The sequence below is a fragment of the Vicia villosa genome, linkage group LG3 (assembly GCF_029867415.1).
Source record: "Vicia villosa cultivar HV-30 ecotype Madison, WI linkage group LG3, Vvil1.0, whole genome shotgun sequence".
NCBI classification, from domain to species: Eukaryota; Viridiplantae; Streptophyta; class Magnoliopsida; order Fabales; family Fabaceae; genus Vicia; species Vicia villosa.
Window position 1 is genome coordinate 179,981,302 of NC_081182.1, and position 72,089 is coordinate 180,053,390.

At 35.6% G+C, this 72,089-nt stretch overlaps 2 protein-coding genes and 1 pseudogene across 3 annotated transcripts; 2 read left to right on the top strand and 1 right to left on the bottom strand.

Annotated features, from left to right (window-relative positions):
• The first annotated feature begins 19,461 nt into the window (after positions 1-19,461).
• On the top strand, positions 19,462-25,852 carry LOC131662640 (flavonoid 3'-monooxygenase-like; annotated as a pseudogene).
• A 141-nt stretch (positions 25,853-25,993) lies between these two features.
• On the bottom strand, positions 25,994-46,596 carry LOC131662639 (DExH-box ATP-dependent RNA helicase DExH14). 2 transcript variants are annotated; one of them, XM_058932486.1, is made up of 49 exons: positions 46,298-46,596; positions 44,554-44,615; positions 44,272-44,446; positions 43,492-43,936; positions 43,340-43,405; positions 43,077-43,181; positions 42,656-42,952; positions 41,957-42,073; positions 41,780-41,839; positions 40,312-40,383; positions 40,027-40,143; positions 39,771-39,932; positions 39,224-39,289; positions 38,961-39,113; positions 38,789-38,872; positions 38,551-38,625; positions 38,337-38,468; positions 38,189-38,254; positions 37,065-37,130; positions 36,852-36,974; positions 36,569-36,718; positions 35,868-36,080; positions 35,012-35,167; positions 34,713-34,937; positions 34,535-34,636; positions 34,352-34,432; positions 34,158-34,238; positions 33,108-33,311; positions 32,890-33,006; positions 32,662-32,784; positions 32,303-32,392; positions 32,101-32,226; positions 31,926-31,988; positions 31,067-31,155; positions 30,811-30,901; positions 30,418-30,567; positions 30,144-30,335; positions 29,951-30,016; positions 28,951-29,106; positions 28,726-28,869; positions 28,444-28,511; positions 28,205-28,370; positions 28,036-28,098; positions 27,806-27,901; positions 27,504-27,671; positions 27,161-27,331; positions 26,531-26,680; positions 26,308-26,439; positions 25,994-26,227 (listed from the first exon to the last, which is right to left on the bottom strand). In XM_058932486.1, exons 1-49 carry the CDS (start codon positions 46,402-46,404, stop codon positions 26,162-26,164), a joined length of 6,249 nt encoding a protein of 2,082 aa, XP_058788469.1. In that variant the 5' UTR covers positions 46,405-46,596; the 3' UTR covers positions 25,994-26,161. The 2 variants fall into 2 exon arrangements, with proteins under 2 accessions (XP_058788469.1, XP_058788470.1); XM_058932487.1 differs by having other exon boundaries at positions 44,554-44,667.
• Positions 46,597-49,061: 2,465 nt separating this feature from the next.
• Positions 49,062-50,453, top strand: LOC131659467 (uncharacterized). Its single transcript, XM_058928656.1, has one exon. The coding sequence runs from the start codon at positions 49,062-49,064 to the stop codon at positions 50,451-50,453; it is 1,392 nt and encodes a 463-aa protein (XP_058784639.1).
• The last annotated feature ends 21,636 nt before the right edge of the window (positions 50,454-72,089 follow it).

A 72,089-nucleotide genomic window follows, 5' to 3' on the forward strand; every position in this document is an offset into this window, starting at 1 on the left:
TTCACTTTCCAAAACTCCTATTTTACAACCAAAGAATTCAATGAATGGTGGTCTGAATATTATCAACTGTTTGATGGGGACTCTGTCGTCAAGAAGCTGAACACTGCATTTGACGTACTGGAGGATCAACTTACTATAAGTAAGTTTTTTATGTTTTCTTTCGTTTTCTTTTCATTGTCAACAACAATATTCTAATATCAATTTTAGACCTTTCAGGGCCTGATCTTACTAATCAAAACGAAGCTCCTACTCCTAAACCAGGTCGAAAGCGCCCCAGCACGTCGAGCAACACCACCATCAAGAAAAACAAAACTGTTAGAAAGGTACTTAACTTGATCTTTAATCTTGTCAAATCTACCTTAACATTTATTAATTGTTATTCTTCCTTTTCAGTTGGTAGTTCCTACTGAATCAGACGAAACTACATCTCCACCAAATCAGGAAAGTGAGATCTTTTCACGACCCCCGCCTCTGACTCCCCCAAAAAGACGAAAAGTTGTAAAGGACATTCCCAAAGTGGTTGTCAAACCTCAAACAGCTCCAACAATTTCTTCATCTCAAATTCTTACTGAGGTAGCTTGACATTTTTGTTTTTTTTCACATATCTCTTTCAATATCTCTGTTTTCTAACATGTTTCTTGAATAGAGTGCACCAACTGTCGACCACACTCAGGAGAAAGTTATCGAAGTTGCTGAGAAAACTGCTGAAGCCACTCCTGACTCCAATCTTTTTAGCCCTCAAAGGACTGACGCTTTTGGAAGCAACACTGATTCGGCTAACACTCCAGGTCGAAGTCGGACAGATCCTCAAGACAAACCCATCATCGAACAATCATCTGCCATAAAAAATACTGAAGATGTTCCTCGACCAGAACCCAATGCAGCTTCTCAGTCAAGACTACATTCTATTGCTGATGATACTAATTCCAACAGTTCTCTTAGTCAGGAAGAAATTCTGGACTTGAAGAAGACTAATCCTGTGGAGGCTCTCTTTCGACTTCAAAAGCTGCGACCAAGTTCTTTTGAGATTCCTGCTCAATCGACCAATCCTGATGCTGAGACTGATGTTTCCCTTGTCGAAGCTATATGCCGACTGAAAGCCCATCTGGATGAACCTGAATTTCTCGTTGTTCTTGAGAGTTCTGAACATCTTGGTGGAGAAATTCGCAAAATCCTAGATTTATTGATCAAAGCTTCTCTTCCACCAGTTGTTGTTCAATTTTTCTTTGATTTTGAGGCGTACTTCGACCAACTTTGGAGGGACCTGATGACGAAGAAGAACATTACCTTTCAGGCAAAGAACAAAGAGCGTGAACTGGAGAGAGAATGGGACGCCAGTGCAGCTTCGACCAAAAAGGTTGAAGAATTTCAGGAGAAAACTTTAAAGTTTTCTGATAAGCAGGGAGAGATCGACAATAAGATTGCTGATTACAAAGCTCAAATTGATGAACTCAACAAAAAGATTCAACATCTTGAGCAAGAGAAAATCAGTTTGGCTCAAACTGAAGAAGTCCCTTCGCCTGAAATTATTAACCAAGAAGTCTTGAAAGGACTTGGTCATGGTGAGAATGCACTCAAGTTGGAAAGTAACATTCGACGGCTTAAACAAAACCTGTCTCGACTTGACTCTAAGATTGATTTTGAGTCAACCAAGTTAGCCTATTTTAGGAACAATTTCCCTGCTTTGTAATTTCGTTTTCGACTGACTAGCTATATTTTGTAATGTCTGCCAATGCTCTTTATTAAGAACTTTTTGTAATGATTGGCTCGATTTAGCCATTTTAATATAGTCTCTTGGTCTTTTATTTTCTTATGTGAATTTTCAACAATACACCCTCAGCATTAGTCGTATTGTCGATGGCAAAAATTTCCAAGGCATACAAATTTTTAATTTCAACATCATCATCTACCCCCTCGAATCTTGACGTCGACAATTGACCCAATTTGTCTAATACTTCATGAGTTTCTTTATTCTTGATCTCGACCATATCTTCCAACTTGTCTTTAGAAACTCTATACCCAGAAGCAACTTGTGCCAATTCATTGGCAATGTAATTGTTGGATCTTGGTACATGCAAGATCTCAACATGTTCGAAGCTTTCTAATAAGCGTATCACAATTGCATAATACATTATTAGATTTTCTTTAATGCACTTATACTCTTTTTTGATTTGTCGAATCACTAGTTCAGAATCACCTCGAATCTCAACCCGGGTTGCCCCCAAATCTATTAGGGCTTTCAAACCAGTAATCAAGGCTTCATATTCGACTTCATTATTAGAGCATACTTCTTTCATTTTGTAATGGAACTTAGTTGGAAGTCCCTTAGGGGAAATAATTAGGACTCCAATGCCTGAACCATTTTTGTGACTAGAGCCATCGAAAAACAATTTCCAGTTAGTTTGCTCGACTTGATTTACAGACAATTCGACTAACCCATGGTCGACTATAAAATCAGCCACAACTTGTCCTTTCATAAATTTTAAAGGGACATATGTCAAGGAAAATTCAGTTAGCGCTAAGGCCCACTTACCAATTCGACTATGCAAAATTGGTTTAGACAACATATGTTTAATAATATCAAAATGAGAAGACACATACACATCAACAGGCTTTATATATTGCTTAAGTTTGTTACATGAGAAATACAAGCATAAGCCTAATTTTTCAATATCATTATACCTAGTTTCAGCATCTACTAGGGTTCGACTTAGATAATATATGGCTCTTTCGACGCCATTATCATCTTCTTGGGCCAACATACTCCCAATTGTCGAGCCTGATGCAGCTATGTATAACTTCATACTTTTTGTCCTATTGGGGGGTAACAAAATAGGAGGCTTAGTTAAATAAGCTTTTATTTGGTCGAATGCCTGTTGATGTTCTTGTTCCCATTTGAATTGATCTTGGTTCTTGAGTTTCACAAGTGGTGAAAATATCTTCGTTTTGCCACTTAGATTTGAGATGAATCTCCTCAAGAAATTAATCTTCCCCAACAATGACTGGAGTTGTTTCTTTGTTTCTGGCGCCTTTAGCTCCAAGATTGCTTTCGTCTTATTTTGGTTTATCTCAATGCCTTTCTTGTGAACCACGAAGCCCAGGAAATCCCCTCGCAGTTCGAATAAACTTGCTTTTCAGCAATCTTTCAATTTCTATTTTGATTTTTTCCATAACCTCTGGCGCAAATCTTCTAGGAAGCTGCTTGATAGGTTTCTTCCCTGGGTTTAGTGGTAGTCGATGTTCCACCACATGTCGACTTAAACCAGCCATTTCATTGTAATCCCATGCAAAACAATCTTTGTATTCTTTCAAAAGTCGAATCAACTTGATCTTTAGGTCACTTGTAAGCCTTGTACTTACATAAGTAGGCCTTTTAATGATCCCATCACCTAGATCAATTTCCTCAAGAGGGTCTTGAGCTTGCATCCTTTTTACTGATCCTGATGGATCCATTTCGAAACCCAAAGGTTCGTCATCGTATATCCCGTCAAGTCGTTCGACTTGGTGATCGACTTCTTTATCGTTTTCATTTTTTACTATCATGGCCTCAATCGTCATATTTTCCTCTAGTTCGGCTTCTAAAGCCGCTTTTTCTTTGTTTTCGGCCAAATAGGCCGTTATTCGAGCCAGGTATTCTGACTCAGGGTTCATCGTCTTTGATTGTTGTCCTCTGCTCTGGAGGACTTTCATGGTTCAATGGTTCATTAGGATCTTCTTTATTCTAAATGAAACCATAATTTGGGTCTAAGTTCAGATACTTAGACACACTTTCATCAGAAGGGTATACATCTTCTGCTTTGTAGCAAGGAGCTACATTTGCCAAATGCTGGTCGAAGTGTCTGCGACCACTTTCAGTTTTGTAATAACTTTGGTCAGCTTCAATATTCTCCACTATACCATCTGACCTCCAAATGGCCACACGCTGATGTAAGGTGGAAGGAACTGCCCCAATACCATGGATCCATTCTCGACCCAACAGCTGTTTAAAATTTGCCTACGATGCAATCACCATGAAGACGGTTGACCTGACAGACGAACCAACAGCTAGTTTTACTTGAATTACTCCAAGTATTCCACTTGTCTTGCCCTCATAATTTGACAATACCATATTATGGGGTCTTAAGTCTTTATCAGACTTTCCCACTTTCTGAAGTGAAGAATAGGGCATTAAGTTTACAGCATCCCCACCATCGACAAACACTTTGTTTATTGGAACACCATCCACTTTCGCCCTTATGAATAAAGGCTTCAAATGATACATCATTCCTCGACCTGGCCTCTCGAACACAGCCTTTTGCTCTTCTACTACCCCTTTTTCCATTACATAGTAACAGACAGGTGTTTCTTCCACATTCTCGTCAGGAAGAAAATCATCTTCGTTCTCAGATACCTCAGATACTCTGTCGAACTCTGCTGGAAGTATAGAGACAATTCCACATTCGATTAGCAACTCATCTGACTCTATGTCAAAGTTGTCGTCGACCTCTTCGTCCGACAGTGGAGAATATTCAGGCTCTTTCCCCACATTGAGAGCCGGAGCATCATCATCAACTAGTTCTTTGATGAGTTTCTTTCCTAGGATCATCCCAGCAGCTAATCTTTCATTTGCTATTTTAGCCTGTTCTTCAGTCAACTTCCTGTGAAAAGGTTTTGACTGATAGTGAGAAAATCCTGCCTGCACCATTTTCGAACCTTCTTGTCCATTCTTGTGGCTTCTTAGGTAACGTCTCCACTGCGTTCGAGTCATGGGGTTCTTTCCTTTGTAGTTTGGAGATATGTAATCTTTTCTTTTAGATCCACTATCTGTCCAAGAACCTTCAGCATTGGTTCCATCGCCTTGAATCTGCCATTCTGGACGTTTACCTCTGAAGTTAATGGGTTTCACCCATTTGTCTTCAGGGACATCCGTCTTGGGACGGAAAGTCCTTGGTTTTTCAAACATTTTCCTGTATTCTCCAGCCCTTCGACCACTGTTTTCTCCTGTATACATGAATTGACGATTCTTGCCTCGACGAGGGTCGAACCTCACTTTGTTTGTAGCATCGACATTGAAAACAGCATCACACCTTGGGCATAATCCAACTTGGGAGTTGTTATTGTGGCATCTCTCAAGGAATTTCAAAAGACTTTCTTTTGGTTCAGGATAAACCAAGTTCAAAACTTTGCCATCAGTAGCGCCGTTTTGCTTTCTAACGAAACCATCAGTAGTCTCGACCATCATCACATCAGCAAGCTCAGTATAGTGAGCCTCTTCGACTTGCAAAGGATCAGTATCAACTTGCATTGATGACTTTGGCTTTTCTCCAAACTGTAACCTTCCTTCGTTCAAAGCTTTTTGCACTAAATCCCTGAAAAGGACACATTGAGAAGTTTTATGACCCAAGAAATTATGAAATTTACAAAATCCTCTTTTTTTCTTTTGTTCAAGAGGAGGATTTTTAAGTCCCGGGGGTACTATGATTTGCCCATCAGAAACCAACAAATCAAATATTTCATCACATTTTGTTATATCAAATGAATACGTTTTACTAGAAAAATTTTCATTATTACTTTCAACCAGATTTTTATCTTTTGAAGGTTTAAGCAATTTACAAACATAAGGTGGTCCTGGCTTTAATTCAGCCACGTTAACCTCTCCCTCTTCATATTCATCGTCGCTATTAGAGTCGAACTCTCCTGTAGTAACATAAGCTATTTTTTCTTTCTTATGATACTTATTAGCCCTAGCCTTTTCAGCCTTTAGCCTTTCGACCTGGCGTACTCTGTCTGCCAGTTGCGCCATATCTCTCAAATGTTGGGTATCTAACTTCTTCCTGATAGAATAATCTAACCCGCCTGCAGCCATTTCGACTAACTCATGTTCAGGAATTTGTGTAAAACATCTAGCTTTCAGTAACCTAAAACGGTTTAGATAGTCATCGACTGGTTCTGTACCCTTTCGCCTAACTCCAGCCAATTCTTTCAAGCTGATTTTCGACTGTCCCATATAAAATTGTTCATGAAACAATCGTTCTAATTGGTTCCATGAGAACAAAGATTGGGGAGATAAGGTCGTGAACCAAGTAAATGCATTTTTCGTTAAAGAACTTGGAAATACTTCATCTTTAGATTTTCATTGTTTGCTATTTCTCTAGCCTCTCTCTGGAACCTAGCAATATGTTCGACCGTCGACTCGCCAGTCTCACCAGCAAATTTGGTGAATTTTGGGACTTTCCACCCCCTAGGCAATTCTGTTTGCCTTACATATTCTGACAACGGGGAAACGAAATTTGGTCTATGCAAACCTACATTTATTCCATTCTGAACTAAAATTTGTTCAACTACATTAGAGATATTATTGTGTCCAATATTGACATCTTGCTGGATGTTCCTAAGAACCTGGTCAGCATCTTGATGCCTTTGTACTATTCTAGGGATCTCTTGCTCAATTTGATCTCCTGGTCCTATAGGTTCGACCCCTCTCACATTCGACCCTTGAGTAGTCGAAAGGTTTGGTTGTGGGGGCGCTCCAAAGAAATCTGCAATTCTGGCCATTTGTCCCGCCAATATTTCATAACTTTGATTCGTGTTATTTATCATGGGAGTAAAAACAGTTCCCATTTGTTGAGTAAGGGCATTCACCATTTCATGATTACTTTCGTCCATTTGTTGTCGAATTGACAACATTGACGTAGTACTTAAAGATGGCAAAACCTGGTGATTATATCCTATGCCTATAGGTCGACCCCCTGGATTTGATGTGCTTGTAGCCATCATGCTGTCAGAATATAATGAAGGATTTGTGTGCAAACCTTGCATCATAGACGTGGGCATTCCAAACTGAGGGTTAAAACCTGGTGGAGGCATCATTCCATGAAACGGCGGTCGTAATGGATTCAACGGTGACCGTACATTCGTTGGTGATGATACCATTATTGCTGTCGTCGATCCACCAGTATTTGTTGCTCCAACTGGGGACGAATCTGCGGCATTTTATGGTGTTCCTCCGGTCAGAACACCTCCTTGATTTCCAGAAAGATCAGAATTATTTGTATTAACTTCAGCCATGTTAGTTAATTTCCGACCACTTCTTAATATCATTCATAACTAAAGAAAAATAAAGAACAATCGACGGGTCCCACTGGGCGTGCCAATTTGTTTACCCAGAAAACTGGTAAACAAGCGCTAGTTTCCTTTTTAAAGGTTACTTTGCGGAGTCAACTAGAATACTCCAGGACTGATTGCTTTATTTTGTTAGATTATGCGTATCTGATTTATATTAAATGTAAATAGTGACTTTAACGTAAAAGTAAGCACTGAAATTAAAGGCTTTAAAGTAAATCAAAGTGATAAAAAAGGCAGTAAATGTGCACTGAAAGATAAAATGTAATGTAAAATGATTGCATTAATTAAACTGGTACGCATACGTACATTCCAAGGTTGCACTCGTTACTCATTGCGCAGAGATTTGAGTTTTACTTGTGTTTATGTAGAAAATGCGGACCCCTAACTATTCCTATGAAACTTGCTTAAATAGAAAAATAAAATAACTACTACTAACGGTCGACTGATTATCAGTCAACACGTGTCTTCGACATGCAAGATCTTCAATTGTGAGACTTCCACGCGTCTTGTGAGAACTGCCAGAAAACTGCCTGAAACTGCTCCTTAACTTCTACTACTTCTCGACTTCCACTTCAGTTTTTGCAGCCAAAAATCCTTAAGTCTTCGCATCCTTTTGGTCTGGTCGAACGCTAAAACCTCAGACGATCTTCCTAGTCGAACAGCTTCGACTACTAAACGTTATTTGGTCGAATCGCTTCGACCCAGCTGGTAATGTAGATATTAACTTGAGGCCCAATTACCAATTTAGGGCCTTTTTTACCAAATTGAGGCCCAATTGCCAATTTTGGGCCTTAGTTGCCCATTTATTCAGTAAGTCGAAATCCTAGGGTAACAACGTTAAATATATATTGTTGGGAATTATATGTTTGATTTTTCTTTGTTCATCACGTGTCTTTGGAGGCCGCGTGACTGGTTATTTATGCATGCTCTTATTATTGTGCTTGGCAACATTTTTATTTATTTATTTATTTTATTATGTTCGACGCCTGTTGGTCGTACGGCCATGCGGATATGGTTATACTTAAAAATATTTTTGTTATTTGATCATGCTCGACCTTGGGTGGTCATCCGGTCGTGTGGGGAACGAGTCGGGCGCACCGAGGAGATCAGTGCGTTCAACGAACACGAGACCGCGGTCGGGGCCAAGTGCTCATGGCGTGAACGGTCCCATCGCGAGCTAGGGTTCTGCCGCGCAGGTACTGCCACGGTGGAGCTAGGTGTAGACCTTCCAGTGTGGTCGAATCTCTGCTATGTTAGGGAGTTCCGACCTTCGTTGTCATGGAGCATTCGTGTCTGTACCAAGACGCGCGTCTGCATCCGGTCGCTTCTCTTCGTTGGAGGTTAGTGTTCGGGTGGCCTTTAGCTGTTTTAGCTGTAATATCGTCTGAGTTTTTCAGCATTCCATGGTCGAGCGAGTTTTTCCCTGAGCAGGTTCTCGAGGTAGTAGGCGGCGTTCTCGGTTTTTTCGTAAAATCGGCACGGGCCTTTCCAATTGGGGGCAAGTTTGCCTTCACGTGAGTCTTTCATGTTTCTCCGCAAGACTAAGGCTCCGATTTCAAACTCGCGTTTGATGACTTTGATGTTGTGTCGCAAAGCAATCTGCTGTTTTAATTTTGTTTCTCGGAGGGAAGCTCCTGTTCGGATTTCTTCGACCATGTCGATCTCCTCCCTCATAGCTTCATCGTTGAGCTCTTCTTCGAGCGGTGATTCGGTATGACGAGATGGTTCCCTAATTTCTACGGGGATGACGGCTTCGGTCCCGTAAGTCAGTCTGAATGGAGTTTCCTCGGTGCTCGAGTGTGGTGTTGTCCTGTACGCCCATAGTACGCTGTGAAACTCCTCGACCCAACCTCTTTTGGCTTCGCCAAGTCGTCGTTTCAGTCCTTGGAGGATGACCCGGTTTGCGGCTTCGGCTTGCCCGTTGGTTTGGGGGTGCTCGACCGAGGTGAAATGTTGCTTGGTGCCGAGTTTAGCCACGAATTCTTGGAATTTTCTATCGGTGAACTGGGTACCGTTGTCGGTTATTATTGCTTGGGGTAATCCGAATCGGGCGAGCACATTTCATTTGTAGAAGCGGAGTACGTATTGGGAAGTGATTTTGGCGAGCGCTTCGGCTTCTATCCATTTAGTAAACTAATCCACGGCGACGACCAGGTACTTATTTTGGTATGATCCTACCGGGAAAGGTCCGAGGAGGTCCATGTCCCAAGTAGAGAATGGCCACGTTGAGGAAAGGGATTTGAGCTCGTGTGGCGGAGCAAGGTGCATGTCGACGTGACGCTGACATTTGTCGCACTTTTGAACATGCTCTTTGGCGTCTTGTTGTATGGTCGGCTAGTAGTACCCGGCCCGTAAGGCTTTTCTTGCTAAGGAGCGACCGCCGAGGTGTTGACTGTGGATTCCTTCGTGCAGCTCTTGTAGTATTTCGAGCGCCTAGGTAGCGTTGACGCATTTTAGTAGGGGGTGGAAAATCCGCGACGGTATAGTTTGTCCTCGACAATGACGTATGAGCAGACTCGTCTTTTGACCGAGGAGGCCTCTTTCGCGTCAGTCGGCAACTCACCTTTTTGTGAGGAAATTATATACTAGTGTCATCCAACATAGACTGTCTCCGATGGTGTGTATCTGGAGTAGGCAAGTGTTTTTGTTCACACTTGGTCTCGGGAGGGTTTCTTGGATAACCGACTTCTTTCCCCCTTTTTCCTCGTGCTTACGAGTTTGGAGAGGATATCCGCTCGGGAGTTGTGTTCGTGGGGTATGTGTTGGACTTCTGCCCTAGAGAAATTTTTCATTTTTTCTCTGACTAATATGAGATACTTTATGAGCGTGTCGTTTTTAGCTTGGTAGTCGTCGTTGACTTGCGAAGCAACGAATTGGGAGTCTGTGTAGATCATAACTTCCCTTGCACCTATATCCTCGGCGAGTCGCAGACCTCCGGGCCTTGTGTGCGCGAGGAAGTAGTATCTCAACCTCCGGGCGGCAGTTACTAACGCTAAGGCGACCTTCTCGATTTGTTGATACCTCACTTTGGGTACTTAGAGTGCTTTGGGTGAGAACGGGTGGTTCTGAGAGGATTCGCTTCAGGTGGGAGGGGCTTGTTCGCACTCCTCAGTCCATTCGAAAGTTGCCTCATTTCATAGGAGTTTGAAGAATAGGAGAGCATGTTGGGCGGATTTTTCCACGAACCGGGATAATGCAGTGAGCGTCCCATTCAGTACTTGGATGGATTTTTTATTGTTGGGTGTCGGGAGTTCAGAGAATGCTCGGCACTTGTAGGGATTGACTTCGATTCCTCTTTCGGTTAAGTAGAATCCGAGGAACTTCCCTGCCCGGACGCCGAAGGTGCATTTTTCTGGGTTGAATCGCATTTTGCAATTTCTCGCTCGCTCGAATACGCGTTCGAGATGCTCGATGTGATTGTGGTCTTCTCGAGACTTGACGATCATGTCGTCCATATACACCTCGAGGGTGTCACCGATTTCCCCTTGGAATACCCTGTTCATCATTCGTTGATAGGTGGCGTCGGCATTCTTGAGTCCGAACGACATTACATTGTAGTAATAGTTCTCGGACTCAGTCATGAATGCCGTGCATTGTTTGTCGCATCTTGCCATGGGAATTTGGTTGTAACTTGAATAAGCATCCATAAAAGACAGCAGTTTATAGTCGGCCGAGTTGTCGATCAGTCTATCGATGTTAGGTAAAGGATAAGCATCTTTGGGACAAACCCTATTAAGATCAGTATAATCAACACACATCCTCCATTTTCCATTAGATTTTTTGACAAGTACAACGTTTGAGAGCCAAGTTGAATACTTGGCCTCGGAAACAAAATTTGTCTCTAGAAGGTCTTTTACAGCATTCTCGGCAACCTCCGCTTTCTCGGGAGACTACCTACGTCTATGTTGCACTACTGCCCTAGCGGCCGGATCAATGGTTAGATGGTGGCAGGCGACCTCGGGGTCGAGTCCGGGCATGTCAGTTGCGCTCCAGGCGAACAGGTCTGCATTTGCTCGAAGACAGGCTATGAGCTGCTTCTGTCGCACCCCAATTTTTTCCCTACGCATTTCATTAATTTAGATGTGTCACATTTTTTATTTCGCGCGCAATCATGTCATGTTTATTTTATTTGCGTCTTAATTCAAAAATATCAAAAATTATAGTCTCTTATTTTTTTTTAATATTATTTCCTTTTAGTTAACTTCTTTTTAGTATTAAGAATCCTTTCTTATTGTTATTATTATTTTTGTTATTATTAGTTTTATTCTTATTATTATTATTGTGTCTTTTGTTTATTTTTAGTATTAGTTTATTATCGTTATTAATAATTCCACTTTTAGTCTTGTTATTATGAAATGTATTTGTCCATAGAAAGATTCCAAAACCCCTGCACAAAACAACGACCTTGCTGTCCCAATACTCCAAAAGTTTCATCATTTTGTTCAAACCAAATCTTCATCAAAAAAAGCATTGAGACAGAATATCATTTTGATTCAAAAGACTCTTCAAACTCCCCTCTCAAACCCTAATCTCAGCCTATATAAACACATACTTAGCACAAGCAAAGGCAGGAGAAATCACAAAAAAAAAAAAAGACTCTGCTCAAATAACTCAGAAACTCTTTCTACACGAAACCCTCAAACCTTTTACAAACAACCTTCATCAGCAAGAGTAACACCGTCCTTCACCTTCATATTGGCTACCACCTTAGTCAAGCTTCAAAACCAAAACAGCAACATAACTCACTTTCATACACCATCATCACCAAACAAACTGATTCACCCTTCACACAGCTCCTCCAAAATCTTCTCCAATCCATAACCATTTTGAAACCTGCAACATCACAATAAGACCAATAAGACCAACAGAATCCGTAACAATCCTTATCAAAACTTCAGCAGCCATCAGCAACAACACTGCATCACGGTTAAACTCAGAGCACGGTTATCGACGAAGAAGAATAAGCGAAGAATCGGAAAAGTCACTTAGGATTTTGTCACTCCGGGAACGTCCGGATCGGTAATTTCGTTTCAATCATTGTTTGATTTTGTATCTTTTGTTCGTGATTATTGTTGGCTTGTTTGGTTGTTGATTGGTATACGATGTGTTCATGATTGCTGTTGGCTTGTTTATTCCTCCGTTGTTTGTTGTAAATATATGATTTGATTGAGTTTTTCTTAGAATAAAGGATGAATAGAGGATTGTTGTTATCATTGTTGTTTTGTTAGGTTTAAACTGAGAGAGATTGAGAGTGAGGATTTAACGTTTCTTTGTTGTTCCACCATTGTTGGTCGAGTTTGAAACAGAGAGATGAGAGTTGAGGGAGTTGTTTTAACGTGTTTGTGAAAGAGAGGAAGAGAGGTTTGAGAAGAGGGGCTTATCATTCAAGTTCCTTAGTTTTTTTTAGGGTTTTTGTGGTGTCTGGGCTCAGTAAGTTGGTTCAAGGGCCAAACATGTTTCTATCTTTTCCAGCGCCCCTGCATTTGACACCTCCCTCTTGCTGAAAGATACTCTATCAGTCTTGGGCCTATAGTCATTGAGCCAGCACTCAATTTCTTTTGGTACTCCTTTTTATTTATTTCTTGTCTCTATTTTGTTAGAATTTAGTTCAATTATTATTTTAGTTTCTATAAATTTTAAAATACAAAAAAAATATGTTTTAAATTTAGTTATTTTATTTTCTCCTTTATATTAAAAATTCCAAAAAATATTAGATTAATCTTAAAATCCCAAAAAAACCAATAAACCTTGGTCCAACGCCAAGTCTTTACAAGTGATTTCTCGATCCAACGTCGAGTTTCTTCTTTTCAAAAACCTTTTTCTTAAATCAAAAGATCGAGTGACAAGAGGTGAACACTTCTTGAATACCTTGATCTTTTGAATCAAAACACAATAATCAAACCAAGAGATCAAGTGACAAGAGGTGAACACTTCTTGAATACATCTTTTGAATCAAAACACATTTTCTTAAATCAAAAGATCGAGTGACAAGAGGTGAACACTTCTTAAATACCTCGATTCTTTTGAATCAAAACACATTAACAATTTTTTTAAAAAAACCTTTCTTAATCAAACCAAGAGATCAAGTGACAAGGGGTGAACATCTCTTGAATACCTTGATTTTTTGAATTGAAATATATTAATCAAATCAAAGAGACTAAGTGACAAGGGGTGAACACCTCTTGAATACCTTTGATCCTTTGAATCAAAACAAGAGGTCATGTGATAAGAGGTGAACACTTCTTTAATACCTTGATCTTTTGAATTAAAACATATTAATTAAATCGAAGAGATCAAGTGACAAGGGGTGGACACCTCTTGAATACCTTGATCCCTTGAATTAAAACACATTAATTAAACAAGGACAACAAGTGACAATGGGACTCGCTCTTGTTGAATACCTTGGGTAAAGACGCGCTAGGTGAACACCTATGCTCAATTCTTTGCTAAACGTCCACAAATATTTCCATACCAACTTGGATAACAAGTGACAATTGGACTCGCATCCTTTTGAATATCTTTGGTGAACAACGCGCTAGGTGCACACCTATGCTCAAAGGGGATTCTTGGATAAAAGAACATAGAATTGTCTTATTATAAGAAGCTTTCCTCAGTAGGTTTTGTTTCTATTTACATTCATCCTTTTAATTCAGTCTTTGTATAGCATCATGTTGCATTCCATATCATATGACATTGCATCATTCCTGCATGAAAAAAAATCATGCATCTGCATTCATACATTCAAGTTGTCAACAAAAGACTCATTTCATCTGTCTTCACCCTCAAGTGGTTTATTTACCGTCAAGTTGATTCCTTAACACATTAAGCTGGAGGCATGAATCTGAAGACTATGGAAGAACTTCAACGAGGCCAATATTTGCTAAGAGCAGAAGTTATCCAGTTGAAGAGCCAATATATCAGATAGGACAGTTCACCCTCATCACTGATTATGTCACTAGGCCTTGTTTCCTTCTGTTTGCAAATTCCTTGTGTTGTATTGTGTACTGCATTGAACTTTGTTTATTCTTGAATGTTAATTTTAATGAAATGAGCATTGCGTATTTTGTTTCAAATCAATCCATTGTGTTTATCTTTATGAATTCTTTTTCAAAAAATATATCTCTTGTTCACTTTCTTTTATCAAACTTTTGTTTATGCAAAGATTGGAGGGGGGATGATGAAAACGAAATACCCAAGTTGTTGAATTGTATGCTTTCAAATAGAACTTTGCTGATGATGTACAGGCATTGTTTCCATTCCCAAACACAGGAGAAATAAGGAAATTAATCCCTCGTCAACCCCTTTGAGCCTAGAAGTTGGTGTTTCTTTCTGTATGAAAAAACCACAATTTAAACCTGGGGCAGGGTAGTTCTCAGTTAATTTATTTGTGCATTCAAATTCAAGAGAATCATTAAGTACACCTTTCAATAAGGGTCAATCAAAAGTGACTGAGATGGCTATCATTAACCAGTATCAAGGCAGCCACTATCTTTCCGATAACAAAAAAAATATTCAAAAAAAAAGCCCGCTAAGTCAAAACCTACGAAGGAGACTTAGGAAAAATTGGGGCATCCCGCTGACTGTAATTTCAAATAAAGACAGTTCAGGCAAAAGTTAGGGATAATAGAAACAAAAAAGAGAGGTCAATAAAATCCTAATCAACAATAAAATTGTTTGTGACTATTAAAAAGAAGAAGTGACTGCCATTTCAAAGATTCCCTTGACTTTCGAGTCATCATCATTATCATAGGTGGAATTCCAAAAGCCTTTTGGAACCTGAATGCATAGTTTGATTTAACTGAATGTAGGATTGGAGATCATTACGAAGAATGGGGTGGGTACAAATATACTTTGAGCCTATATCCTTTGTTTCATAAACCGTGAACCAAGCCACGTTACAACCCTCAAAAGACCTAATTGAAGCAAGGTTTATTTTGAAAGCATATTATAACAAGGTTGCGTTAACCTGACTCCTAAAGATTTTTGCAAATCATTTGTTTTTTCCATACCTTTTCTTCATATTTCACTTTGAATGTCTAGACCATTGTGTTTGGACATTTGATTCATTTGCTTTACATCCATAATATCATTCCTACAATGATTTTGATTTCAAAATATGCTTTGAGCATCGCATTAAAATTTCCATTTTTGAACGAACATTCTATTTGCAAGTAAGCACTCATCTTCAAGGAAGTTCAAACAGTCGAGAAGCTTGATCAGTGATCCTATCAGAGGCACGTTACTTCAAGATCCTGTTGTTCAAGACTCATACTGGGGAACGTGTTCCCAACATTTATTTCAAGAACTGAAGCAACGATAAGTTAACCTACAACAGTCAATAAGGGGCAGTCTCCTTCAGCGATCCCCAAGCAGCTTATCAGTCCTACTCTTGTCCCTAAAATATAAAGAGATATGAAAATACAGCGGAAGGAAGTAAAGAACTAAAATATAAAGAGATAGTGGAGGATAGAAATGCACCAACGATTTATACAGGTTTGGCCAAACCATTAAACCTACTCTTGTCCCTAAAATTTTCTTCTTGAGAGTTTTCACTATATGAGAGATGTGAGATTTTCACAAATTATGCCTGTGAACCTTCTTATAACTAAACATGAGATTCAACTCTGGATAATCCCTAAATGAAACGAGAGATTTAACACTGGGATAATCTCATAATCAAACAAAGTTTTTACATCTAGAAGAGCTCAAGAACCAAACAAAACTTTTGATAACTAAACTCAATAACCAGATAGGAGTTTTTGACAAGTTGATATCACAAATCAAACTGAAATTTTACGTGTCTAATCTCAAGAACCAAACAGAGATTTTAATTGGTTTAGCTAAAGAACCTAACAACTACTTCTTTTGAAGATATTATATAAGAGACAAACCCTTTTAAATAACTTACAATATTCTCTCAGCATCAAAATAACAAAAGCCTCACTAATATTTTTCACTCTCAAAACACAAAGGCAATGTACAAATTCCTTTTAAATGGTTATGAACAAATCCTTCCTAAATGGTTAACAATACTCTTGTTTCAATTCCACATTCACCTTGTTGGTTCCTTTATAGGCTTTAAGTTGTTTTAGAGAGAGAGAGAGATTTAAAACTATTTTTGTGAGTATGTGTGTATGTCTTAGTTGCCTTAGTAATTTAAGAATTACTATTATATTTTTGCAATACATTGATCACTACTCAAACACGGGTCAGGCGAGCTCTTACGCTTCCTCTTTTGACAATCCTTAAAGCTTAAGATCCCTTGATTGATTCATCATTGATTCGACATTTCATCTCGAACTTGATTCTTCTAACTGATGAGGCTTGATGGAGCTTCTTGCCATCATAGGGTTTGCTTGATCAAATATCATTAAGAATTCCATTGAACATCGCTTTACATCTTGATCTCACAGAAGAATTTTGATATGACATCTTGATGAATGCTTCTTCTTGACAGATGGAGACTTCACATCGTGTTGTTTGACATATAGTGTTTTCATCATCGATCATCTGATGTTGCAGATAGTTGTACATATAAGCACTTAGGTTCACACCGCCTACATGTGGATCCGACTCACTATAGGAGTAAGAGTGAGATTCTTATGTGGATCAAGTCTAATGATGTTGATGACTCACACATGTAATGAGTTGTTGGATTCAAGTGTGAATAGTTTGGTCCTACATAAATTAGAAATGGAGGAAATGTTTGATATATAAGATAGTTGATTAATGTACATAATGTCATAATATTTTTGGTGGAAATATTTTTGGTGGAAATGTTATGTCTCCCTCTTTGGTGTGGTCCTAGAACATTGGACTCATTGTTTGACCCCTCCTGACCTCTTATGTTTCTCAACATTAAGTTAAAAAAATGCTTAATCTATCTTTGTGTAGAGCAACAATTTCAAGACATTATTATTAGGAAATTTCTTTATCAACCTCCCAACCTTCTTGGTCACCTCCGGCGAAAATCGCAACATGCCCCTATATTTCGGAAATGCATTTCCGAAACCACTTTTTTTTGAAAAAAGATTGATTTCGGAAGTGCACTTCCGAAAACACTTTATTTTTATGAAAAAAAAGGTGTTTTCGGAGATGTATTTCCGAAAACACCCTTTTTTTTTCCAAAAAAAAAGGTGAATTCGGAGATGCACTTCCGAATTCACCTCCCCTGGAATATTTCGGAAGTACACTTCCGAAATATTGTCTGATACAGAAAACAAAAATCAAGGTGAATCAATTGTATTAATTAAAATTATATAATTACCAAGATTAGATTAAAATTAATTGATTATATAATTGCCTAATAAAATTAATTGATTAATTTCCAATATTAGATTAAGTATTCTTTAAAAAAATAAAAAGTTGTATTTAATTATATTTATGTCTGCCAATTACTAATTCTTTTAATTTTGGTACTTTAATTCTATACATAAAACTTTAAATTAGTAAAAATAATTATTCAATCTTTTCTTTTTAAATATTAATTCTTTTCATTTTGATAAAACTTTAAAATATTATTATTTTCTTAATTTAATTTTTTATTTTTTAATCTTCATTTATTTTTTTTATATTTTATCAATGATATGTCATTAAATAATCATTAGAACATATAAATTAATAAAAAAATTTATATATATTTTAATATACTGAATATACAAGTACCGTGAGTATTTTATATACCATTGATAAAACTTTAAAATATTATTATTTTACTAATTTAGTTATTTATAACTTTAATCTTTATTAATTTATTTTTTAGCTATTATTAACTATTTAAAAAGTAAATAGTTGAATTATTAAATAAATTATTTATAAAATTGTAACTATTTAACTAAACTATTGAGATTATCTAAAAATTATTACGTTAATTATAAAATAGCTAAATTATAAATATAAATAGTTTAATAGTTAATTACAAAATATAATTTTAACTTTAATTAAAATTTATTACGTTAATTATAAATATCTAAAACTAATAAAATTTATTAAAAAATTCAATTAAAATTTTAATTTTAACAATTAAAGCTTAACTCAAATTTATAAATAAATTAATAAAATTTAAAATTTAAATAGGAAAATTGTTAAACTAATAATAATTTAAATTTGTATTGATGAAATGTCATTAAAAAATCATTTGAAATACACAAGTGCATCACATGAAACTTTGCAAAAAAAAAAATTAATTAAAATAGTAGCAAATAATTTAGAGGAATCAAAATTTATAATTTTTTTAATATACTAAAAATAATAGTTGATAGATTCAAAAGAATAAAGAAACAAAGCATCGAAATGAAAAAAACTTATTAATTGATAGAAATAAAATGAACTGAATATGACAGTTTTTGGGTCATTCTAATATAATAAATTCATTCTAATTTTGTGTATCATTATTAATTCAATATAAAAAATTTCCAAAATTATTAAAATATCTTTTTTTATTCTAAAATATTCCATTTATAAGATGTTTTATTTGATCGGTCCAAAATTTGAAATAGTTGTTCCCTATAATTAAAATCGATATATTTGTCATAAGAAACATTATTGTCAATTTATTAACTAATAAATAGTATAAATCTTTGAAGATCTTAATTTTAAACCACCATTTCAAAATAATTCTATACTTCAAAACTTCTGCGTTTTTTCGGAAGTTTACTTCCGAAATCCCAAAAAATGGGATTTCGGAAATACATTTCCGAATTCTGGGAAAATTTGGAAAAAAAATTATTTCGGAAATTTATTTCCGAAGTAAGGGTATTTAGGGGTTTTCGCTGGGGGTCAGGCCCATAGGGAGGTGAAGAAAGAAATTCTCTATTATTATGTATTTCCTAAACCAACCTAATAAATATTGGTGGTATACAAATTTAGAATGAATTAAGTTTCAATAAAAACAAGTGCTAATATTGTGTTTTAAAAATAACAATGATTTGAGGATAAGGTTTAGGTAATTTTGATATTTGCCAACTGTGGTGATTTTATTTCTATATTTCTCTTTAACTTAAACATCATTGTTCATCAAAATAATTTATTTTAATCATTCAAACACCTTTCAATTATATTAAAATCACCAAAGTTATCAAATAGTAAAGTCACTCAATCAATTTTTGTGATTTGAACACGCGTCTCGTTAAATTAAATCAATTCCTGTGATTTGAACACGCGTCTTGTTAAATTAAACTTCTTTCATCTGAGTTGCACTTACGACGACACATCTTTAAATATTTATTCTTAAAAAATCATTAAAAAAATTTAGTAGAGTGCTGTAAATTTTTATTGTATCTATTGTCCAATTCCAATTGCACAAGCTACCTAGTAAAGTAAGGAAAACGTTTCCTATATAAATATAGCAATCTTTGAGTCTTAGCTAAACAATACAACAAGAAAACACAAGTATTCTACACCATCTTCATAACCATGTCTCTATGGCTCATTGCATTCTCCACTTTCATATTATCTATCTTAATATACCATTTTCTAAAATCCACAACAAAATCATCTTCTTCATCACTACCTCTTCCACCTGGACCAAAACCATGGCCTATAATAGGTAACATTCCACACTTAGGCCCTGCCCCACACCAATCTCTTGCAGCCTTGGCTCAAACCTATGGTCCTTTGATGTACCTCAAACTAGGGTTTGTCGATGTTATCGTGGCCGCTTCGGCCACTGCGGCCGAACAATTCTTAAAGGTTCATGATGCTAATTTTAGTAGCCGGCCACCTAATTCCGGAGCCAAATACATAGGTTATAATTATCAAGACCTTGTGTTTGGTCCGTATGGTCCGCGGTGGCGATTGCTTCGGAAAATCACATCCGTTCATTTGTTCTCTAACAAATCTTTGGATGAAGTCAAACACTTGCGTCAGGTAAGTTAACATAGTATTAACATGGCTCTATATTGATATAGTTTAAGAATATGTTGTTATTGTGTGTTCTTTATGTAGTAATCAATATTACCTATAACGTACCATATTTTCATAAAATGTGACTTCTATGGTTACCTACCTTGCATTTTGATTGACATACCAATAACATCTTAATCTTTTATTTATTGCTTTTTCTTTAGAACAAGTGAAATAATTTGAGTTTCCTTATTCTTCCTATTGTTTTTAAAATATCATAGAAGTATATTTCAAGAAATGTTTTGAAAATTAGAAATGGCTAAATAAATAAATCAAATCAATTTTTCACATTTTTTAAAAATTTTAATTTTATGTTAGATTTTTGGAAAATCATGTATAGAATCATAATTTTTTTTTTAAATTTATGATCCTATATTGTATTTTTTTAGAAAAACTAGTATAAAGTAAAAACCATAAATTTTAAAAAGAAATTATTATTTTATCTCTGACTTTTCAAAAACTGATATAATACATTTATAATATATTGGAAAAAAATTATACTTTATACCAAATTTTTAAAATCTGGACATTCCTAAAGAGTTTATAAAAAGTCTTATAGTGTTAACTTTGTATTTTTTTTTAAATAATTAAAAAAAATAACTTATCAAATTTATTTAAAAAATAGCACACATAATTAGAAAAAACAGTGACACCCCTACGGTACATATCAAATTTATTGATAGTTTTAACTTGGTGTGATTTTAAATAATTGCAAAAAAAAATTAATCTATTTAGTTTTTCAAAAAAAATCTGATAGTCTCTTACTTTTATACTGATTATTTTATAAATCCAGCCTAAACCAAAGATTTTTCTAAAATTCATAATTTTATATTAGATTTTTTTTTTTTTTTTTGAGTAAGCAAGTTGTATTAAAAAGAGAACTAAGGGTTCTCAACACCTGTTTACATCAAAAGAGCGGAAGAAACCCCTCACAAAAAAATCAACAAGAGATTACAAACCGATTTGACACTACGAAATAAAGAACAAAGGATCTTTGTTGAATTCGTAGAAGCCACAAATAGGATGAGTAATATCTCCTATAAAAGCCCACTTCCACACCAAAACCTTGATGCTCCAAATAGTATTATCGACATTCCACACCTCATTCCGAAAACACACACCATTTCTATACAATCAAAGAGACCATAAAGTTGCTAACCAAACTACTCCTAATTTACCTTCTTTAACTTTCTTCATTTTACAAAAGGACAACCAATCCAAGAAACCACCCAAACAATTCTCCTTCATCCCACCATAAGGTTTGCCTATCCACCTAGCCATTGAAGACCAAACCAAAGCAACCGAAGGACACAAAAAGAAAGAGTGCATCATACTTTCCGGATGAACACCACAAAAAACACACTTGGAAAAATCTCCCGAAAAAGTAATACCTTTCCGAAGCAATAAATCCTTTGTAAGTAGTCTATTAACCAAGACCCTCCACCCAAAAGCCTTAATTTTAAAAGGAACTTCCATTTTCCATATCAAGCTCAATGCCCCATCAAATTTATTTGAAGGACCAAACGGAATACGGAACCCGGCAAAAAACTTATAACAAGAAGCAACGGAAAAGACACCATCCGCTTCGGCCATCCACTCCACGGTATCGGACTCCCCACTACCCGGACCGCGGCCTTCCAACAAAACCCCCCAAAGAAGTCAAATCCGAAACCAAATTATGAGCGCTCAAATCCAACGGATTGATCCCTAAATTCCCCCACGACCACACTCCATCCACCCATCCTCCCATGCCCGCCACCGCCACTCTCTTCAACCCCGACACCTCAAACAAACAAGGAAAAACCTTCTTTAAACAACAAGAATCCAACCATGAGGCTTCCCAAAACGGAGTAGAAAACTCATTCCTAACTCTAAACCGACAAAAAGACTCCATAGGATCTCTCTCCCCATAAACCCCCCTCCCTCCAATAGACACCAAATCCCTCCACCAAACGGAACCAAAAGAAGGAGAAGAAAAAGAAGAAAGAGAAGAAAGAGAGGAAGAAGGAAAAGTACCTCCACATAAGATCTTCATGTTTAGATCACCATATTTTGCTTTTAACAAATTGAGCCAAAGCACATCCTCACCTCTTAAGATTCCCCATCTCCATTTATTCAAAAGAGCCAAATTAAAATCCGAAATATTTTTAATGCCAAGACCCCCTTTATCCACCGGAAGACAAACATTCTTCCAACTAACCCAACTAATCCTCCTTTTTTCCTCCATACCTCCTCCCCACAAGAAGTTACCTTGTATACTAGAAATTTCCTTAGCCACCGTTGCCGGCATCTTATAAAATGACATAGTAAAGATGGATAAAGAACAAATAACCGATTTCAAAAGAGTAATTCTACCGCCCAAACTAAGATACCGATTCTTCCAACCCATAAGACGCTTCTTTAATTTTGATACAAGCGGTTTCCACGTGTTAACCTTTCTCGGATTACACCCCACCATAATTCCAAGAAAAGAGAACATCCCCTCTTCCAACTTACACAAAAGAACATAAGATGCCGCATCCAAAAAATTCTTGCTAACATTGTAACCGATCAATTTACTCTTATGATAGTTTATGCCCAACCCCGAAACAAGTTCAAACGCCCTTAGCACCGCCTTGAAAGCCCACACTTGTCTCCAAGAACCCTCCCCCACCAAAAGAGTATCATCCGCAAATTGAAGGATATCCACCCCACACTCCCCATTGATATAAAATCATAGATTTTTTTTAAAATTTATGGATTCATATTATATTTTTGAAATAATCGATATAAAATATAAAAGTTCAAGAAAACCAACATTGTTAAATATTTTATTTTTATTTTTTAAAGGACAAAATAGAGATTTGAATAAAATATGGAAGAGCAAAATAAATTCTTTATATTTTACCTTCAATTTTCAGACACTTACATCAAGTAAGTTAACCACCTTTTATCAGTGTAGTAAGTAAAATTCTTGTAGATGATTATATCAAAACAAAATTTTTTTAAGACAATTTATATAACATCGACTCTCTTTATAAAAAAAATGTATGTGTCTCAAACTGACATTTACACTTATAAATATTTTTTATTTTTATTTTTTAAAATTATTATTGATATCAAGTTGTAAGTGTCAAGAATCATGTTTTCAATATTGTGTTTATAAAGTCAACAATCAACAATACGTATACATAAAGATGATTTAATAATACCGATACAAAATATATCCATAAAAAAATGTGTATTAAGAATATAGGTGTAATTGTAAACTCTTCATGTAGTAATCAACATTATCTATAAGGTACCACTTTTTCAAAAGATGTGACTTCTATGCTTACCTAATTACTTTCAATTCTACTAACGTACCAAAAACATCTTAATCATTTATTTATTGCTTTTTCTTTTGCACCAATGAAAATTTTGACTTTCCTTTTATTGTTTTTAAAAAATCATAATAGTTTATTTCAAGCAATGTTTTGAAAATAAGAGATAGCTAAATAAATAAATCAAATCAAATTTTTATATTTTTTTGAAATTTTTATATTTATGTTAGATTTTTAAAAGTCGTGTATAAAATCATAAAAAGAATTTCAAAATTTTTGATTCTATACTATATTTTTTAAATAAAACTAGCATGAACCATACATTTTGATAAAAAAATATATTATTTTACTTTAGACTTTTTTAAAAAAATCGGTATGAATTCATAAAATTTGATTTTATGCTAAATTTATTAAAAGTATGATAGTATTAATTTTATGTTTTTTTAAATAATTACAAAAAGAATGGTCTGTTGAATTTATTTAAAAATGTGGCGCATCCACATGTTAGATTTTTAAAAAAACGGTGACACACTATAATACATATCAGGCTTAATTAGGTCATAAGTCCTCTAACTTAATTTCAGATTTCACTTTTTAGTCTCTTAAAAACTCTTCCGTTAGTCAAATTGATCCTTGTCGTTAATTTTTTTGAAAAAACTTTAACTTCGCTTATGTGGCATGACAGCAAGGCATTTTTTAATAAGCTGAGTCACATATGTATTAAAAAACTAGTATTTCATAGCAAAGCTCTGTACAGACTAACCCAACACATAAGACCCAAGTCTCAACCACTAGGTCAACGAGAGTTCCCTATCTTTCATATTGATTCTTTCATAAATCTGATGTAAAACAAAATATTTTTTCAAAATTAATAATTTTACATTGAATATTTGAAAAATCTGATACAAAATCATCATTTATATTGCTATTTCAGGAAGAAGTAGCAAGATTGACACACAATTTGGCAAGTAATTCAGGCTCAATACCTGTGAACTTGGGACAATTATTGAACGTATGTACAACCAACGCACTTGCTAAAGTTGTCTTGGGAGAGAGAGTATTCAATGATGGCAATGGTGGTTTTGACCCTCAAGCTGATGAGTTTAAGGATATGGTTGATGAGTTGTTTGTTTTAGGTGGAGTGTTCAACATTAGTGATTTCTTTCCTTCATTGGAATGGTTAGATCTTCAAGGAGTTCAAGCTAAAATGAAAAAATTGCACAAAAGGTTTGATGCATTTTTGACAAATATTATTCAAGAACATGAGAGTTCTAATTATTCGAAGAGTGAGAAACATAAGGATTTGTTGAGTACGTTGTTGGAGCTTAGAGAGGAAAAAGATGAGGATGGAAATACACTCAATGATAATGATGTTGAGATCAAAGGATTGCTTCTGGTATGTTACATTTCTCAAACTATTTGTTTTTAACTAATGGTTTTATATTGTGATTAAAAAAAGAACTAATGGTTTGATATTTTAGTAACCAAAAAAAAAGAATCAAATGTTAAAAAGAATCAAAATTATAATTTGTGAACTTTATATAATCATATAGACACAAAAATTTTGTACTATACTATCTACGCATCACTATTCTTTTATAAGCTTTTATGTGACAGACATGTCGGTTTGCCATCTCAGCCATCTCAGTTTAAATTTATTAAAATCCAAAAGAATTAGACATTTTAAAATAAATAAAAAATTAGATGAGTGGGAAAGTGAAGTATGTTCTAGATTATCCACCAACTATATTTTTATAAAATTGAACTCTTTCTTATGTGAAATATTTTTCCATTCAGAATATGTTTGTAGCTGGTACAGAAACAACATCAATTACCATAGAATGGGCCATTGCAGAGCTCCTTCGAAGCCCAAAAATCCTAACCAAACTTCGACAAGAATTGGACAACATTATAGGTCAAGACAGAAACGTCAAAGAAGAGGACATACCAAACCTACCTTACTTACAAGCCGTCATAAAAGAAACATTTCGTTTACACCCTCCAACGCCTCTTTCACTTCCAAGAATTGCTTCTGAAAGTTGTGAGATTTTTGGATACCACATTCCGAAGGGTTCAACTCTTTTGGTTAACGTATGGGCCATAGCTCGTGACCCAAAACAATGGGTGGATCCATTAGAATTCAAGCCTGAAAGATTCTTAGCAAGTGGTGAAAACTGCAATGTTGACGTTAAAGGAAATGATTTTGAAGTTATAACGTAGGATATGTGCTGGGATGAATCTTGGAATTCGGATGGTTCAACTTCAAGTTGCTACTTTGATTCATTCGTTTGATTGGGAGCTTGAAAATGGAGTTAGTGGAGAAAATATCAACATGGATGAAGCTTTTGGATTAGGTATTTTGAGAGCAGTGCCATTATCTGTGTATCCTAAGCGTAGGCTCTCACCACATGTGTATTCATCTTTATGATTTGTGCTTTGAATTTTATTATCTTTCTTATGCTTTGTTATAATAATTTAAGTAAATGGGGTTTGTAGTATATGCTTTTAAATATATTTGTTTTGATTTATATTATTAAGATTAATTTATCTGTGTTTATTCTAATATATAGTACTTTTTTTGTAATTCTAATTTTGTGATTAGTTTGTAAAATTTGAGAATAATCAAATTATATGCCTTACTGGGTTCAAATTCAATAAGGTGTAATTTCGGTAACAACGAGAAATAGACGGAAAAAAATACTTCACTATTGAAAGAGACTAACTTTGACGAGAAAAAAAAAATCTCAGCACTAGGATTTACATTTACATTGATTCAAAACCAAATATTTTAATTCTAGGGAGTGAAGTGAAGCTTACATAGTTTCTCGAATGTCAAACATGTTGACAACAAGTTATTTAATGGAATGCTCTTGCTCAAACCCAATGTAACAGTCAGAGACCAGAAACACTTTTATATCCTGCAATTAAGACAGTAAAGCATTACATAAAAGTAAAGTGTAAGAGTGAAACTCTTTAGATTGAGGCAAGTCATTTTTACCTGAAGATTAGCTGTAGTTTGAGGCAACTTCATCGATGTAACTAAATGATCCGAGAAAGAAACTCTTTTCAGTGCATATAGCTCAGACGTAGAGGTATTACCAAGAACCAGCCACCATTGCTCCTCTTTTATCTGCAGACACAAATATTGTAAATTAGAGTTCAAATGACAGACTCTACATATCACAATAAAGATGGATATGAACATGTATTTCATAAGAGACCTTTGGAAATCGAGGAACAAATGCTCTTGATGAGTGTCGTCTAGAATTGTGCTTTTCTAATCTGATGTTTATTATGTGGCCCTTCTCACCATCAGTTTCCTTCTGCTGAAGCTTTAACTTCATTTTAACATTAGGGAAGTGTTGTAGATCCTGGTCAAAGGAAAAAAAAAACACAAACATGTATAAACTGAAAGATGTGATATGCTTGCTAGATAAATAAAGTATTAATATATTTCTCAGAATTTGGGTTGGGCCTAACTCATCCCTACAAAACCGGCTCGTAGGATGAGGATTGCCCCGACTTATAAACACAACACAGGTCATATCTCTAAACAATGTGGGACTAAATTCACCCCTTCAAAACCAACAAAATGGAGGGCTGCAATAAAGCAAGCCAAAGTGCCGCAATTAAAGCGGCTAGGGGCGGACCGCAATTAAGGCGGAAAGTCCAACGTATATAAATATGAAATATTCATGAATCAGTTAGTTAACATAAAAAAGAAGCATGCATTCATGGTTTTTTTTCAGCTATGTTTCCCAATTCCCTATCCAAAAGAAGAAGAAAAATTGACATAAGCATATGACAGGAACCTAAACAAGGATTAAAACAATTGATTGAGGAATTTTTACCTGGTACAATTTTGAAGCCGGGAAATTTTCAGTTACAGTTTGCAATGCTGCCTTGGGAATATCTAGCAATTCTTGTATACTATAGATTCCTCTTTTGCTTAGTGATGTCACAAGATCAGCATTCATGCATGGCAGCATCCACAATGAAGAGTCCTTGTCAAACCACAAACCCTAAAACCAGGACACAAGGTTTAAGGAGTGAATTTTACGAAATATACTGGATAACTATGTCTGAACAGATTTTATTTTCCATGTAAGATAATGAGAACTAACTTGAATCAAGCTAGTTGTATTCCCACTATCCAACAGCCCAGAAAGGTGAGGTGCAGGAAAAAATGATTACCTGCATTACCATTTGCAGAAGATGCATGCAAGTAATAGAGCTCGAAAGCCAACCACTATTTGCACATATATCAATCATGGCCTGGATTATGCGTATGCTCTGATCTAATACTGATTTCAAGTCTGTGACATAGTCACTAATTGGTAACTCCAATTGGGAAAAATGACACTGCATTCAGAATAAATTTATGATCACAAATATAACAAAAGAAACCAACAAAATTTGAAAGAAGTAATCTGGTGCTATTTAAAGAAATAAATATAAATATTACTACGCTAATACTAGCGGTTAAAATGACTAACCTGGAAAAGAAGATTTGCTTTGGTATGGGGATCTTCTAAAAGATTCTTATCAACGGGATATCTAACTTTTTCAGAAAGTGCTTCATTGAATTTTTCCTATGACAAAAGGACAAATACTGTCAAATGACGAAGGGAACATAACATGATTTGTAGAAAGAAAAAGTAATTAATAATTCTCAAAACTAGCAAGAAAAGAACTGACATTCAGGAATAATAAATAAAACAGTTACCTCATTGTGACGCACAGGAAGTTCATCAAATTCGGCAGCAGCAGATAAGACATGCAGAAAGACCTACATGCAGAAACTCTCAGCATAGTGATTTTGAATAATTAAAAGAAACTATCTTTCAAACAAAGATGGAAAACCCATAGGAGAAATGGAAGATTATAAGTCTTACTTCAAGTGACGTATCCGGACCGATGTTTGAACCAAACATTGATACACTCATGTAGCTGAGGTAATACTGAGATGCTACTGACCCCAACATCACCGACTCCACTGCATCTTCATCCATCTTTATGCATCCACTGTCTTCCAAATCCTCAAATGTGCTCTGTACTAGGCTGCAAAAGAAATTTGTCGGTCAGAATATTGTTGTTGCTATAAACATGGGGTTATGGTATTTCGTGCCATTACCTAGACAAATACGAACTTATAAATTCAGGCTCTACATTCTCCAATCCATAGTATGCAGGATTGACCATCTGTCAAAAAATAGTTATTATTAATAACAAAGGGTAAATCTACAAATACAAATCATTCTTTTTTCAACATTCAAATCCCTTTGGATTGGATGTTAATCATTAGATTATCTCTCAGAATTAGATTCCACAAAACTTTTATCTTAACAATTGAATATTTGTTTAACTAAAATTAGGAGTAATTATCACAATATGTGAAGCATCAAAACAAACTCACCAGTCTACGGAATAAGTAAGTCCATGTAAGGTAATGCACTGCATCTTGTTTATTGTGGATTGTACCAGAAACTATTTCGGCATTTAAGTGATCATGCAGACGCTCCCTCAAACTACTCTCAACAGGAAAGGGTTCATACAAGAACTGCAACATAAAAGAGAAAACAGTACAGTTCTCAGCACACTAGGTGTAAAATTTTAGAATAATTATCTTTCCAATTTTCACCTTTTTGTAGAAACTTTTCTTGGGTTCATGAACAAGTATCACTGCCTTTCCGTGTTGATCAAATTGAGGCCGTCCAGCACGACCCATCATTTGCAAGATATCAGTGATTGGAAAATCAACGTACCTCTTTGATTTCCCATCAAAGAATTCTGTCCCCTGAAAAACAACCAAGTCATTGTTAAAATAAAATAATATTTGAATTTGATACTACATGGTTAAATTCAAATATTTATCTTTTATTTCCTGCACGGCTGCACCCTCAATTAAGAAAGAGTTTTACTGAAGTATTTGCTTTTAACTTACATTTTGTACCTTGGGGGTCGACCATGAAACCAATTTACTTTATACAATTAGTAAGTAAGCAATATCAGAGGCAAAAAGACATGGACAAGATGTCCATTGGTTGAGAGAGACGGCATATGATACGGCTATCATATCAAAACAGACTTGTACAAAAGCCATAGAAAAAGAAAGGAGTTCCGATTTCCTATATTTGAATTATCAAGAATATGTATGAAAGGACAATGACTATTGTGAGCATGCAAGTTGGGACAAAAGATCTCGCAAAAACTATAGAAATGGCCAAAACTTGTATCCCGTTTTTTACAATATTGCAGCAACGCGGCATTACATCTTCATATCAGAAATTTCTTAACAACTAGCTTTCACAAGTTTGTTATAGCCTCTAACTTAAAAACGCCTTTGGGTTGGGGTTTTGAATTCAATATATGCTAAAAGTAACAAGAAAATGTTTTCCTTAACAAAACCTTCTCCGAATCAAATCCAATATTAACTATATTAAAGCCAAGTAGCATCAGTTATAATCTCTCATGAATGATAAGTTCAAGATCCAATAAAATATAAACCAAACAAGTCAAATACTCAAACAATTTCAACCCTACCCAAGAAAGAGAGTTGTTGTCAATTTATCTTGCAGCTGATGGAAGAAAATGAAGGCCAGCAAATTGTATAAAAGAAAAAATTATAACAACTATATCACCTTGATAATCACTAGATGAGCTGGAAGATTCACACCCCAAGCCAATGTGCTGGTACAAACCAATACCTGCATTGATATCATAGAGCAGATCAGTAAAGGAGAGCAGATCAGTAAAGGACATGCCATAGAAAAATTTCCATTTCTTTTTAAGACAAAAATTCGCCAATTTCAATTTTTAAAGATAAACACGCGCCTGAATCTTGTTATTTGCAAAAAGCTCCTCAACAAAAGATCTGTCTTTGTCATTCAGGCCTGCATGATGCAAACCGATGCCAAATTGTAAAGTATGCCTCAAGTTTTGGTCAGAGACTTGAGACAGGACCATCTGCAGTGCTTCTTCAGGCATATTAAGAAATTGCCTTGAATGCTCATCTGAAGCAGCAAACTTCATTCACAGAGAAGAAAGATAAATAACAGTACATCACAATGGATCAACTATTATTTCCCAAAAGAGATTGGGCCTGTACCTGGATTAGATCTAGTGCAGTAAGTCTTGTTTGACGCCGTGATGAGACAAATATAAGAACTGGTTTTGCAGGTGAATGTGTGCATATTGCAGCATATGCTGGTTTATTCATACTGTTCATTCGGGGGCAGTAATACTTTCCAGGATACCCCTATAAAAAGACCAAGTAGTTAACATATTTGCATTATATTATTTCATGACTATGACTCACTTGGGGGTTGCTCGGTTAGAGTAAACCGGTAAAGGTTGAGATGAAGAGTTATTGTATGTAGAAATGTTTATTCATCCCATATTTTCATTCCTTCATTCCTCAATCTTATTACTTAAACCAAAAACCAAACATAAAAACGGTCATGTAACATAACAATCTATGTGAAACAACATATCCACTTGCCTGGATATGAACTTCCAAAGGTACAGGCCTCACACTTGGCTTGAAATTGAAGAGTCCAATCTCCTCCACGCCTAACCAATCACCTAAATCACTACAAATAGATGGGCAAAAATAAGGAGGACATTGATTGAACAAACTACTACAAATAGGTGGGAGAGACTAGAGAGTGCGGACAGAAACGTAGATAAAGACTAATGGAGAAGATATGGAAAGAAAAATTAAAACGGTAAGATGGATGAAAATAAAATAAACTTACCCTGCATTCGCCAGAGCTGTAGAAAGACCTACAAACCGTACTGCACGCTCTGTTTGTGATGAAATATATCTCATCCTAGAAACAATTACCTAGAAACAGAAATACTCAAATAATAGGTATGCAACACAAATAACATACATAATATGACTAGAAAGTTAATAGTAGGAGAGAAAAAAAACAAAAAAAACAAATCAAAACCCTCAATCAAGGATCTATATGTGCATGAAGCACTATTTTCCGAATATCCCGCTTATGGATGAGACTCTCCCTCGAGCTAAAGCTTACTAAGCTTTAAACTTGTTACAAAATATACCCTTTAAAAGAGAAGATCAAACCAAACCAACTAGTATTAGAACCACAATGAACTCTCACAAACTGCCTCCAAACAAAACTTCAAAAGTATTGGGCCAGTGAATCAACATTGATGCTAGTTGAACAAAGGGGCTACCAAAAAGGAAAAAGCTAACCTAAGTGGCACATGTCATTTGTGACTGGTGACATCAATCCAACCTTGACTTTGGCTAGACAAAGGGACTACCGGAGACTATTGATAGTGCGATGAGACCAATAACTGGAGAGCCTTTTTTTAGAGACCTAATTGAGAAAAGGAAAAAAGCACAATGTGACAAGAGTGACTTGGACGAATGGTCAACGAACAATGTGGAAGTGGCTGCTAGTCCTCCTCCATTTATGGTTGTTTTTCTTCCTAATTCTTTAGGTAACAAAACTCATTAATACTCTTATCTCTAACAAGCCCAATTTTGGGCTTAAAATGTGGAGTGCAAAAATCCACTATACCCAAAAATATAATAAACATGAGGCGGAGTCAATAGCATGTCACCATAGCTCAATCATTTACCTCAAGGATGGGCCCACGATCAGCTCCCAACAAGTGAATCTCATCCAATATGATAAGTCCAACCTATTGATCAGTGCCAACAAAATTTGAATATGAAATTGATAGCTTAAGTATATAAATCATTTCAATATATAATACTACACATCCAAAAAAACTCAAACAAGTATGAATTCACCTTTGTGACATAGCTACGAGTATGCCAATTACGACTTATACCATCCCACTTTTCAGGAGTAGATATGATGATATTGGCCGACAAGAGAGCCATCAAATCAGGAGTATAGTCTCCAGTCATTTCAACCTAATAAAAAGCATATATAATTAGCATCGGTATCATATATAGTGCATGTATACTTTCATAATGCAAAGATTTCTACCATTTTTTTCCCTAGCTGAGACACAAGACGCTTTTTCCAGTCACTCATTCTTTCCCTGACAATAGCCTTCAGAGGTGCTATATAAATCACCTGCATAGTCATTCAAAAATACTATCATTAATGCGAACAAGGAGAGTAGCTTAAGGTAACACACTTCATAAGATGATATACAATATTGGTAACAGAAAAGTCATTTCTCTAAGCAATAATGAATGCAGAACAAATATTTTGGTGTATACTCTATCAAGCAGCATAACTTCATTCAAAGAAAATGAATATTCTATCATATTTATATCTCTTATAATTTTGTCATCAGGACTCATGCTCTTTCACAAACTACAAAAACAAATTTTACAAACCTTCATGTCCGGATGAGTATTGAAAAGCCGGAGCATAGCAAGCTCAGCAGATATAGTTTTTCCACTCCCAGTTGGAGCTCCTAATAGAACATTGTTGTCTGTGTGATACAAGACATGAAAAGTCTGTCCAAGTAAACAAAACAATATCCATATCCATATGATTATTAAGTCTGTAAAACAACAGTGCATAATCCAACAAAAAATAATTGTAGAGAAGATGAACCAAACCTGTGTTTGTATTGGGTTAAAATGTGAAAATTTGTATAGCGCTTCATAATCAGTGTTTCCAAGAGACGACACTGGAAGAGGCTTTAAATCAAGAAGTTCTGTATGAGAAGTACTGACCTGGCAAAGATATATCCAAATGTCAGACATAAACTTGGCAAGAGCCAGTTTCCATACAATAGAACTAGAAATCAAAAGAGAAATAAATGTTGATGTAATACCTCTGGCAATGGTAAATTATGGAAGGTAATAGTATAGAATGCCTCTGCATGAAGCCATGAATCAGAAACAGCATGAATGTAATATTGTGGTGGATGTGGCTCAAATATAGGCACAGTGAAGGAAAGCTTGTAAGGTTCTCCCTTAGCCATCCGCTTTGTCAAGGTAAAAAGTTCCGAATGGTAAATATGATCATTCTCGGAGTCCTGCTCAAAATAGTTGACCATGCATTAGATTTGGCATTGGCAATTATCAAATCATGCCTAGTTACAAATTAGATGTGGCAAGGAAACATCACATTTGCAACACAATTTTCAGATACGCATTGGACATTTTATAGACAAAATAAATACCAATGTGAACAGTCTAGAAAAAATCAAACAGAAAAAGACTACTGGCAACTCAAAATTTTAAAGTAAAAGAACATTACTATACTACAAATACTTATAAAAAGAAAGAACAACTAACACTTATCCCATTAGGTAAGGGTCTCTACACGGATCAATCAGTGCTATTGAGTCTCAATCAACAACAACAAAAAAAATCAGTAAAACCATTTTGAGACAGCATTTTCGCTTAGATAAAAGGAAACATTTGGACATGGAATAAGCATACTGACAACTTAAAGTTCCTTTGTCTCTGAGAAAATTTGTGATGGTAACAAATCCCGTCAGTTTACATTACAGTTTTTGGTTTTCCTTAACACTCCTAATTTCCAGTGAATGTTGTGTGTGGCCTAGGTTCTTGAACCAATTCTTGATGATTAGTTTTCATTGTTTTGGATGAAGTGAAGAGGCCAAACATATGTAGTATTCTGTTGTATAAGCTAAAATTTGGAGCAGTTGGTTAAAGCGCAATTCGAGCATAATAGGGAAAGACAGGGTGCCAGCATCTATTGTCTAAGATGCATTCTCTTTTCAATGGAGTTTCACTAACAGATATATTGAGGAACTGGAAGGATTCCTTATCTCAGTAAGTTTCCCTCGTGTTATATATATAAGAGAAAACAAAAACTAAAGAACTGTAATGCTTGATATAAGAAGTTTATTCACCTCTACCAAAATCCACCAGCGTTGGGCAGTACCATGAAAACGATCTTTCCAAATAAAAGCTGGAGTTATGACCAGATCAACCTGAAAACAATGATTAATTATGTAAAAATGAATATCAAGGTTTATATCATGTGATGAAATCAATGAAAAAATTGGAATCTCAGTCTCGAAAAGATTCTACAATGTGAACTTACCTTCAAGACAGTTCTGGTTATTGGACTCACGGTAGCTGATAACTGAAGTGATGGAAAATACCCTAGGTATTGCTTAACCAACTGTGATGAACAATGATAGGAAAATAATAATCAACATTTCTTCAACATCTAAACTCATCACGAAAGGAAATTCTTAACATCGTCCTACTAAAAGGTACATACCCTTCCTCCAGGTGCATAACGAATTAATGCCCCAATATCTTTCTCCTCCATCTCCATCAGGTGATCTAAGTCAGCCCCTCGCTCTTCAAGCTTCCGCAATATCTAAGAATCAAAAAGGACCATTACACCCGAGTATAAAATCTAGCTAGTAAATATATAGTGAACAGAATAGGCATACTTCTGATGAAAGGTCCCTGTCAAATTGTCTAAGAGGATGTTGGTGTGGCCAAACTTGGCGATCTACAGATTTGCAATAATTCAACATGAACAAAGACGTCTCACACCAGCCTCTTCGCAGACAAACCTCAAACAAAGCTCGCATTATACGAGCCAAGCTTGCACTTATGTATGAAGCGTCAGAAACCAAGGAGAAAGAATCCATAGAGCCTCGAGATATGTACAACTGCAAACAGCAGGTCATATATTGTTCAAGCAATTATCCTAAGAGGTAAACAAATTCAGCAGCTTGAAAACAACCTGAATCAAAATGGAAATCTTTCCATGTTTGTTGGAAGGACCGCCCTTAATTTCTAATGGACATGATGAGCGTGCCAACATCTCTAGCTCATTCTGTTCTTCTTCTCGAACGGCAATATTCTCAAATTCAGATGAATGTGCAATCATGTTAATCACCTAAAGCATCAAAAAGGTAAAAGAACATGAAAAGACAAATTGTAATTATATAAGAAAGAATGCTTTCAAACTTTATACAGGTTTTTACCAAGGCTTACGACAAACTAATTATAAACCACCTAACTTGCATGGTTTTGCAATTTTACAGGAAAAACAAGCATATCATAGTATAAATATAAACCAACATTTCCAAAGCATGATAGAACCTTTTTAGAGAAACAGAAAATTTATAAAAGAAAAAGAAATTCAGGAGGCAGGCAAGGATATCACTGAAAGCATTACATACAAAAAAGGAGGGAAAAAAAAGCAAGACAGCAAAATTTCTCTGCATTGGAGATGGCATCTCCTTAGAAGCATAACCATGTCACAGTGAAAATTTAAGGGCAAAGAAAATCCCATAAAAAAGTAATGAGCAATTACATGCTCTGAAACATAACCTTTAACAGTAGTTATTGTAAATATGGGATTTATTTTGTAATTATATGTAATTGTTGAGAAACTGTCCTGATTTTCTTTCTTTTATTCACCAATTTAAGAGGAAGTGTTGTAAATGTATGGATGTATTTGTAGTTATTAGGTATTAGGCATTGTGTAGTCTATATAAGCATACTAGTAACCCTACGCTTTACAAAATTGAAATATATTTCAGAAATATTTTTCTACATTAACTAAAACCATGTTGGTAACATATCAAAATTACCTCACTATCACTCATGTGACGTCTTAACATTTCATTGTATGTTTCAACACTGGAATATTGAATGTAAAAGTGGCTTGCAATGCGACCAAGCTCAGTACAGTAAAAATTGCCACTTTTCTCATCAAACCTCATCATTTTTGCTTTATCAAGTGAACGTGCAGCATCAATAACAAGAGATCTTTGCTTAGAACTCAAACCAGGATCTGCCATCACCTAAAACATAGAAGATTGTCAATAGAAACCTTTTGATGCATAAAAACAAACAGCAAAAACTATTTTCAGATATCAGAATGATGTGAAAGAATCTCACTATGAAAGATCTATGAAATGCAACAAACTGTCAGCCATCAATTTTAAATTATCGGTATCTATATATTCTTTTCATTCAAAAGTTTATTATCAACCCTTCAGGAATGTTCAGGAGCCCAATGACTCTCTACATCTTCCTTTCCATGGAAAAAAAAAAACTACCACTCTCAAATCAGAGCCTCCTATTTTTATCCATTTAATTTGCATTCTGTTAGCTGTCAGTTAGACAGTTGTTGATAACAGAACCTGATACTGATCTGCAGCACTTGCCCTAAGTTTTCTAACATACACCGTTTTTGGAGACTCACAAACATGTACCTATGCTAGAAAATCAAAAATTTACAAAATATTATAGAACTGGTTTAATAAAGGAAAAATTTGTAGTTAGGTACCTCATCCCAACCAATACCATATGCCAAAGGATTCATCCTCATCCTTATGAAAAGATAAGTATATCCTAGCCATGCACAGGCTTCTTTAACATTAGTTACAGTACCCAATGCAACCTCTGCATTCAAATTATCTTTCAACGAGCTAATAAACTGCAAAGTATTGAACAAAGGTAGTCAACAGAACACCAGATGTATTAAGAAAATGTTATGCCTGATCCAATGCACAGACAACAGTTGAGTACACGCATGAACACAGATGCATCAGCAGTTTCCTAATTATTACCTGGCTTTCTATAGGGAGTTGACTTGTCAATAGTCGCAAATAATATGCGAGTTTGTCGTGAGATGTAATGATGATACCTTCGCCACTTTTATCAAACTGTGGTCTCCCAGCTCGCCCAAATATCTGTGAAAATATAACAGAAACAGCACCTTAAGTAATGTGGAAAAGTTAAGCGCTTTCATATTACCTAATACACGAAACACAGTGCCTTACCTGCATTACATCAAGCATACCCAGGTCTCGCCACCCACCAGCTTTTGCGTCATATATTTGGGTTCCCTAGAGAACAACAGCCTTCAGATTAATTTAGAAATTACAAGACAAAAGTAACTCAAGAATCATAAAAACCTAGTGCACATGATAACTCGATACCGAATCCCAGGGAAAACCAAAAATCTAAAACTAAGATGGGAAGTTAGAGAATATGGTCAGTAGCCACCTTAATAAAGTAGTGCCTTAAAGCTAAAAGATGTCTACGGCACTATGTGACAGCAGTTGGAATTTGTTTCAAAATCAAGCTCCTAGGGCAAAGACGTGTTTATGAATCTTATTTAAAAATATGAAGTGGTCCCCAGAGCCGGGGGCTGTCGTAAACTCATTTAAAAAGCTACTGCATATTGGAAAGCACCAAAAGCATCTCTGATAGGTCAAATCTCCAAATCCTAATTGCTTGAGACAATAGGAATGTGCATTGAAATGGTCAACTCTCCCATGTCCTAATAGCTTAAGGCACTAGGAGTTTGCACTGTAATGGTTTTAACTCTAAGACAGTATCTGACACAAAAACCCTTTGTGTAAAGGGTGGATGAAAAACAAGGTTATCTTAATAAGTGCCACCATTTACGAAAAATAAGAATAGCAACATGGATCAAACTTTTGAACTCCTGCTCAAAGAGCTATATTAATGTTAAGAAAAAACTCTCCTAAGACCATATGGTGTAAGGTGCAGCACAAAAACATATTTTGTCATCTCTAACAATTTGTACGCGAAAACTAAAGAATAACACCGCCCACTAATAAGAGAAACAGAGAGGTTTCAACAGATAGCAAGTCCAGGCTGTCTCATATCAAGTCATTAAATAAGGCTAATAGTAAATATTGTACAGTTATCGTGAAATTTGTGGAATTCAAGTAGCCTAGATTTCACCGGCAATAAATAAAACTTTATAAGTGACTTGGAAAAGTTGAAGCAAAAGATTTCTTATCTTTCTTAGTCCTATGAATACAATAGTTTGATCACTTGATGCATTCCTTGAACAATATTTTACCTAACAAATTAACTGTAATACGATACATATATAAAAACAATATGATACAAAGTAATCTGAAATACAAACCTTAATGACAACTGTGTGAGCAGGTAGATTGACACCCCATGCCAGAGTTGCTGTACATACGAGTACCTAAAAACACCATAAGGCATACTTAAATGAAACAAGAGGCAAATTCTGTATCTAAACTGAAAACTAGTGAAAAAAGATCTACCTTCAAAAGTCCCTCAGAGAAAAGCCTTTCAGTCAGTCCTCTATCTGAACGTAACATCCCAGCATGATGAATACCCATGCCAAAACCAAAAAGTTCAACGAGATCTTTGTTTTTTGATTTAATGACTTCTTTCTGGAATGCATAAATAGAAAATCTATGAATCAAGAATAACAGACATCACAATAAAATCTAAATAAATGTTTACTCAAACAACCTTCATAAAGAAATACTGTGGATGTGCATCATTATTGAAGAGTAAAAGTTCGTCACTCCTTTGTGCAAGTTCAGTCTGTTGAACATGACATAAAAATGATGAAACTGAAAGCAAAGCATGGGGCAGAAATAATACAATATGTTCATATAGACTGAAGTATATAATACAATATAATGGTTTCAGCAAGCCTGCAATACAAGGATTAAGAATTTCAGATTAAACTTCTTAAATGACAAACCAGTTTCTTAGCAGTCTTTGCAGTGTCTTTTCGTGAATGAACAAATACCATCGCCTGATGACCTTGCTTAATAGAATCAACAACCTAAATCAAACAAAAGATCCAAAGCTAGAAAATTAGCCAATAGAGCAAGATATATGATGTTTTGAAGAGAACTTAGATGGCACAATACCTTCCGATAGCATATATCATTCAACAATTCATTACGAGTTGCAAAGTTTGGCTCACTGATTCCAATATACTGTTGTGCAAGAGGCACTGGGCGGTAACTTGCATCAAAGAAGAAAAGACCTGTGTCTGGATTAACTCTGAGAAACTGTGCAACCTGGAAAAATAAAAGGTCAGGGTTGCGGCTAGGTCCAGTAGATACTTCAGCATACAAGACTTCAGTCAGAAACAAGGGAAAAACAAATATATATTATTTGGACCAAACACCTCTAGATAATTGGGGAGTGTGGCAGAAAGGCCCACAATGCGTATCATTGACTGGCTTGACTCCACCTGATATTCAAAATAAGGAATTCTTCAATTAGAAGTCTACTATCACATGAAGAAATAAATGGCCATAGTGGCACTGTGACACCACAACATAAACTGTATAGCATCACTGCACAGATCAGCATATCATATAAATTAAAGGAAACCCGTGGCCATAATATATCAGATGTTATCAAAATAAAAAACATTGGCTTACAAGGATCCACTATAAGTCTACACAATATTGTAGAGTCGATGCATTTATGTTTCTTTTGCTTGCATTGAAATTAAAATTCTAGCTCTTAACCACCAGATAGAAGTGATGGTCTGATCAAAATTCTAGATTCCATTTAGGTTTGGGGAAAAAGAAACCAAATAACATCATCATAGATAGGCTGATCTGAATTTCTGTTTGTAAGCTCAATTCACTAAGTATAAAAATGCTTCATGCATGCTTTTCACCAAAACTCATAAAAGTTGAAACATACTTGACCAAATGGCTTACCTGCCGCAGTGTCCTAGCAACTAAAGCCTCTATTACAGGACCTCTATCATCATTGAGTAGATGCACTTCATCAATAATTAAGAGCTTCACCAGCATCGAGAGTGACATGTCACTGCTCTTGCGAGTTATGACATCCCATTTCTCAGGAGTTGTCACTATCATCTGATTTAAACCATGGATGAAAAAATAAACAAATGAAACTTAGTTTGCATGCTGGCAAAGAAATGCAAAACCAGAAATTTTCATAACAAGAAACCTGAGTTTCTTCTAGTTCATTTTTAGAGAGCTGCATATCTCCAGTAAGCTCTCTGACACTCATATTCAACGGAGACAAACGTTGGCTGAATGTTGATGTAACTTCTGCAGCCAAAGCCTAGAATGGACCAGAATGTAAAATTACAGATGAAACATAAATGCAGGAACAAAATGTAAAGCATGGAATGGAATCTAAATTTTAGATATGATACGAAACATAAATGCAGGAGGAAAAAAGGTCAAGCTGAATAGACAAATACAAAGAGCAAAATATGCAGCAAGGTACCTTCATTGGAGCAACATAAACTATCTTAAATTCATCTTTATGCAAGTAACCATCCTTGAAGTGTTGTCCAATCTGCATACAATTCATCATCACGGGAAGAGGTTATACTTTATGAAAAGCCCATTTTCATTGAGAAAGAAAGAGCACACAATGAAAGATAATAAATCCTCTTCACATTGCCTAAAAACAAAATTTGAACAGATAAGAAACAATAGGAATACAATAAAGCAAGTTATCAGATCAAACTCCTGGAGAGGTTTAAAAATAGGTACTGTGTACCTCACATGCTGCCTCTTTAACGAAAAATGAGTTGAGAGGCGTATCATGGAAGACGGCATGTTGAAAGAAAATGAAGGCAGAGCACAACTTACATATTGAGAGGTTTACACAAGATTTAACATAGGAGCAATAAAACTCTTACTCTTCAAGACAACAAGCCTCTTCTGAGAGGTCCCACATTAGATGAGGCATGAGATATGGTTTTATGGTGTCATTATAAGTGGTGGGTAGTCCTCACCATACAAGCTGATTCCAAATTTTAATATGGAATCATAGATAAGCATGAAATGAATTTATTAATGATATCTCTCACCTTACAAGTTGGTTTTGTTAAGATGAGTTAGGCCGAAATATAAAATCTAAGATGGTATTAGAGCATACACAAGATTTATTGGGTCACTCGAGTCACTCTATATGTTCAGTCCTAAGCATGAGGGAGGTGTGCTGAGAAGTCTCACATTAAATGAGAAATGGCCTGACAATGCGTTAATAAGTGGTGGATAGTCCTTTCCTTAAAAGTCGGTTTTGTAGGGGTTGAGTTGGGCTCCACCCAAATTCCAAGAAAAATAAAAACCAAAAACTCTTTTTTCTTCATTATTGCTACTACATCCCCTATGTTGAAACTAGAACAGAGGTCACTATCACCCTGGTAAGCGGCCTTGGAATAATGTTGCAATTTCCATATTAGAGTCTTTAAAATCAAAATCGCTAAGCTATAATTATTCCCAGTTTTTAACATTCCTACCCTTATTTCTTCTTTCATATATTTTATTAACTGGAAGAGGTCTAACACGATCCAACAATATAGATTTCTTGACAATCTTTCAAATCAAAGACATAGAAAACAAATTCCACAAAATAAAAAGGCATAAAAAATGAGGATAAAATCAACAGAAAAAGGCATAAATAGGCCACTAGGTTTTTCACATAACCAAAACTATCGCACCACATGTACTTTGCAGTAAAACAACATTGTAAATTTGTAATGAATATAACAAATTAATTGAAAGTTAAAATTTAAGACAGGATTAAGATCAAGAAAGTAACAAATACACAAAGCATATAGCTCCTACATCGACATTACTTTCCTCGTGATATTGATAAAGGGAGAGAAAATTAAAACGTTGATTTCAAATGATAGAAATAAATCATATTTTCAGAGAAGAGTAAATATAATGCAGGTATTCACCTCATGAAGAATTGAAATCATAGCTATGTTAGTTTTTCCAGCTCCTGTGGGGGCACACACCTGAGAGCATAAGAAAAGCTCTTTTAACAATAGAAAGCAAACACTGTTTTCTCTAAATAAAATGCATCTTTGATCATTAATTTGTGGAAAGAAAAAAAAACACAACAGATCACTCACGAGTATATTCTCATTGGTTCCATAAACAGTTTGAAATATCCTGCTCTGAATACGGTTCAGCGATTTGTAACCACGAAAAGCGGCTTGAGCAAAGTCATCTAACTCACTGATCTCAATCTGGAAGTGCATAAATGTAGTAGATATGCATCAATAACACCAATTTATCACAAACAATTACTAACAAGTAAATTTTAGGGGATTGGAGGAATCAGCAGCATTCAATTGGTCAATATTTAGATAACATAGATAAAATGCAAAAGTGTATGCTTTAGTTTTTTATTGTAGGATGATAATACGGTATCATCTTCTAATAACCACAGATGTGAGCGCTAGAATATTAAAAAAAAAAATACCTGATGAGATACTCTAAAAAACTCTGAGATAGCTAAAATGATATAAAGATATTATAACATATTTTTTTAATATTGTAACAAGAAACTAATCCTCCTAGGAGATGATCTAAGCCACTCTAAGATTACAAATTAATCCTATGATATAAACCAAGATACTCTATCATAATATAAAGATATTATAATATGTTTTTTAATAATTCTAACAGACAGGACAACAGCAATACATAAATCAAACCCATTGTGCTCATTTCATATGTTGATGAGGGAAATATATCTACCAAAAAGGATTCACGGTCTTTCATTAAATAGTTGAAAGCATCTCACAAATCATAATAAAGAGATATACCAGTCTTTCTCCAGGTTTCATTGGCGCAGTTGGTTTTGGGGGAACAATAACCTCTTCATACCCCTTACAATACTTTTTGATAGTTCCTTCAGGAAGGGCATTAACAGCTATTGCCCTATCTCCAGTACCAATCATCCCATCAACCAAATGTTTCCTCTCGCTTGCTTGAAGTAAAGATGAGAAATCCAGTGTAGACAAGTCATCACCCCCAGCTTGTTCTATTCCTCGCCTGTTTCGCTTTTCCTCCTTGCGCCGAAGCTTGTCAATTTGTTTGTCTGATTCTGTTTGTACAGTCACCTAAAAAAAGTAGCTCTTTATGGAAGGTAGTATCTTTTAAAAAAATACAATATATGTATGTGTATGTGTTTCATTATATACAAGTGAAAAGGAGGAGATTGATGATAAAGAGCATAGTCAACACCTGTGTCCCATAACTAGGCATGCGAGACTGAGCATTTGTAGCACTTGTATCAGACTTGAATACTGATAAGCCATAATGAATAGAATCAACAATCTCTTTCCGGTGCTACAATTTATCACAAAACATCAAGTATGATTCAAAACCAAAAGTTGAAACTTTTTTGAAGTAATCATTACATGGACACGGACGTAGGAGAGTGAAGTTCACAAAGAGTTACTGATGACCTTTATAAGAAATAAGAGAGGGAGCTAGCATGTCCTCACCAATAGAAGATTTTGCACAGTTTCAAATGCATTATCCCCAACAAGATCCAACAAATCTCCAGCTATCTTCAAAGAGAAGGAATAAGTGTAAGTTTCATGTTGGAAAACCTTCGTTATATATACTTGAAAAGAATTATGACATCGAGCAATACCTCTTCACCGGGCTTTTCTGAATTAAGAACCCTGCAAATGGCCATTGCCAGTTCATCTCGGGATAACTGTGAATTACAATTCCTTACAATTTTATCACATGCATCTCTTAACCAAGTCAAATTGAACTTTTCTACTTCGGCAACAAAATTATTTGTTGGGTCAGTATGACTGTACTCTTCTTTCTGGAATGCTAGAGAAACTGTGTTTTTGAAATCTGCTATGTCTCCATCATCTAAGGATACATCAACCAAGAAACGAGTTGGGGGTTGAAAAACCAAATCATCTCCAAATTCCATATCTTCGTCAACATCATGATGTCTTTCCAAAGAAATGGAAGAGTTTGTATTGTTAGGTTGCAAAATTAATAGTTTTTGTGCTAGAGATGCAACTTCTCTCAACTTGGTATCAGCAATTGCATGACCAACAAGGTTTTCCAATTCTAACCTGCACAGCAATGTCACGAACTGAAAGTTTAGTCTTTGAGCAAATGCTCCAATCTATTCAACATTCAAGACTTGAATAACAGTCAATCAAATATGTAAGCCTTATTATGGCATCTGCATTTTGTAATATGAACCCCGCAACAGAAACTTAGAGAATTTCTATAACATTGTATTCAAGTCTTCTAAATGGCATTTGAAAAGGCTCGTAAAATTCCATAATATCTAAAAGCCATGTGAAACTGAACAATAACTCTGTGCCTTTATAGAAAAATAACTATTCAATCACTTCACATTGGTATCCACAGTCAAATCAAAATTTTAAAAGCCAACACTTACTTTTTATCAAAAATAATTCTATCAATAGAGTCCTCCTCCTCTTCAATTGGCCTGCTAAACAGACGGTACACAGTCAGTGCCACTTCATGGAAATCCTCAGAGCGCATTTCACCGTCAACCAAGGCCACTACTGCTCCTATAAACTGTTTGTAGGCTTGCCGCACTTCCGATGAAGCTGCTTCACCAATTCATCAAATGCAAACAAGTCATCAATAACTACATTCTTCTTTTTGTATCATTTGAAGAAAAACTAGCCTACTGATCTTAAAACATGAACTATACCTTCTTCCCAACCATATACAATCTTTCGTGCCAGTTCAGATTCATCAAGCGAGCTTGCAACACTAAATGCCACAGTTCAAAATCAAAATATATTCATCAAGCGAGCTTGCAACACTAAATGCCACAGTTCAAAATCCAAAACATTCTAATCAATGAAAACAAAAGCAAGAAAGCAAAAACTAGTAGCATCTCAAAATCCAAAAACAAAGAAACTCAAAAGATGCCACAACAGAAAATCCAAAAAAACAAAAACAAACTGCACAAAGAAACTCTAAGCATTCTAATCACATAAAAAACAAAAAAACGGAACCAGTAGCATCTCAAAGTCCCAAAACAAAGAAACTCATAAACAAGGTTTTAAACAACGGCCGCTTAAACGCTTAAACAGTTGTTGTTGTGATACTGATTTCAATTGTCGCAGTATGAATTAACCACAATTTCTTTTTCATCATAAAAACGGTGAATAGCGGTATTGATTTCGGCCCCTTCTGATTACCGTTTTGTCGCAGCCGTTTTAGCGGTAACGAACAGTTTTTTAGAACCTTGCTCATAAATGCCACAGTACAGTACAAAATCAAAAAAATATTATCAATAAATTAATCTAATCACAGAAAGCTAAAAGCAAAAGTAACTAAACTCATAAATGTCGCAACACAAAATACAATAAATTGCAAAAAGAATATCAAATCGAAGCATTCTAATTATAATAAAAACAAAAACCAGCAGCATCTCAAAGTCCAAAAACAACAAAACTCATAAACCTCCTGCACCACAAAATCCAAAAAAAAATAAAAATCATTAAATTGCGCAGAAACTCAAACCAATCTAATGAGAAAACAAAACTTAAAAGCTAAAATTAGTAGCATCTCAAAGTCCAAAACCTATGAAATTCTACAAATATCACAGTACAGTACAAAATCCAAAAAAAAAAAAAAAATCATCAATAAATTGCGGAGAAACTCAAAGCACTCTAATCACAGAAAACGAAACTAAAAAGCAAAAACCAGTATCATCTCAAAGTCCAAAACCTAAGAAATTCTACAAATATCACATTACAGTACAAAATCCAAAAAAAAAATCATCAATAAATTGCGGAGAAACTCAAAGCACTCTAATCACAGAAAACAAAACTAAAAAGCAGAAACCAGTATCATCTCAAAGTCCAAAACCTAAGAAATTCTACAAATATCACATTACAGTACAAAATCCAAAAAAATAAAATCATCAATAAATTGCGGAGAAACTCAAAGCACTCTAATCACAGAAAACAAAACTAAAAAGCAAAAACCAGTATCATCTCAAAGTCCAAAACCTAAGAAATTCTACAAATGTCAAGATACAGTACCGTACAAAATCCAAAAACAAAACCAATAAATTGCAGGAACAAACTCAAAGCATTCAAACAACAGAAAACAATGAGAAACTCAAAAAAATCTAATCACAGAATAAAATAAAAAAGTAGCATCTCAACCTCCAAAACCTAAGAAATTCTACAAATGTCGCATTACATTTCAGTACAAAATCCAAAAACAAAACCAATAAATTGCACAAAGAAACTCAAAGCATTCAAACAACAGAAAACAAAATCAAAATCATAATCCAGTAGCATCTCAAATTCCATACTCAGAGTTTTGGCAATTAAACTTCTAAATTCTCGATTACTTTTCTTTGAGCTAAGAATTATCTCTAAGCAATGATGAAAAGAGGAAACGCAATTGAGAACGATAAGTTAGGGTTTAATTACTTGTGAGGCTTTTGATTTTGAAGAAGCGTTTTGCGATGAAGATAAGCTTGATCGATATCGAAGGGGTCTCTGAGAGAATTTGTAAGGCGAGGAATCTGAACCAACATTGTGGAAATTGAATAGAGTGATGATCGTGAATCTCTTGAAGTTTAAGTCAGTAACTCCCTTCTGCTGCGTCGCGTCGAGAATATAATAGCGTCTGTTGAATGAATGAACTCCCGTGAGTTGAACTTCGGGTTTAGCGTCTGGGTTTATTTCTTGCTCTCCACGAGACACCGGGTTGAAAAAATAACATTTTCAATCTATTTTTTCTTCTATAGAAAAAACATTTGTTAGACTAAATAACATTTACAATGTTTATTTTTTTAATCAGTAAATAAATCTACAAAATAAATAGTTATTTTTATTTAATCTTATTAATTAAAGTTGTTAAGTCATTAAAATATATTATTAATTAAAGTTGTTAAGTCATTAAAATATATTTTAGAGTAAAATTAAAGTTATTTGAGTAATTTCATTTATCAATATTTATTTATTATTATTATTAATCAATATTTTATTATTTATTATTATTTATTTAATTATTATAATTAATAAAAAAATTATCATTAACTTTCTTACTCTGTTCCCAGAAGCAGGAAAGCCTCTTAGTATAGATTACAACCTCACACAGAAAGAACAATGTCCCAAATCAAACAATCACAAAACATTTGCACAAGTGGTCAATAATGTTTGTACCATTCCAATGAGTCAATTTCCCCCACTCCTTGCGTTAAGGGAGATCGTATTGCTATCTCCATACCAGAAGAAGAATACCAGATAGGGCTCGCCTCGTGTAAACTCAACTTACATGGTCGAATCATCTGGCCTAAAGGAACCTCTCCACTTACGGTGGTAAGTTTAAGAGCCAAATTGAATGAACAATGGAAGAACATCGGAAAATGGGGTCTAACTTCGCTGGGAAAAGGATATTTTGAGTTCCCCTTTTCAAGCATAGAAGATGGTCAGCAAGGTAAGATCAGTCGCAACATGGAATCTAAATCCAGGTACTCTCAAACTCTTTGCCTGGACAAAAGATTTGGTCCCATCTAACATGAACCAGTCATCGGCTCAGGTATGGATTAGAATACATGGATTATCTCAAGAATACTAGAGACCTAAAATTATATTTGCGATTGCAAGTAGCATAGGTACTCCCATTTGTATTGATTCTGCATCCTGCAAATCATCATTTGACCGTGCTTTTGGTCATTTTGTTAGAATCCTAATTGATCTTGACTTACAAAAAGAGTTAACATATAAAGTATTAGTTGAGCGTGTTGGGTTTGCTTTCTTTGTGGAAGTAGAATATGAAAAAATCCTTGACTTTTGAACCTACTGTAACTGCATTGGTCATAATTTGGCTAACTGCAGAATAAGCACACTAAAAGAGCAAAAAACTAACAAGAACAAACACAATGAGGTGCATAAAAAGGTTTATGTGGAGAAGAACAAAGAGGTGGAAGAACCTGTTTATCTTATCCCAAATGAAGTACAAGGGCAAAGAGAAGTGGCTGAAACTTAGGGGTGCTTAAAACCAAACCAACCCAATAGAAAACCGCAAACCAAACCAAATCGAAACCGCAAAAAACCGCATTTGGTTCGGATTAGTTTGAGTCATCTTTTAACAAAATAGCACGGTTCGGTTCGGTTTGTATTTTGTAAACCAAATCAAACCGCATTATGTTACAACCTAACTTTTACTTAATTCACATCCAACCCAAGCTTAAACCTATTATACCTTAGCCTTATGATTACGAACAATTTTCTCATCCTTACATATATAATTTCAGTTCCGATCTTCTGAAATCTCTAATAACCTTATCGCACCTTCTTTGCCACATACATTTTCCCTCCTCTTCTATAATCTCTACTCTCTTATATTCTTTCTTTTTCACCTTCTCATTTTTATGTAAATATTCTGTATTTCAGTTTCGTTTTTATCGCACATCTTCTTCTCTAATCTCTCAACTCTTTTTTTTCTTTTTCACCTTCACTAATCTCTCGTCTCTTCTATTGTTTGTTTCATTATAATAATTTTCATACTGTTTTATGCTATTATTTTATGTTTAATATTCCACTTTTGTCTAATTTAATTTTTACATATTAAATTGAAATTTGTTGTCAAAATATGACGAGTTTTGTTGTTATTAGATAGTGTATTATGTTATCATCTATATGTGTATGTATGACACAATAAAATATTTGTAAAAAACCTAATAAACCGAACCGAACCAAACCACATTAGTTTGGTTTGGTTTGGTTCGAATTTTTTTTAAAAGCCAACCGAACCAAACCAAACCGCACGATTTTTTCTCTTGCGGTTCGGATGATTTTTTTGTCAAAACCGCTCAAACCGCACCGCGAACACCCCTAGTGAAACTAGTGGTGTCCCAAAAGGCAATGGAGATAATATAGAAGATGTGCAAAGGAATCAAATCATTGTCATAAATGAAACTGAAAAAGAGAAAACTGACTCTGAATCTGAATCAGAGTTTGTGGATGCAACTCTTGAAGTTGAAAGAGTGGAAGAAACACAACTGAATATGCAGGGAGATACTCATCTTGTTACTGAATTCCTTGCTAACTCTTGGGCTAATTTGGCTGAACAAGAAGATGAACAAGATCTTGAAGGCTTCAAACAAGTGACATCTAAGAAGAAAACAAGGAAAGTTAAAGGAAAAAGCATTACCAGGTTTAAGCCTGGTGTTACTCACACTTCATTATGAAGTGCATTTTTTGGAATATAAGAGGCATTACCAATGCCTCTTCCAGACTGACCCTTAAAAGGCTTATTAATATTAACAATCCTGATTTGGTTTTCATTGCAGAACCTTGGATGGACTTTAAAAATGTTCCTTCCAATTGGCTCAAAAGGCTTAACCTTAAGCTTTTTGCCATGAATGAGAGATTAGATAAGCATCCAAATTTTTGGTGCTTTTGTAAAATGGATATGAATCCTTCTATTATTAATTATGATGACCAACATATATCTTTCTCAATTGATTCTAACAACTTGGTTTTAGGTTTTTCTGTTGTTTATGCAGCTACCAACTACATTGATAGAAGGAGACTTTGGAGCAGTCTTGATACTCTTATTATTGATACTCCTTGGTGCTTCATTGGTGATTTCAATGCCATCATAGAATCTGGTGAATACAAAGGAGATAGTTGCACTGCCAGTATTCCTATGAAAGAGTTCCTCAGCTGGTCAGATTCTAATCATCTGGTTCATGTTCCAACCATGGGAAACCAGTATACATGGAACAATTGCAAGAAGGGTAAAAAGCTTATTGAAAAGAGATTGGATAGAGCCATGTGCAATTTCAAGTGGATAGGCTCCTGCATCAAAACATCTTGTCACACTTTAACCAAAGCCAATTCTGAACACTATCCTATCCTTCTCAACTTTAACTTTAATGATATCAAATACATTTCTCAATTTAAGTTTAAAAGCATGTGGACTAATCATTCTGATTGCATGGAAATTGTGGGAGAAACTTGGAACACTAGAATCTATGGCTGCCCTATGTATATATTAAACAAAAAATTAAGAATCCTAAAATCCAAACTCAAAGATTGGAACAAGAATCATTTTGGTAAAGTGCAGGAAAAGGTCAAAGAGACTGAGCTAAACTTAATGAACATTCAGCAGGCAATTGCTACTAAGGGATATTATGACAACCTAAGGATTCATGAGAAGAATGCTCAAGAGGAGTATAACAAAGCCCTAGATTTTGAGGAGCAATTCTGGAAAGAGAAGGCCATAATTAATTGGTGTACTAATGGAGATAGAAACACTAAATTTTTCCATAGATATGTTGCCATTAAAAGAACAACCAATCTTATAAATGCTATAACCATAAATGATGTTGTTCATACTCATATGGATACTATTGAAAAGCATTTTCTTAACCATTTTCATCAGCTTTTTAACAAAAATGTTGTTATGCAGGATAATGGACTAGTGAAGGGAACCATTCCAAACCTTATCAATAAGGACACTACCAAAACACTAACCTCAGTGCCAAATGAAGTAGAGATCAAGGAAGCTGTCATGAGTATCAAAAAAGATGGAGCCCTTGGGCCAGATGGTTTTGGAGTTGTTGTCTTCTAAACCTACTGGGATATTGTTGGCATTTATGTCATTAATGTTGTTACTCAATTCTTCAAAGAGGACTAGATTCTCCCACACTACAACTCTAACACCATTGTTCTTATCCCTAAGACCAAAGGTTCTAACAAGGTGGAGAAATTCAGACATATAGCTCTGGAAAACTTCAAGCACAAAATCATCACCAAAATCCTTGCTGATAGGCTGGCATGTATTCTCCCTCTAATCATTTCTAAGGAGCAGAATGGATTCATTCAAGGCAGAAAAATTAGAAATTGTATTGGTTTGGCTTTTGAGGCTACCAACCTCCTTTTCAAGAAGGCTTATGCGGGTAACATTGCCCTAAAGATTGATGTTTCCAAAGCATTTGACACTCTTCAATGGCAATTCATCCTGAAAGTCCTTAGCAGATTTGGCTTCAATCCAAAATTCTGCTCTTGGATCTCAACTATCCTCAAGTCTGCTTTTTTGGTCAATTGGTTTAAATGGTAAGCAGGTGGGTTTCTTCAATTGCATCAATGGAGTAAGGCAGGGAGATCCTCTATCTCCTCTTCTATTCTGCATAGCTGAAGATTTCCTTAGTAGAGGGCTTACTAATCTTGTTCATTCTGGATCGATTAAGTTGATGAAAGCTACTAGGAACTGCTCTATGCCTTCACACACTCTCTTTGCAAATGACATCATGATATTCTGCAGAGGGGATTCTAATTCCATCACAGCCATTAAAGATCTTCTTGCTGAAGGATAGAAAAACACTTAGAAAGGGGGGTTTGAATAAGTGTACTTTAAAAACTCTTAAGATAAAAACAATTGCACAATGATTTTTATCCTGGTTCGTTGTTAACGAAACTACTCCAGTCCACCCCCTTAGAGTGATTTACCTCACCTGAGGATTTAATCCACTAATCACACTTCATTACAATGGTTTTCCACTTAGATACCCTCTAAGTCTTCTAGAGTATTCTGATCACAACCTGATCACTCTAGGAATACAATGCTTAGATACCCTATAAAACTTTCTAGAGAATCCGATCACAACTTGATCTCCTATAGTTCTTTACAAATGAATGTAAACAAATTCTTACAAGAGTATTACAATGCTTCTTAAAAAGCTATAATCACAACTGTGATATTTCTCTTAAAGTTTAAGCTTATTCTCACTAAGATATTACAACAGTAATGAAGTGAGGTTGAAGATGAAGTTTGAGGGCTTTTGAATTTGATAACGTTTCTGTATGTTAGCGCAAAGTGTTGTATTCAGCTTCTCATCAGAACTTCTATTTATAGGCGTTTGAGAAGATGATCGTTGGGAGCATTTAATGCGTTGCGTGATCCGTACAATATTGCATTTAATGTTTCACTCTTTTGTCAACTACCTTGAGCCTTGCTTTTCCTGCTTTAACTGACTTTGCCTTTAATAGCTTCTAACGTTCCTTTTGTCAGTCAGCGTAGCCTGCCATCTTGTACTTGCTTCTGATTTAATCTTTGTAGATACAACGTTTGAATATATCATAGTCAAACAGCATGGTGCAGAGCATCTTCTTGTCTTCTGACCTTTAAGTGCTTCTTAGCGTGATACCACAAGAACTTCAGTGCTTCTGCTTCTGAACTCAAGTACTGCTGATGCTTCAGTAGACCATGTTCTGATTCTGCTTGACCATCTTCTGATGTCTTGCGAGAGCATGTTCTGATGTTGCATACTTGGACCTTCTGAGTCAGTGCTTCTTGCGCTGATTTGTGCATACTCTATATATATTTCCTAAAATGGAAAATGCATAGAATTAGAGTACCACATTGTCTTATACAAAATTCATATACATTGTTATCATCAAAACTAAGAATATTGATCAGAACAAATCTTGTTCTAACAAGAATCAGAAGAAAAGATGAACTCTCTATGATCTCCAGAAGAGTAAATCAACTCTGGAAAAGAAAACAGAGGAAGTTCAAGAACTTCAAGAACTTCAAAAGGCCTGAAAGAGGAGAATCTTCTGGACACAGAAGATCTGACAAGAAGAAGGTGACGTGCTATGAATACTAAGAGGAGAATCTTCTGGACACAGAAGATCTAACACTTGCTAGGTATGCTGCTTGCTCTGGTCAAATATGCAACCCCTCTAAGTCCCTTATTTATGCTGGAGCCATGAACCACTATAGACACAAGAAATTGGCTGACATTCTTGGTTTCATGATAGCACACCCTCCTTACATTTACCTTGGGGTCCCCTTATTTAAAGGAAAAATTAAGGCCAAGCACATATAACCTATAGCTGACAAGATCAAGATCAAACTTGCAAGCTGGAAGGCTTCTCTTCTTTCCATGGCTGGTAGGCTCCAATGGGCTCCGATACATATGTTGATCAAGATGAATCTTGTACTCCAATTGATATTACTAAGTATCGAGGTATGATTGGTTCCTTATTGTATTTGACGGCAAGCCGTCCTGATATAATGTTCAGTCTCTGTCTTTGTGCTCGCTTTCAAGCAAATCCAAAGGAATCACATTTCATGGCGGTTAAAAGGATCATGAAGTATCTCAAAGGAACAACCAACGTTGGCTTATGGTATCCTAAAGGTAGTGTTTGCAATTTAATTGGTTATTCTGACGCGGATAATATAGGTTGTAAAACAGATCGTAAAAGCACAAGTGGAACTTGTCACATTCTTGGAAATGGATTGATATCATGGGCTTGTAAAAAACAAACATGTGTTGCTCTTAGCACGGCCGAAGCAGAAAACATAGCAGCATGTAGTTGTTGTGCACAAATTCTTTGGATTAAGAAACAACTTCGTGACTACGGACTTGATCTCGGATGCATTCCTCTTTGATGCGACAATACAAGTGCTATCAATATTACAAAGAATCCAGTCATGCATTCAAGAACCAAACACATAGACATTCGACACCATTTTCTTCGCGATCATGTGCTTAAAGGAGATGTTGAAGTCACATTTGTTGACACACATGATTAACTAGCAGATATTTTTACAAAGCCGCTGGCCATAGAACCGTTCTTCAAAATTCAAAGAGAACTCGGTATTTTGGATGAACATGACATATGACAAACTCAAACTACTCATCCTCAAATCAAGATCTTCATTTAAGGTGCATGCTATCCATTTCTTCTACTTTCAATAGTTCACAATTTTTTTTTATGAAGTTCCTTTATGTGTTAAAATTAGGAATATATCTAAATAATATTTGATTTATGTTCTAGAATTTTTTTTTGTGCCAGGCCCTGCTCTATTACTTTCCTTTTACTATTTTTTGTTTTTTCACTCAGTGTAACCGGTTACGGTTTTACCTGTAACCGATTATGAATTCGCGTTTTGGCGTTCCATCTTTTTTGTTTGTCTCTGTTTCGTGAGCGTAACCGGTTACACCCCTATACGTAACCGGTTACACTGTTCAGGTTCTGTTTTTTTTTAAATGCTTTATTTGTACTATGTTTTTGTTTTTATTTTGTTCAAATGATTCATTGCATCCACCAACCTCCATTCATTCCTCTTTTAACACATTCTTATCCTTGACCATCCACTTAAATTCTTCCATTTACCAACAAAATCTCATTAAAAAATCACTATCATAAATCTCATATATATTACAAAACCCAAATAAGCACTTCCTCCAAAATCACTTATTTGGTACCAACACACCCAAATCTGAAAATACCCTCTCTAAAACCATAACTTCTCAAAGCTTCATCGATGGCATCATCCAAGAGAGCTAGAGGAAAGGAAAAGGTTATTGAAATCTCTGAGGAACCTCCAGCTCCTAAAGATCTCTCGCTGAAACAACGTAGGTTGCTCGCAAAGTTCCGACAGCGTCCTCTTATTGATCCAAAATGTGGTAATCTCTCAACCTTTAAACCTCCAAGTTTTCATTTTCCAGAACTTCTTCAATATCAGGGGCTTGCTGACCTTGTAGGTGATTCCGATCCATTTTACCCGGACGCGGTAAAAGAATTTTATGCTCATTTTCATATTGAACCTGGTTGTATCCTAACATCTAAGGTTCATGACACTGCGCTTAGGCTGACATTAGAAGAATTAGGAACCCTTCTAGATGTTTCTTCTGCTGGGGAAAGAATTTTACCGGGTTTTACTCCAAATTCTCCAGCTTTTGAAAACTATGCCAAAATGGATTATTTTTCCAGTATAGCTCGTATCTCCCAGGAAGAGTTCTATACTCGACGTGCTCAGTATGGTTTATCCCAAAGATTAATCCTACCAAGAAAACAACTTTCTGTCAGTGACCGTATGCTTCACTATTTTCTTGCATACGTTCTTGTTCCAAAAAGTTCCAATCAATCTCAAATTGGTGACACTGAGATGCAACTGATGTTCACAATAAAAAACCGTATCAAGGTGAATTAGGCATATGTCTTTTATTATCATATGGATTATCAAAGGAAACTCACATCTGACCTTCCTTATGCTCGACTCATTTCAAGGATTTTAGAAACTTGCAACATGCGTATCGGGAGAGAACCGGTCAAACCTATGGGTAGGAAACATGTGATAACATCCAACATTTGTAACAAGAATATGGGAATCTTCCGAGATAGTGATGGCCTTTACAAGCACCTTGATGAAGCCACACCTCCACCTACAAACCCAACTCCACCTACAAACCCAATTCCACCTCCAAACCCACCTCCACCTCCAACCGAAGGTTACACTAATGAGTTCCTCTACAACCATATGGTGGCAATGGAAGCTTGCTATAACACACGCCTTGACAATCTTCGTGATGAATTTCTTGTCGCTCTCTCCAATGCCAACCATAATGAAGAGGAAGAAGGTGAAGACAAAGGAGATGAGGAGATGCTTGATAATGACCAAAATATTTGATCTATATTTGCTTTATCTATGTTATTTCTTAGTTCTTAGTTTAAGTCTTTAGCTTTCTATGCTTTTATGTTTAATGTTCTTTCTATGTTGGTTGTATTTTGCTACTTTAGACAAAATCGTTGGTTTACTTGTAATGTTTAAAATTACCTTTTGCTTCTTCGTTTTAATGGTAATCATTTATGTCTTGGTAATCCTTTATATGTGTATGATTTACTATTGGTAAAATTTCACTTCTCTTTTTCCCCATCCTTTTTGATAATAACAAAGGGGGAGAAAAAATTTGTATGTTGTATGTTGTTTGCTCAAAATATGCAGGCCTCACTCCAAATTTTCAAGAGAATCATGGACTTAAGGGGAGTCATCAACATAGGGGGAGCCTTGCATTACTTAACAAAGTTCAAACAAAAACAACATTCAAAGCTTGGTTGTCATCATCAAAAAGGGGGAGAATGTAAAAACAAGCTTCTCAATCAAATGGTTTTGATGAAGACAATATGAATATCTAACTATCAAGAAAGGATGAGAAAAAGATTCAAAGAGCATTAAATCCAAGTCTCAATATAGCATCAAGTTTCTTAAAACAACTTTTGAAGACTTTTGGAGTTAAGGTATAAACATATTATTATCTTGATAAAGTAGTGCTCAAAATGCATACACTATTGCATAAAGTCACTAAGTCCTTTCCGTAAAAAATTTTGACATTTTAGAAGTCTTAAGAAATAAATTTTTATGTGTCTTCCTTTAGTGTAACCGGTTACGGTTATAGGCGTAACCGGTTACGGTCACACATCCAGACTTCCTTTTGCTTCTGGAATTTTTTTTCTTTCCAGCGTAACCGGTTAAGGTTCTTGGTGTAACCGGTTACAAAAACACATTTTCAAATTTTTCTTTTATAACGGTACAGCATAACCGGTTACGACCATTCTCGTAACCCGTTACGGCTGAAACAGTAGCACTTGTTCATTCTGTTTTGGTGCATACGGATCAGACTTTATTTCACTCAAACATTGCACCTTTTAAATTGAATCACACTCATTCTTAGGGGTATTAAGACACTATATATACCCTCACTTTCAGATTTCTTTTTCACCTCTTTCATTTTGCAATTATATACACTTATTCTCTCAAATTTCCACACCAAGTGCTATTTGATATTCAAACTTTCACATTGATATTTTTTCTGCATTAGTGTTCCATACATGTCCAGAAAAAATTCATAGCATTGATCATAAACATTGAGCACTATACTATCATTGATAATTGCTTCCTTGAAAGGGAAGATCAATCCAAGATTGATATATTATTCATCTTCATAAATTCTTGTATCATTCAAAAATATTATTCTTCCTTACTATCCAAGATTGTTGGAAGTAAGTGTTGTGTTTTGAAGAGGATTGTTCTTCATTCACATTAGTGTTGTTTGATCTTAAAGGTATTAAGAACCTTTGACCACCCTATAGGTTAGATAGTAAGCATAGGCTTGTACAATAATTCTAACTATAGTGAAATCTCTTTCGTGTTGGAAAGGGGACTGGAGTACTCTCGGATTGTGAGGGGAACCAGTATATATCCTTGCGTTCTTTACTTTTCCGCATTTTATTGCTCTTATCACCATTATCAAGAAAAGAAAAGAATCACTCAAAAACCTTCATACATTCAACCAGAAATTGTTAGAAGTATTCTCAGAAAACCGATTAAATTTTTGAAGACCTAATTCACCCCCCCTCTTAGGCGTACTTTAAACTTACACTGCATCGGGTTCAGTAACTACTTCGTATGCTTGTTTGAATTGTCCAGTCGATATTTTTGGTAGAGAATTCGGGATGGACTTAGTGTGTCTTCCATTGAAACAACTTGATGTAATCCTGGGAATGAACTGATTGGAATTCAACCGCGTTCATATCAACTATTTTACGAAGACGGTAATTTTTTCTGAAGCTGTTATTGCTGATGATCTGAGCATGACAGCTAGACAAGTGAATGACGCTATTGAAGATGGTGCAACTGTATTTATGTTGTTTGCATTGATGGATTTGAAAGAGAAAGTGGTGAGTAGCGAACTACCCGTGGTATGTGATTTTCCAGAAGTTTTTCCAGAAGATGTGAATGAGTTACCATCAGAAAGAGAAGTAGAATTCGCTATTGATTTGGTTCCGGGAACTAGTCCAGTGTCGATGGCACCGTATCGTATGTCACCGTCTGAGTTGGCTGAACTGAAGAAGCAGTTGGAAGAATTGCTTGAGAAGAAATTCATTCGTCCAAGTGTTTCTCTGTGGGGTGCGTCTCTGTTGCTAGTAAAGAAGAAAGAGGGTTCGATGAGGCTGTGTGTGGATTACAGACAATTGAACAAGGTTACTATCAAGAATCGGTATCCATCACCGAGGATTGATGATTCGATGGATCAACTGATTGGAGCGTGTGTATTTAGTAAGATTGATCTGAGGTATGGGTATCATCAAATTCGTGTAAAGGATGACGATATTCAGAAGATTGCCTTTAGGATGAGGTATGGACATTACGAGTATTCAGTAATGCCGTTTGGAGTTACTAATGCACCTGGTGTTTTTATGGAGTATATGGACCTGATCTTCCATCCTTATCTCGACAAGTTTGTGGTAGTGTTTATAGATGATATCTTGATATATTTTAAGAATAAGGAAGAACATGCGGAACATCTCAGAATTGTGTTAGAGCTGTTAAAAGAGAATAAACTTTTTGCTAAATTGTCGAAGTGTGAATTTTGGTTGGAAGAAGTCAGTTTTCTGGGACATGTGATTTCCAAGAATGGTATTGCTGTTGATCCTACAAAGATAGAAGCGGTATCTCAGTGGGAAGCCCCGAAGTTAGTGTCAGAGATTCGTAGTTTTCTTGGTCTTGCAAGTTACTACAGGAAGTTTATAGAAGGCTTTTCAAAGTTAGCATTGCCGTTAACTAAATTAACTAGGAAAGGTCAGGCTTTTATTTGGGATGCAAAATGTGAAGAAGGGTTCCAAGAGCTGAAGAGGAGGTTAACTAATGCTCCTATCTTGATTCTGCCGAATCCGACAGAATCGTTTGTGGTTTATTGTGATACGTCACGAATGGGTATAGGTGGTGTATTGATGAAAAAACAGTAAGTGGTAGCTTACGCGTCGAGACAACTCAAAGTGCATGAAAGGAATTATCTGACTCATGATTTAGAGTTAGCAGCTATGGTTTTCGTTTTGAAGTTGTGGCGGCATTATTTGTATGGTTCGAGGTTCAAAGTGTTCAGTGATCATAAGAGTCTGAAGTATCTCTTTGATCAGAAAGAACTTAACATGAGGCAGAGGAGGTGGTTGGAATTTCTTAAGGATTATGATTTTGGTTTGAATTACCATCCTGGTAAGGCAAATGTTGTTGCTGATGCATTGAACTATTTATTTTTGAGATTACAGTCAGCAGGATGCCTTGATTTTTGCCTAAGTCACCTTTTTGATTTTTGACTTAGCAGGCTTTTCTTTGTATATATGTTTTTTTCATTTTTTTTCTTTTTGAAAGATATTGACTGCCTTGCTTGATGATTGATGAAACATCATTGGCTTTTGATTGACATCTCCAACACTTCTTTGGTGGGTGCGGATGAACGCTTGTGATTGAAACCTTTGTTGAAAGGTGTACTGAATGATTCTCTTAAAATAGAACGCAAAGCCAAGTTAACTGAGAACTACCCTGCCCCAGGTTATGATCAAGGGTTTTTAATTAGTACAAGAAAGAAACCTCTACTTCTTAGGCTCAAAGGGGTTGACGAGGGATTAACATCCTTATATCTCCACTGTTTGGGAGTTGAAACAATGCTTGTACATCGTCAGCATAGTCCGCTCAAAAGCGTACTGTATGAGGTTGTGGTATCGTTTTCGTCATCCTCCCTCAAAAAGGTATACAACTTTAGCAGGAGTTGAGTATCACAGAAACATATGCAAAATAAAGACATAATTTAAAATGAGTGATAACAAAATAATTTATTCAAGACAAACATATGCAATGCACTGACGATGATTATTAAAACAGATAATGTCTATCATAATTTGAATGTTTAAACACACAGAATAGAAATTGCAAATGAAAGTAAATCTAATGATCTAAAGTTCATCCACTCTGACATTAATCAGTCTTGTCGTGATTGTGCATGGGAGCAGTGATCACTACAGGAGTCTTGGGATGAGGGAATTCAATTTCACCAGCATCGATCATATCTTGAATCTTGTTCCTCAATGTCCAGCAATTGTTGGTGTCATGTACAAGACTATTAGAGTGGTATGCACACCTTGCATTAGGATTATAACGAGAAGAAGAAGTACTAGGGTTCCTCGGAGGGTCCTTCAAAGTAATCAATTTTGACTTCAACAAATGTCGTAATGCCTAAGCCAGCGTCATATTGATCTTTGTGAACTGACGCCTAGGTGCATCTGACTTGCGTCTTTGTTGTGGAACTGGTGTAGAGATCAGAATTGTCCCCACAGATTGGTTGGGTTCATTGCGACCTTTCCAATTATACCCAGCATTAGCCGTATGAGGTTCCTCAGGTGAGTTGAAGTCAATGATCTTGTTATCAATGAGGTCTTGGATCTTGTGCTTCAATGGTCCACAATCCTCTGTATCATGACCAGGACTATTCGAATGATAAGCACATCTCACATGATACTTATACCCAGGAGCGGGATTAGTAGGGAATGAATATGGAGGCAATAGAGTTATTAAGTTTTGATTGAGCAGTTGTTGCAGAGCTTGAGACAGCGTCATGTGTAGTGGAGTAAATGATCGCTTAGGTTTGGATTTCCGATTCTCTTTACTACCTTGAAGCTTATGTTGATCTTCCTCCTTCTCGATCAGAAGTGCTTTTAATTCTTCTTGCCTATTGGCCAAGTGAAAGATTATTTCTCGGAATTGGTTGTTCTGAGCTTGGAGATTCTTGACAGATTGTTCGAGATCCATTTTTTCTCACTGAAATAAATAGCGGAAAGATGAGGCATTTGTTTTTATGAAACCTGTGATGCGATGTTTATGAATGATATGATTATGCATATGCAATGTTTTCAAGGACCTTGAAATTTAAATTTGCTTAAACAAGAAAGAAAGAACAAAATTAATAATAATAATAATAATAATAATAATAATAATAATAATTAACTTGTACTTAGTTATGGTTCTTTGCCACTTTTAGGCTTACGAAAGAAAACAAATAAGTAAAAAAGCTAGAAATAATAATAGTGATAAGTTAGAACTCCTTCAAGTCTCCCATGGGCACTTCCTCTTTGATCCAATGAAGTTGTTGATACCTTGCTCTGCCTGAAGTAGTCTCGTGAGTTCTAACACTTGTTTCTCTTTAGCGCGGAATTGAGCCTCAAAAGTATCTCTTTCTTCTTTCAATTGAACCCATGACTTTTATAGTTCTTCTAAGTCGGTAGGCATGTCGGGATGGAGGATAACCAAAGGAACATTTTCTTCACATTCGGGTTCAACAATCACAGGTCTAACATGGGGATATGGCATGACAAAACGATGAGCGCGAGTGTGCACCCATCTGAGATAAGGTTCTGAAGGAAGGGAGTTCTTTTGCCCCCAACTTTTGCTATCAACCTTGTACACTTTATTCCAAGCGCGTATGAACTCTCGGCGTTGGTTTCGAGCATCTTCTTCATAGTTGAAAACAACCCCTTCAATAATCAAGTGATGAGGACCATCTCTTCGAGCATAACCACACTGTCGTAGGGCTAATGAAGGATTGTAGGTGATTCCCCCTCTAATGCCAAGGAGAGGCACATTAGGGAATTTCCCACAATGATCGATAATAGTGACATACTCCTGAGATATGACGTGCCAACGAATATCTGAATGAGAAAGTGACATGATTCTTCGAGACCATTGCATCTTTTGATCGTTTCTGACCACTGAACGCGAAAGGTGCGAAATAAACCACCTACCTAACAAGGGTGTGCAACACATAAGAGTCCCTCGCTTCTTCATGATACGGGAGTGAAGAGAGTGCAGAATGTCTCCCAGTAGCGTATGTACGGGGTTGTGAGTCAAGAAAATCTTGATTGCATGCACATCAATGAATTGATCAGGATTAGGAAACAAAATCAAACTATATATCAATAAAGCCAAAACATCTTCAAAAGCATGGTAACTCATGGCTTTCAGAAATTGTCGAGCTTTCCCAAATAAGAATTTAGCCGAGAGACCTTCGACTCCATTCTTGGTGTCCCAGTTGGAAGGAATGTCTGATCTCTTTAGGTGAAGCGCAGCAGCAATAGTCTCAGGTTTTGGAATGCTCTCCAAACCAGTAAAGGGTAAATGATCAGAGATGGGTATACCAAGTAAATCCGAGAACTCCTCCAAGGTAGGTACCAACTGATAATCTGGAAAAGTGAAGCAATGATGCTCGGGATCGAAGAATTGACATACGACTCTCATCATATCTTCTTCAAATTGGGAGGTGACCAGTCGGAGTAGATAACCATGTCTTTCAGAAAACTTAGAATCTCCAGGAACTTCTAAGGCAAGCTCCTTAAGCTCAGAAGGTATCCCCACGAAGCTGAGTCGTACATAATCTCTAGTAGCAAAAGCCATGCCCTACAAAACAGTACAAATATAAATTTCTTGGTCCTTGAAATTGTTAGTGGGTATGATATGCCATGATGTCATGATGTCATGATGCCAAGTAGATAACAAACACAAGCAAATCACACAATTGCCTTAAGGGTAGGCTTGCATGAGGTTCGTAGGTATATACCCTTCTTCCTTTTGTTTAGTTGGTTCAACCTGTCCTAAAAAGTAACCAGGTTCTATGGTGCTCATATCCCTGATCTTTCTCGTGGGCATTGTCTCAACATAGCACTCAATCGGCCAGCCAAAAGCATCCCTTGAGTCCAATCTCAATGAGTGTAGCATCGAGTATCAACCGACTTCAGTCAGGAATCTGAAGCCTGCCATCTCGCTACTTCTTATAAGCTGTAACACCCCAAATCTACCCAACGAATATTTAATAAAATCAGAGTGCGGAAATTCAATATACAATTGGGATGTCACATTCAACGTAAAACAACAAACAACTTAATCACATATATCATAGATACATAGCATATAACTCGGATGAAACGATAAAACCTGTTTACTCTTTTAAAAAATAAAACAACTTTCATTAATAATAATAATAATATCAATTATTCAACTTCACTTCGCATAATATTTTTATTAAACTAAAACAACTTCACCAACGTCATATTACTTCATAAATTCCACTTAAAAGTTAACAACTTATAGTTATAACAACAATTAAAAGACAATCGTTCATCCCCCCGAGTGCTACGTATCAGAGCAAGACCCAACTCGAACTAACAGTGACTAAAGACTTCATAAAATCACTTCAAACTTCCACTGCTATCTTGAGTACCTGTCCATTTCCCATGGTAGGGAAACATCATTCAGAAGGGGTGAGATATCCAACAATATAAACAAGAGTATGATAAATAATATATTAAGATTAGATCATACAATTTCACCACTTCATACTTATTCAAACAACAATTATAATAACAAATAGCAACAACGGTTATAATAATTATTTATCAACAACAAGTATAACAACAACAACTTATAACAACAACAACAACGTAATATCAATAACAAGTATAACAACAACAACTTATAACAACAACAACAACAACAACGTAATAACAACAACAACTTCAAATGCGACTCAACTGTGCAAATGCATGTGGTACCATTGGAGCAGAACTCCCAACTTAAACATATGCCAGGTTATCGAGGCATTTCAACTTAAACAGGTGCCATCAAGGCCAACTTAAACAGGTGCCGTTAAGGCCAACTTAAACATTTTGCCAATCCAGGCCAACGTAATATGCAAATGTATGCATGCAACAATAACAACAACTACAACGTCACAACACTACAATGCAACAACCGCAAACAACTTAATCAACCTTGGTCATAAGACCTGCAACTTAATCAACGTATCAACAACAACAACCAGAACAACAACAACGAAAACAACAACTTAAACATGCATCAATTGCATCAACTTAATCGTTACAAAACAGCCCCTAAACATCTAGATATTAATTCTTCAATTTATTAATTAATCTACTACCAACAATTCTTATGATTCTAATTCCAATTCTACAATTCGTTAATTCTATTATTAATTCCAATTATGCTACTAATTCAGCCTGCTACAATATCATCGTTATTACTACTGCTATTTCTTCTTCACACCAATTCCATCTTTATACAACTTAATCCATTAACTACATATCTCATCACTAAGGATCATCACTATAATTTCTACTAATTAAATTAATCAATTCCAACGGTATAATATTCTAATTAATTTAAACCAATTTCTTCACTAATAATAATTATAATTCTTCTCAAGTTAATCCTACTAAGGCTTGATCCCAACAACCAACATAAAACATCAACAGCCAGAAATCAAAACATATTTCTAAAACTCGTATAGCACGCGCCGCGAACCTCTCTTTGCGCCGCGAACACCACATAAACCTTCAGTTCGCGCCGCTTCCAAACCTTGGCACTTACCTGCGCTGACAGCATCTTCCAACAAAATTAAAACTCAATTTTCTTCCTTCGATTCCAGTACAATTCAATTTCGACCATCACAGGAACATAGCAATATTATAGTTATACTCCACCAACATCTAGCAATTTTCTACAACTAATTCCTCAATAATAATAATTATAAACCCTAGGTTAATTTCCCACAACCAATGATTGAACTTTTATAACCTTATTCACCGACGTCAATCAATTTCAACATTCAACAATACAATCACAACACACAAAACAGAGGCAATCATACAACCATAACCCCCACATATCATTCATCATAATCCCGTTTATAGAGCTAGAACTCCACCCTTACCTTGGATATGATATTGCTCTACTCTCCCGGTTGCCATAGCTTATGCCGCCGCTTCCAACTTTTCTCCGAAAATCTTTTCTAACAACGTGCAGAGACTCACCAAAATCCTGTTCGGAAATTGCTTTGTCAGACAGACTTAAAATCATCAAAACGAAAATCGCTCCGGTCAGAAGTTACCTCTACGAGTCAGGAACGTTGTGTCCAAGAACCGCGACGATCCAACGGTTGGATTAGGAGAAACGTCCGTTTTACTAAGGTGTCTCACTGCAGAAACTTGCTGCGAAAATTGGACTTCCTCTAGCTTTTCTCTTCCGCCATGGCTCTCTTCTTCACCTCTCCTCTTTCTCCAACTTTTCTTCTTTCTCCACGTCTATTGAGACCTAACTTCTCTTCTTATTTCCTTTATTTTATTATAATTATTATTATAATTATAATCTTCATTTGGGCTTACTAATTAACACCCCCATGATTACTATCACCAACGCAACGTCTAAGCCCACTTAAATAAAACACTCTCATAATCCATAATAATAATTCTATTATTATTTCTCTCCACCAAACTGACTAACTACCGACTATAAAATAAATCGTCCGAACCACCAACTCAACATATTCAATATCATTCTCTACGGCTTAAATCAACTTAAATTAATAATAGTCCATTATAGTAATATTATCTCTAATATTATTCTCCGATTAAACCGACTAATTTCTCGATCATTAATTTATCCGCCCAACACAACGCATAATTCCAATTACGCCTCTTATAATAATGCCAATAATTCTAACTTCGACTAATTCCAACAAATAATTTCCTTATACAATTTAATTAAATAAATAATTAAATTCCGGGTGTTACAACTCTCCCCCACTTAGAATATTTTCGTCCTCGAAAATTCTATCCACCAACTCCAACCTCAACTTCATTCCACATCATCATTTTGTCAGGTCACTCCCATAATAACCTCAAAGTAACCAATTTAATCAACTTCATGATATCTCAGGATATCATTCGCCACCTACGGTAACCAACAACAACATTACTGCAACAACGACTAAATTATTATAATATTAATCTGACAACATAACTTGACCGATAACTACTCAACTCATCATTGACCAATGACTTACAAGAAATCCTATTTCAATCAGCACTATTTACAAGGAAACACAACACTCTGGCACATCACGCTTCAGCTGCGCAACTTTGATCATCCATCTTAATTCACCTTCCTCATTAGAGTTTCTATCAACTTATAATTTACAAGCTTTACCCGAGCCTTAGTTTTTTTTCCCTCAACATTAACCGCTTTCTGCATCATCGAGATAGTAAAATAAGTCTATAACATCCAATACAATTCCGTCTACTATCAACAAGAGATTAAGGGTGATCAAGTCCTTAATTTGTCAATAAATATCCGACAATCGTAATGGAGTATAACCATTATTACCAACTACAAAATGTTCCTTCAGAAATTGCACTTACACCACCAAAAGCATCATAGTTCAACATCTGCAAAACCATCTGAATCCGCTAACATCGACGTCTTACGACTTCATACTACCACACGCCTTGTGATACTATCAGAACAAAATTCCCTTGTGCTATCATCATCAGCACTCCCCATTCTTGAAGTTATGCTCTTCGTACTTCTAACAACTACAACAACTCTTATAATTACTTACTAACAATCCATAACAAGATCTACAATAATCCTTCACTTAATCATTGTCCCTTCGTCAACAGTTGACATGATATCTACCCAAACGGACAATTTCATTTCTTTCCAACATAATCCTGCCACCAATAAATTTGTTACAGATGTTGCCACTATTTTTATAAGAAAATTCATCTCGTTAGCATTCCAACGCTTCAAACGGGACTCAAATCGGACGTCCAGAACTCCAGTTATGAATTTTCGAAGTTTCACAATGATTAAGAAATTTTCCTACGTTTTGCTTACGGAAATTTCACTCAAAAACTCATTCTCTTCAACTTAATCACTTTCCAAACAGTCCTTAACATAACTCCTCGCTCCCAAACTTTTTATAACTCGAGAGCCAATTCTTTCGGTGAAATTCAGTTTCCGAAACACCAAGATAACAATCTTCTCTGCAACTTCCAACTAAAACACATCTGAGAAGCAACTCTTCTCCCCTAGTTCGCTCAAACTAATACCTGCAACAACCAGAAAACAACAAGTACTGACAGTGTTTCACACACTTGTCGCGTACAGAGGAATAAACAACATTAGACGACTCTGGTCGGACGGACCGACCTGCTCTGATACCAATTGTAACACCCCAAATCTACCCAACGAATATTTAATAAAATCAGAGTGCGGAAATTCAATATACAATTGGGATGTCACATTCAACGTAAAACAACAAACAACTTAATCACATATATCATAGATACATAGCATATAACTCGGATGAAACGATAAAACCTGTTTACTCTTTTAAAAAATAAAACAACTTTCATTAATAATAATAATAATATCAATTATTCAACTTCACTTCGCATAATATTTTTATTAAACTAAAACAACTTCACCAACGTCATATTACTTCATAAATTCCACTTAAAAGTTAACAACTTATAGTTATAACAACAATTAAAAGACAATCGTTCATCCCCCCGAGTGCTACGTATCAGAGCAAGACCCAACTCGAACTAACAGTGACTAAAGACTTCATAAAATCACTTCAAACTTCCACTGCTATCTTGAGTACCTGTCCATTTCCCATGGTAGGGAAACATCATTCAGAAGGGGTGAGATATCCAACAATATAAACAAGAGTATGATAAATAATATATTAAGATTAGATCATACAATTTCACCACTTCATACTTATTCAAACAACAATTATAATAACAAATAGCAACAACGGTTATAATAATTATTTATCAACAACAAGTATAACAACAACAACTTATAACAACAACAACAACGTAATATCAATAACAAGTATAACAACAACAACTTATAACAACAACAACAACAACAACGTAATAACAACAACAACTTCAAATGCGACTCAACTGTGCAAATGCATGTGGTACCATTGGAGCAGAACTCCCAACTTAAACATATGCCAGGTTATCGAGGCATTTCAACTTAAACAGGTGCCATCAAGGCCAACTTAAACAGGTGCCGTTAAGGCCAACTTAAACATTTTGCCAATCCAAGCCAACGTAATATGCAAATGTATGCATGCAACAATAACAACAACTACAACGTCACAACACTACAATGCAACAACCGCAAACAACTTAATCAACCTTGGTCATAAGACCTGCAACTTAATCAACGTATCAACAACAACAACCAGAACAACAACAACGAAAACAACAACTTAAACATGCATCAATTGCATCAACTTAATCGTTACAAAACAGCCCCTAAACATCTAGATATTAATTCTTCAATTTATTAATTAATCTACTACCAACAATTCTTATGATTCTAATTCCAATTCTACAATTCGTTAATTCTATTATTAATTCCAATTATGCTACTAATTCAGCCTGCTACAATATCATCGTTATTACTACTGCTATTTCTTCTTCACACCAATTCCATCTTTATACAACTTAATCCATTAACTACATATCTCATCACTAAGGATCATCACTATAATTTCTACTAATTAAATTAATCAATTCCAACGGTATAATATTCTAATTAATTTAAACCAATTTCTTCACTAATAATAATTATAATTCTTCTCAAGTTAATCCTACTAAGGCTTGATCCCAACAACCAACATAAAACATCAACAGCCAGAAATCAAAACATATTTCTAAAACTCGTATAGCACGCGCCGCGAACCTCTCTTTGCGCCGCGAACACCACATAAACCTTCAGTTCGCGCCGCTTCCAAACCTTGGCACTTACCTGCGCTGACAGCATCTTCCAACAAAATTAAAACTCAATTTTCTTCCTTCGATTCCAGTACAATTCAATTTCGACCATCACAGGAACATAGCAATATTATAGTTATACTCCACCAACATCTAGCAATTTTCTACAACTAATTCCTCAATAATAATAATTATAAACCCTAGGTTAATTTCCCACAACCAATGATTGAACTTTTATAACCTTATTCACCGACGTCAATCAATTTCAACATTCAACAATACAATCACAACACACAAAACAGAGGCAATCATACAACCATAACCCCCACATATCATTCATCATAATCCCGTTTATAGAGCTAGAACTCCACCCTTACCTTGGATATGATATTGCTCTACTCTCCCGGTTGCCATAGCTTATGCCGCCGCTTCCAACTTTTCTCCGAAAATCTTTTCTAACAACGTGCAGAGACTCACCAAAATCCTGTTCGGAAATTGCTTTGTCAGACAGACTTAAAATCATCAAAACGAAAATCGCTCCGGTCAGAAGTTACCTCTACGAGTCAGGAACGTTGTGTCCAAGAACCGCGACGATCCAACGGTTGGATTAGGAGAAACGTCCGTTTTACTAAGGTGTCTCACTGCAGAAACTTGCTGCGAAAATTGGACTTCCTCTAGCTTTTCTCTTCCGCCATGGCTCTCTTCTTCACCTCTCCTCTTTCTCCAACTTTTCTTCTTTCTCCACGTCTATTGAGACCTAACTTCTCTTCTTATTTCCTTTATTTTATTATAATTATTATTATAATTATAATCTTCATTTGGGCTTACTAATTAACACCCCCATGATTACTATCACCAACGCAACGTCTAAGCCCACTTAAATAAAACACTCTCATAATCCATAATAATAATTCTATTATTATTTCTCTCCACCAAACTGACTAACTACCGACTATAAAATAAATCGTCCGAACCACCAACTCAACATATTCAATATCATTCTCTACGGCTTAAATCAACTTAAATTAATAATAGTCCATTATAGTAATATTATCTCTAATATTATTCTCCGATTAAACCGACTAATTTCTCGATCATTAATTTATCCGCCCAACACAACGCATAATTCCAATTACGCCTCTTATAATAATGCCAATAATTCTAACTTCGACTAATTCCAACAAATAATTTCCTTATACAATTTAATTAAATAAATAATTAAATTCCGGGTGTTACATAAGCCAAAGTCAAGTTCAACTAAGGTTCTAAAGGCGAATTAGTGCTCATGACACCACGTGGTAGCCAAATGTCTCTTCGATCAGATTCAAGGGCCATCAGGACAAACCAAAGCTTCGCACTAACGGTGGCCACCAGTTCAACCATAACGATAGATGTCGTACAACTTCCCTGGTCTCATGCCACATACTTAAGGTACACTAGATCCGGGTGTAGGATCTTTCACACAGCAGAATTCCTAAAACAGCCTTGAAAATTAAAACAAGCAAAACAAACAATAGAAAACAATTAAAGTGAATCCTAAACTTTTAAGGTAACCCCTCTTTTATCGAATTTTTCTCCCTAGCAGAGTCGCCAGTTCTGTCATACGGTGAACTAACTTTTATAATCGAAATGTCGCGGTAAGCAAGAGTCGCCACCGACTTTTATTTTATCCAACTAAGTTAGAAAGGCTAAAAGAAACAGAAAAAACCTTTTAAAAGAAACGGGTTTGGGGGGTAATTATGCAAAGGGAAGGTGTAAGGCATCCTTTGCATCCATGGTTTTCCATGGGCTCTTAATTGCTTTGCTCGTTTTTTAGAAAAGTAGAAGAAAAGAGTAGGGACTTTAGCTCGTAAATGAGCGTAGCCCTTTTGAAGAATTATGAGAAAGAATATAACAAAGGCTTAGAGCAAGGCAAAGCAATTAGGGGCAATTACCTTAAACTTAGATGATAGGTTTCTTTTAGCCTTTCAGGATGAAAGGGTCTATCCTTGCCATAAGAGGGCATGAAGCCTTTCGTTTGGAGGTTGAAGGGTCATCGCTTTATCGTTCGCCATAAGACTGACCCATGCCATAGAGAGGCAGGTAGTCTAAGGGAAGGATCAGAATAGCCTTTCGTAGGCAGCCAGAGGATACCTCAGTCTTTTCGTAGGCAACTTCCGAGGGTCGAGATCATGTGTATCGAAGGCAGCATCATTAGGGACCATGGTCTTTAATCGAGGCAACATGGCTGAGGCATCCTCGTATTCGAGGGACTGGCTATTCTGCAAAGAAACACAAGGCAACAAGGCAACAGGCAACAGGCAACAGAGAGGATACCCAAAAGTGTGCGTGTGTGCACCAATCACGTGATTCTGTTCAGTTATGTTATCTTATAAAATTACGTGATGTTAATCCAGTTAATAAGTTGCACTCCCTAGAATTACTAACCACGCAGTTTAATATAAATAGTAATAACGGGGAAGGGAAATTGTAACCAGCGGAGGAGAGGGGAATCGAAACCAGCGGGATACAATTAAAAACAATTAAAAACAGAAGATATAATAGTTTAGGGTTTAGAGTTACCGACACTCGTAGCTTTGGCAATTGACAAACCCTGAAGATTGGAAAAGGAAGAGTAAACAAAAGAAGGGGTGAGTGCATTATGGTTCGGAGGCAATCATAATTAACCCTAAAATAAGAAGGTAAAAAGAAATTAAAAATAAATGAGTAAATAAGGAGCACTTAGCTTTGCATTTGATCTGACATGGTTGGAGGTCGGTGGAAGCCTCGGGGTTAACCCTGAAAATGGCAAAGGCATAAAAGTAGATGAAAGCAAGACAAACCTTGATTTTAAAAGGAAACAAAATAGACTTTTTTAAAAAATAAATAAAATACTTAGCTTTGCGAAGGGTGTGGCGCGTAATCGGAACATATCAGAAAATTTGACCTAAAAAGGAAACACAAAACATAAATATTCAGTGTAGGGTTATTCCTCGTAAACCCTAAGCAGGATTCGAATTGAATATGAATTTAATTAATTATTGGTCTCGTGACCTAATTAATTAAATCAGGATAAGAAAATAAAATCGGATGTAAAAATAATTTTTATGAAATTTTTTGGGATTTAAATAAAATGAATATGAATTTTTAAAGATTTTTATTAATTAAATCAAATTAAATAACTATTTTATAAAATATCTATAAATTAAATATTATATAAAATAAATAAGTATTAATTCATTTATAGAATTTTTATATAATTTATATATGCAAAATAATCTTTACTTAAAAAAAAACAATATATATATATATATATATATATATATATATATATATATATATATATATTAAAAATAAAGTAAAAGGGGCTATATGATTAAAAATAAAAAAAATTATAAAAAACTTAGCTTCTGATCGTGTGTAGCGCGCGTGTGAGGCGTATGGTGGATCCTCGCTCCTGGACGCGTTGGATGAGGGACTCATGCGATCCAACAGATGGATAACGAAGGCGCATGTTATTGCAATAGGACGAAACACACCGGATCCAGAAGAACTCACAGCTTTTGCGCACGCGTCTCAATTTGAAATGGGCCAATGAGGGAGCGACACCTAGGGGTGGGAATAGGCTAGGCTAGGCTAGGCTTTATAAGGCCTGGGCCTGGCCTACGATAAATTTACAAGGCCTGAGCCTGGCCTATGGCCTACTATAGGCTCGTTTTTTCAGTCTGGCCTGGCCTTTTTAAAAGCCTGACCTGGCCTGAAAGCCTATTTAAAAGCCTCTTTCTTATTAATGTTTTCAATTAATTCATATTACTTAAGAAGGCTTATGGGTCGCATATACATAAATATATATATATATATATATATATATATATATATATATATATATATATATATATATATATATATATATATATATATATATATATATATGAACATTTAGACCGAACTATTTAGCATTTTTTTCGAATATATATGCATATATAGACCAATCTATTTAACGCTTTTTCTAATA

Coding starts and splice junctions, on each gene's coding strand:
- LOC131662639 (XM_058932486.1), bottom strand. CDS start 46,404: ATGTTGGTTCAGATTCCTCGCCTTACAAATTCTCTCAGAGACCCCTTC. Junction 39,114..39,223: donor CACTCCCCAATTATCTAGAG/GTGTTTGGTCCA, acceptor TTATTTTTCCAG/GTTGCACAGTTTCTCAGAGT. Junction 26,440..26,530: donor TTGTTCCTCGATTTCCAAAG/GTCTCTTATGAA, acceptor TTGTGTCTGCAG/ATAAAAGAGGAGCAATGGTG.
- LOC131659467 (XM_058928656.1), top strand. CDS start 49,062: ATGAAGTGCATTTTTTGGAATATAAGAGGCATTACCAATGCCTCTTCC.